Source organism: Heptranchias perlo, unplaced genomic scaffold, assembly GCF_035084215.1.
Source record: "Heptranchias perlo isolate sHepPer1 unplaced genomic scaffold, sHepPer1.hap1 HAP1_SCAFFOLD_840, whole genome shotgun sequence".
Taxonomy (NCBI): Eukaryota; Metazoa; Chordata; class Chondrichthyes; order Hexanchiformes; family Hexanchidae; genus Heptranchias; species Heptranchias perlo.
The window spans coordinates 3,204-75,292 of record NW_027139877.1 but is presented as its reverse complement, the minus strand read 5'-3'; the positions used below and the strand labels follow the sequence as shown (position 1 = coordinate 75,292).

The 72,089-nt window shown below is 57.2% G+C and overlaps 2 protein-coding genes across 4 annotated transcripts; both read left to right on the top strand.

Moving 5' to 3' along the window:
• Positions 1–46,098: 46,098 nt before the first annotated feature.
• LOC137319412 (heterogeneous nuclear ribonucleoprotein C-like) lies at positions 46,099–65,970 on the top strand. The gene is made up of 8 exons (XM_067981629.1): positions 46,099–46,389; positions 49,487–49,562; positions 51,717–51,767; positions 53,567–53,617; positions 57,750–57,901; positions 61,229–61,342; positions 62,701–62,819; positions 64,578–65,970. Exons 1-8 carry the CDS (start codon positions 46,134–46,136, stop codon positions 64,659–64,661), a joined length of 903 nt encoding a protein of 300 aa, XP_067837730.1. The 5' UTR covers positions 46,099–46,133; the 3' UTR covers positions 64,662–65,970.
• A 484-nt stretch (positions 65,971–66,454) lies between these two features.
• Positions 66,455–67,832, top strand: LOC137319411 (protein IWS1 homolog). 3 transcript variants are annotated; one of them, XM_067981628.1, is made up of 2 exons: positions 66,455–66,937; positions 67,055–67,832. In XM_067981628.1, the coding sequence occupies exons 1-2, from the start codon at positions 66,455–66,457 to the stop codon at positions 67,772–67,774; spliced, it is 1,203 nt and encodes a 400-aa protein (XP_067837729.1). In that variant the 3' UTR covers positions 67,775–67,832. The 3 variants fall into 3 exon arrangements, with proteins under 3 accessions (XP_067837729.1, XP_067837728.1, XP_067837727.1); XM_067981627.1 differs by having other exon boundaries at positions 66,455–66,976; XM_067981626.1 differs by having other exon boundaries at positions 66,455–67,483; positions 67,523–67,832.
• The last annotated feature ends 4,257 nt before the right edge of the window (positions 67,833–72,089 follow it).

The following is a 72,089-nucleotide window of genomic DNA, read 5'->3' as shown; positions in this document are numbered from 1 at the left end:
ACTCACTCCCGGGTATCTGTTATTCTATATATAAACCCCCCCCCCCCCGAACCCCTCGATTAGATTCCAGCCTGTAACTCACTCCCGGGTATCTGTTATTCTATATATAAACCCCCCCCCCCGAACCCCTCGATTAGTTTCCAGCCTGTAACTCACTCCCGGGTATCTGTTATTCTATATATAAACCCCCCCGAACCCCTCGATTAGATTCCAGTCTGTAACTCACTCCCGGGTATCTGTTATTCTATATATAAACCCCCCCGAACCCCTCGATTAGATTCCAGCCTGTAACTCACTCCCGGGTATCTGTTATTCTATATATAAACCCCCCGAACCCCTCGATTAGATTCCAGTCTGTAACTCACTCCCGGGTATCTGTTATTCTATATATAAACCCTCCGAACCCCTCGATTAGATTCCAGTCTGTAACCCACTCCCGGGTATCTGTTATTCTATATATAAACCCCCCCGAACCCCTCGATTAGATTCCAGCCTGTAACTCACTCCCGGGTATCTGTTATTCTATATATAAACCCCCCCGAACCCCTCGATTAGATTCCAGCCTGTAACTCACTCCCGGGTATCTGTTATTCTGTATATAAACCCCCCGAACCCCTCGATTAGATTCCAGCCTGTAACTCACTCCCGGCTATCTGTTATTCTATATATAAACCCCCCCGAACCCCTCGATTAGATTCCAGCCTGTAACCCACTCCCGGGTATCTGTTATTCTATATATAAACCCCCCGAACCCCTCGATTAGATTCCAGCCTGTAACTCACTCCCGGCTATCTGTTATTCTATATATAAACCCCCCCGAACCCCTCGATTAGATTCCAGCCTGTAACTCACTCCCGGGTATCTGTTTTTCTATATATAAACCCCCCGAACCCCTCGATTCGATTCCAGCCTGAAACTCACTCCCGGGTATCTGTTATTCTACACATAAACCCCCCGAACCCCTGCAATAGATTCCAGCCTGTAACTCACTCCTGGGTATCTGTTATTCTATATATAAACCCCCCCGAACCCCTCGATTAGATTCCAGCCTGTAACTCACTCCCGGGTATCTGTTGTTCTATATATGAACCCCTCGATCAGATTCCAGCCTGTAACTCACTCCCGGGTATCTGTTATTCTATATATAAACCCCCCGAACCCCTGCAATAGATTCCAGCCTGTAACTCACTCCCGGGTATCCGTTATTCCATATATAAACCCCCCCCGAACCCCTGCAATAGATTCCAGTCTGTAACTCACTCCCGGGTATCCGTTATTCTATATATCAACCCCCCGAACCCCTCGATTAGATTCCAGCCTGTAACTCACTCCCGGGTATCTGTTATTCTATATATAAACCCCCCAAATCCCTCGATTAGATTCCAGCCTGTAACTCACTCCCGGGTATCTGTTATTCTATAAAAAAAACCCCGAACCCCTGCAATAGATTCCAGCCTGTCACTCACTCCCAGGTATCTGTTATTCTATATATAAACCCCCCGAACTCCTCGATTAGATTCCAGCCTGTAACTCACTCCCGGGTATCTGTTATTCTATATATAAACCCCCCGAACCCCTCGATTAGATTCCAGCCTGTAACTCACTCCCGGGTATCCGTTATTCTATATATAAACCCCCCCCCCCGAACCCCTCGATTAGATTCCAGCCTGTAACTCACTCCCGGGTATCTGTTATTCTATATATAAACCCCCCGAACCCCTCGATTAGATTCCAGTCTGTAACTCACTCCCGGGTATCTGTTATTCTATATATAAACCCCCCCCGAATCCCTCGATTTGATTCCAGCCTGTCACTCACTCCCGGGTATCTGTTATTCTATAAAAAAAAACCCGAACCCCTGCAATAGATTCCAGCCTGTAACTCACTCCCGGGTATCTGTTATTCTATATATAAACCCCCCCGAACCCCTCGATCAGATTCCAGCCTGTAACTCACTCCCGGGTATCTGTTATTCTATATATAAACCCCCCGAACCCCTCGATTAGATTCCAGCCTGTAACTCACTCCCGGGTATCTGTTATTCTATATATAAACCCCCCGAACCCCTCGATTAGATTCCAGCCTGTAACTCACTCCCGGGTATCTGTTATTCTATATATAAACCCCCCGAACCCCTCGATTAGATTCCAGCCTGTAACTCACTCCCGGGTATCTGTTATTCTATATATAAACCCCCTGAACCCCTCGATTAGATTCCAGCCTGTAACTCACTCCCGGGTATCTGTTATTCTATATAAAAAAAACCCGAACCCCTCGATTAGATTCCAGCCTGTAATTTGCTCCACATTGTTCACATAAGGCCTGGTCTTTGAGAGGGTCATAAAACCCTTTGGATAGCCCAGGGGGACAATGCCGCTATTTGAGAGCAGGATTGACTGCTCTCCTGTGTATAGCATTGTCGGCGTTGTCTCCTTTTCCCATCCCCCCGCCCCCCCCCCACCCCCCCAATGACCTACTGACCTGTAAGAAGCCCGCCATTGTCAGCTCAGTCACGACTTTTGAGTTGGGAAGTTTCGTCGGGGAAAATGGGAACCAACTGAGTGCTTCCCCCCACTCCCACCGCAGTCTGTTGCACCCTGGCCCCCCCTTACTGCACATTTGTGCCCTTGCATGTGCACGAGGGAGAAAGGAGGAGAAGGGTACGCTGATCGGGTTAGATGAAGGAGGGAGGAGGCTCGCGTGGAGCATTAACACCAGAGCATAGACCAGTTGGGCCGAATGGCCTGTATCTGTGCTGTAAATGCTGTCCTGGCTAACACTCCTCCCGCAGCCAACGCCGCCAAAAAAAAAAACTCGGTTGACGTACCGTTTGTGAAACCTCGCCGTGTGCGAATTGGCTGCTGACTCGGTAGCGATCCATTTGCCGCGGAGCTCTTTAGGACGTCCCGGGGACCTGAAAAGGCTCAGTTGAAATACGACTGTTTGCAAAGTAGCGTGTGCGTCGCCTGTCGAGCCTGGCCAGACGCAGACCTGTTCCAAATTTCAACAAAAAAAAAAATCAGATGTGGAAAGAGAGCCAACCGTTTGCGACGTGCGACGAAACTTCCCTCCAGCAACAGAAGAAACCTTGCTGACACAGGAGCCGGACGTTTCTGTATCCACTGATTCATCACGAGACGTTTCATCCCGCGGTCCTGATCCACGGCTTGAAGTTTACAAGAATCCTTCAGTTTCCTTCACCAAAGAGCAATTAATCTCTGACTGACCTCACCCTGTGTTTGCTTAACAACATTGCGGGCACCCACGTGACCAATTCTTTGAGTGGGAGTTCGTGGCAGAATACTGGATTGTGGAGGGCAGCCCAACCATGGCTCCCTCTCTCCACCAACAGGACAGTGATCAGGAGAGGGAACTTTGGCTCATTTGCCCCCCCCCCCCCCCCAGGCCACTATACAAGAAGGTGCTGGGGCCAATTGTAGCCCCTTACCATCAACCACCCCCACAGGTGACTAGAACAGGTGACTAGAACCGGGGCCCTTCCTGCTCTGTGGCGCTCAGTACCAATTGTAGTCCCACCACCACCCGCCCCTGGCTGGGATCAGCCAACAGTACTTTTCACCGACCCTCCCTGTTCATGCTACACAAGTAACCCAGGCTTAACCCCCCCCCCCCCCGTCCGATTTACACTACCCACCGGCAGATCTCCTCTGGCGTCGCTCTAGACACACTTTTATGCCGACAGGGGGCGGCCACAATTGGCCCCAGCACCTTCTCGTCTAGTGGGGGGGCAAATGAGCCACGGTTCCCTCTCCTGATCACTGTCCTGTTGGTGGAGAGAGGGAGCCATGGCTGTGCTGCCCTCCACAATCCAGTATTCTGCCACAAACTCCCACTCAAAGGATTGGCCACGTGGGTGCCCGCAATGCGCAAAGTGGCCCACGTGTTGTTAAGCAAACACAGGGTGAGGTCAGTCAGAGTTCAATTGCTCTTCGGCGAAGGAAACTGAGAGGTTCTTGTGACCTTCGAGCTGTGGATCGGGACCACGAGATGAAACGCCTGGCTTTTCTACGGGTTTAAAAAAAAAGAAATACCAATCAGTGGATACAGCACTTCCGGCTGCTACGTCAGCTGGAGCCTGTACCCCCCGGGGACGCATTCGCACCTGGGGCGGGGGGCGAGGCAGTGGGGAGGTGAGGGAAAGACGAGCAATGGACTCGTTTTTGACTGCCTCGTTGGGTCTTTTCCGCCAAACGGGGTTATACATCATCTAATCGAGCGGTGGAACAAGATCGAGGGGCCGAATGGCCGTCTCCCGTTGCTATGATCCATCTCGCAAGGTGACTCGTGGGGCAGGGCACAGCTCTGCAGACTTGTTTGAACAGCTGCAGTGAAGTGTAGTTTTCCACTCCCAGTAGTTTAATGCTCAGCTCTGGCTCTTTGGGGCCTTAAAGTCGAGACAGCTCAGTTCTGTGTGCATAGCCCTGTCCCAATCCCAAACTAATCCCACTGCCCCGCTCTCTCCCCATAGCCCTGTATCAATCCCAAACTAATCCCACTGCCCCGCTCTCCCCCCATAGCCCTGTATCAATCCCAAACTAATCCCACTGCCCCGCTCTCCCCCCATAGCCCTGTATCAATCCCAAACTAATCCCACTGCCCCACTCTCTCCCCATAGCCCTGTATCAATCCCAAACTGATCCCACTGCCCCACTCTCTCCCCATAGCCCTGTATCAATCCCAAACTGATCCCACTGCCCCACTCTCTCCCCATAGCCCTGTATCAATCCCAAACTAATCCCACTGCCCCGCTCTCCCCCCATAGCCCTGTATTAATCCCAAACTGATCCCACTGCCCTGCTCTCTCCCCATCGGCCTGTATCAATCCCAAACTAATCCCACTGCCCCGCTCTCCCCCCATAGCCCTGTATCAATCCCAAACTAATCCCACTGCCCTGCTCTCTCCCCATCGGCCTGTATCTCCCTCTGTTTGAGATATTTCCTTGTATACCCTCTGATCATTGCCTACCCAACATCATGACCCCCACTGCCCCCCAGTCCAACAGAATTCGCTGACGAGCTACAGATGTGGCTGTGGCCACTCTGCTTTCACCACCTGCACTGACTTTTAGTCGAACTCACCTCACACACTCTGACTCACACAAGTAAATGTACTTAGTGTGTGTATAGTTCCACCTGCCATTATTCATTAACCAAGGAAGTAAATCTTTGGCACTGAATATAATCGATCGCACACTCTGCTGGTAAAATAAGGACGGTGTCTATCACTCTTTTTATCAATCAGAAATGTAATTATCCACATCCGAATTCCCGATGAGCCACACATGGCTCGTGACAAGTGTTCTGGACAACACTGCTCACCGGCTCCTTCGTAACCTCCTGGGTGGCTCATGTTGACAAACGATCCCCTCCACCCCCACCTTCTCCCCATATCCCTCAACCCCCACCTTCTCACCGTATCCCTCAACCCCCACCTTCTCACCGTATCCCTCAACCCCCACCTTCTCCCCATATCCCTCAACCCCCACCTTCTCACTGTATCCCTCCACCCCCATCTTCTCACTGTATCCCTCCACCCCCATCTTCTCACTGTATCCCTCAATCCCCACCTTCTCACCATATCCCTCCACCCCCACCTTCTCACTGTATCCCTCAACCCCCACCTTCTCACCGTACCCCTCCACCCCCACCTTCTCACCGTACCCCTCCACCCCCACCTTCTCACCATATCCCTCCACCCCCACCTTCTCACTGTATCCCTCAACCCCCACCTTCTCACCGTATCCCTCAACCCCCACCTTCTCACCGTATCCCTCAACCCCCACCTTCTCACTGTATCCCTCAACCCCCACCTTCTCACCGTATCCCTCAACCCCCACCTTCTCACCGTATCCCTCAACCCCCACCTTCTCCCCATATCCCTCAACCCCCACCTTCTCACCATATCCCTCAACCCCCACCTTCTCACCGTATCCCTCAACCCCCACCTTCTCACCGTATCCCTCAACCCCCACCTTCTCACCGTATCCCTCAATCCCCACCTTCTCACTGTATCCCTCAACCCCCACCTTCTCACCGTATCCCTCAACCCCCACCTTCTCACCATATCCCTCAACCCCCACCTTCTCACCGTATCCCTCAACCCCCACCTTCTCACCGTATCCCTCAACCCCCACCTTCTCACCGTATCCCTCAACCCCCACCTTCTCACCGTATCCCTCAACCCCCACCTTCTCACCGTATCCCTCAACCCCCACCTTCTCACCGTATCCCTCAACCCCCACCTTCTCACCGTATCCCTCAACCCCCATCTTCTCACCGTATCCCTCAACCCCCATCTTCTCACCGTATCCCTCAACCCCCACCTTCTCCCCATATCCCTCAACCCCCACCTTCTCACCGTATCCCTCAACCCCCACCTTCTCACCGTATCCCTCAACCCCCATCTTCTCACCGTATCCCTCAACCCCCACCTTCTCACCGTATCCCTCAACCCCCACCTTCTCACCGTATCCCTCAATCCCCACCTTCTCACCGTATCCCTCAACCCCCACCTTCTCACCGTATCCCTCAATCCCCACCTTCTCACCGTATCCCTCAACCCCCACCTTCTCCCCATATCCCTCAACCCCCACCTTCTCACTGTATCCCTCAATCCCCACCTTCTCACTGTATCCCTCAATCCCCACCTTCTCACTGTATCCCTCAACCCCCACCTTCTCCCCATATCCCTCAACCCCCACCTTCTCACTGTATCCCTCAATCCCCACCTTCTCACTGTATCCCTCAATCCCCACCTTCTCACTGTATCCCTCAACCCCCACCTTCTCACTGTATCCCTCAATCCCCACCTTCTCACTGTATCCCTCAACCCCCACCTTCTCACTGTATCCCTCAACCCCCACCTTCTCACCGTATCCCTCAATCCCCACCTTCTCACCGTATCCCTCAACCCCCACCTTCTCACTGTATCCCTCAATCCCCACCTTCTCCCCATATCCCTCAACCCCCACCTTCTCACTGTATCCCTCAACCCCCACCTTCTCACTGTATCCCTCAACCCCCACCTTCTCACTGTATCCCTCAACCCCCACCTTCTCACTGTATCCCACAACCCCCACCTTCTCACTGTATCCCTCAACCCCCACCTTCTCACCGTATCCCTCAACCCCCACCTTCTCCCCATATCCCTCAATCCCCACCTTCTCACTGTATCCCTCCACCCCCACCTTCTCACTGTATCCCTCCACCCCCACCTTCTCACCGTATCCCTCAACCCCCACCTTCTCCCCGTATCCCTCAACCCCCACCTTCTCACTGTATCCCTCCACCCCCACCTTCTCACCGTATCCCTCAACCCCCATCTTCTCACTGTATCCCTCAACCCCCATCTTCTCACCGTATCCCTCAACCCCCACCTTCTTCCCATATCCCTCAATCCCCACCTTCTCACTGTATCCCTCCACCCCCACCTTCTCACCGTATACCTCAACCCCCATCTTCTCACTGTATCCCTCCACCCCCATCTTCTCACTGTATCCCTCAACCCCCACCTTCTCACCGTATCCCTCACCCCCCACCTTCTCCCCGTATCCCTCAACCCCCACCTTCTCACCGTATCCCTCAATCCCCACCTTCTCACCGTATCCCTCAACCCCCACCTTCTCACCGTATCCCTCAACCCCCACCTTCTCACCGTATCCCTCAACCCCCACCTTCTCCCCGTATCCCTCCACCCCCACCTTCTCACCGTATCCCTCAACCCCCACCTTCTCCCCGTATCCCTCAACCCCCACCTTCTCACTGTATCCCTCCACCCCCACCTTCTCACCGTATCCCTCAACCCCCATCTTCTCACTGTATCCCTCAACCCCCATCTTCTCACCGTATCCCTCAACCCCCACCTTCTCCCCATATCCCTCAATCCCCACCTTCTCACTGTATCCCTCCACCCCCACCTTCTCACCGTATACCTCAACCCCCATCTTCTCACTGTATCCCTCCACCCCCATCTTCTCACTGTATCCCTCAACCCCCACCTTCTCACCGTATCCCTCACCCCCCACCTTCTCCCCGTATCCCTCAACCCCCACCTTCTCACCGTATCCCTCAACCCCCACCTTCTCACCGTATCCCTCAACCCCCACCTTCTCACCGTATCCCTCAACCCCCACCTTCTCCCCGTATCCCTCCACCCCCACCTTCTCACTGTATCCCTCAACCCCCACCTTCTCACCGTATCCCTCAACCCCCACCTTCTCCCCGTATCCCTCAACCCCCACCTTCTCCCCGTATCCCTCAACCCCCACCTTCTCACCGTATCCCTCAACCCCCACCTTCTCACTGTATCCCTCAATCCCCACCTTCTCCCCGTATCCCTCAACCCCCACCTTCTCCCCATATCCCTCCACCCCCATCTACTCACCGTATCCCTCAACCCCCACCTTCTCACTGTATCCCTCAATCCCCACCTTCTCCCCGTATCCCTCAACCCCCACCTTCTCCCCATATCCCTCCACCCCCATCTTCTCACCGTATCCCTCAACCCCCACCTTCTCACTGTATCCCTCAATCCCCACCTTCTCCCCGTATCCCTCAACCCCCACCTTCTCCCCATATCCCTCAACCCCCACCTTCTCACCGTATCCCTCAACCCCCACCTTCTCACTGTATCCCTCAATCCCCACCTTCTCCCCGTATCCCTCAACCCCCACCTTCTCCCCATATCCCTCCACCCCCATCTTCTCACCGTATCCCTCAACCCCCACCTTCTCCCCATATCCCTCCACCCCCACCTTCTCACCGTATCCCTCAACCCCCATCTTCTCACTGTATCCCTCAACCCCCACCTTCTCCCCATATCCCTCAACCCCCACCTTCTCCCCATATCCCTCAACCCCCACCTTCTCCCCATATCCCTCAACCCCCACCTTCTCACCGTATCCCTCAACCCCCACCTTCTCACCGTATCCCTCAACCCCCACCTTCTCCCCATATCCCTCAACCCCCACCTTCTCACCGTATCCCTCAACCCCCACCTTCTCACTGTATCCCTCAACCCCCACCTTCTCACCATATCCCTCAACCCCCATCTTCTCACTGTATCCCTCAACCCCCACCTTCTCACCATATCCCTCAACCCCCATCTTCTCACCATATCCCTCAACCCCCACCTTCTCACCGTATCCCTCAACCCCCACCTTCTCACCGTATCCCTCAACCCCCACCTTCTCACCGTATCCCTCAACCCCCATCTTCTCACCGTATCCCTCAACCCCCATCTTCTCACCGTATCCCTCAACCCCCACCTTCTCATTGTATCCCTCAACCCCCACCTTCTCCCCATATCCCTCAACCCCCACCTTCTCACCGTATCCCTCAACCCCCACCTTCTCACTGTATCCCTCAAACCCCGCCTTCTCACCGTATCCCTCAACCCCCACCTTCTCACCGTATCCCTCAACCCCCACCTTCTCCCCATATCCCTCAACCCCGACCTTCTCCCCATATCCCTCAACCCCCACCTTCTCACTGTATCCCTCAACCCCCACCTTCTCACTGTATCCCTCAACCCCCACCTTCTCACTGTATCCCTCAACCCCCACCTTCTCACTGTATCCCACAACCCCCACCTTCTCACTGTATCCCTCAACCCCCACCTTCTCACCGTATCCCTCAACCCCCACCTTCTCCCCATATCCCTCAATCCCCACCTTCTCACTGTATCCCTCCACCCCCACCTTCTCACTGTATCCCTCCACCCCCACCTTCTCACCGTATCCCTCAACCCCCACCTTCTCCCCGTATCCCTCAACCCCCACCTTCTCACTGTATCCCTCCACCCCCACCTTCTCACCGTATCCCTCAACCCCCATCTTCTCACTGTATCCCTCAACCCCCATCTTCTCACCGTATCCCTCAACCCCCACCTTCTCCCCATATCCCTCAATCCCCACCTTCTCACTGTATCCCTCCACCCCCACCTTCTCACCGTATACCTCAACCCCCATCTTCTCACTGTATCCCTCCACCCCCATCTTCTCACTGTATCCCTCAACCCCCACCTTCTCACCGTATCCCTCACCCCCCACCTTCTCCCCGTATCCCTCAACCCCCACCTTCTCACCGTATCCCTCAATCCCCACCTTCTCACCGTATCCCTCAACCCCCACCTTCTCACCGTATCCCTCAACCCCCACCTTCTCACCGTATCCCTCAACCCCCACCTTCTCCCCGTATCCCTCCACCCCCACCTTCTCACCGTATCCCTCAACCCCCACCTTCTCCCCGTATCCCTCAACCCCCACCTTCTCACTGTATCCCTCCACCCCCACCTTCTCACCGTATCCCTCAACCCCCATCTTCTCACTGTATCCCTCAACCCCCATCTTCTCACCGTATCCCTCAACCCCCACCTTCTCCCCATATCCCTCAATCCCCACCTTCTCACTGTATCCCTCCACCCCCACCTTCTCACCGTATACCTCAACCCCCATCTTCTCACTGTATCCCTCCACCCCCATCTTCTCACTGTATCCCTCAACCCCCACCTTCTCACCGTATCCCTCACCCCCCACCTTCTCCCCGTATCCCTCAACCCCCACCTTCTCACCGTATCCCTCAACCCCCACCTTCTCACCGTATCCCTCAACCCCCACCTTCTCACCGTATCCCTCAACCCCCACCTTCTCCCCGTATCCCTCCACCCCCACCTTCTCACTGTATCCCTCAACCCCCACCTTCTCACCGTATCCCTCAACCCCCACCTTCTCCCCGTATCCCTCAACCCCCACCTTCTCCCCGTATCCCTCAACCCCCACCTTCTCACCGTATCCCTCAACCCCCACCTTCTCACTGTATCCCTCAATCCCCACCTTCTCCCCGTATCCCTCAACCCCCACCTTCTCCCCATATCCCTCCACCCCCATCGACTCACCGTATCCCTCAACCCCCACCTTCTCACTGTATCCCTCAATCCCCACCTTCTCCCCGTATCCCTCAACCCCCACCTTCTCCCCATATCCCTCCACCCCCATCTTCTCACCGTATCCCTCAACCCCCACCTTCTCACTGTATCCCTCAATCCCCACCTTCTCCCCGTATCCCTCAACCCCCACCTTCTCCCCATATCCCTCAACCCCCACCTTCTCACCGTATCCCTCAACCCCCACCTTCTCACCGTATCCCTCAATCCCCACCTTCTCCCCGTATCCCTCAACCCCCACCTTCTCCCCATATCCCTCCACCCCCATCTTCTCACCGTATCCCTCAACCCCCACCTTCTCCCCATATCCCTCCACCCCCACCTTCTCACCGTATCCCTCAACCCCCATCTTCTCACTGTATCCCTCAACCCCCACCTTCTCCCCATATCCCTCAACCCCCACCTTCTCCCCATATCCCTCAACCCCCACCTTCTCCCCATATCCCTCAACCCCCACCTTCTCACCGTATCCCTCAACCCCCACCTTCTCACCGTATCCCTCAACCCCCACCTTCTCCCCATATCCCTCAACCCCCACCTTCTCACCGTATCCCTCAACCCCCACCTTCTCACTGTATCCCTCAACCCCCACCTTCTCACCATATCCCTCAACCCCCATCTTCTCACTGTATCCCTCAACCCCCACCTTCTCACCATATCCCTCAACCCCCATCTTCTCACCATATCCCTCAACCCCCACCTTCTCACCGTATCCCTCAACCCCCACCTTCTCACCGTATCCCTCAACCCCCACCTTCTCACCGTATCCCTCAACCCCCATCTTCTCACCGTATCCCTCAACCCCCATCTTCTCACCGTATCCCTCAACCCCCACCTTCTCATTGTATCCCTCAACCCCCACCTTCTCCCCATATCCCTCAACCCCCACCTTCTCACCGTATCCCTCAACCCCCACCTTCTCACTGTATCCCTCAAACCCCGCCTTCTCACCGTATCCCTCAACCCCCACCTTCTCACCGTATCCCTCAACCCCCACCTTCTCCCCATATCCCTCAACCCCGACCTTCTCCCCATATCCCTCAACCCCGACCTTCTCCCCATATCCCTCAACCCCCACCTTCTCACCGTATCCCTCAACCCCCATCTTCTCAATGTATCCCTCAACCCCCACCTTCTCCCCATATCCCTCAACCCCCACCTTCTCACTGTATCCCTCAACCCCCACCTTCTCCCCATATCCCTCAACCCCCACCTTCTCCCCATATCCCTCAACCGCCACCTTCTCCCCATATCCCTCAACCCCCACCTTCTCACCGTATCCCTCAACCCCCACCTTCTCCCCATATCCCTCAACCCCCACCTTCTCACTGTATCCCTCAACCCCCACCTTCTCACTGTATCCCTCAACCCCCACCTTCTCCCCATATCCCTCAACCCCCACCTTCTCCCCATATCCCTCAACCCCCACCTTCTCACCGCATCCCTCAACCCCCACCTTCTCCCCATATCCCTCAACCCCCACCTTCTCACTGTATCCCTCAACCCCCACCTTCTCCCCATATCCCACAACCACTACCTTCTCCCCATATCCCTCAACCCCCACCTTCTCCCCATATCCCTCAACCCCCACCTTCTCACTGTATTCCTCAACCCCCACCTTCTCCCCATATCCCACAACCCCCACCTTCTCCCCATATCCCTCAACCCCCACCTTCTCACCGTATCCCTCAACCCCCTCCTTCTCACCGTATCCCTCAACCCCCACCTTCTCACTGTATCCCTCAACCCCCACCTTATCACCGTATCTCTCAAACCCCACCTTCTCACCGTATCCCTCAACCCCCACCTTCTCCCCATATCCCTCAACCCCCACCTTCTCAACGTATCCCTCAACCCCCACCTTCTCACCGTATCCCTCAACCCCCATCTTCTCACTGTATCCCTCAACCCCCACCTTCTCACCGTATCCCTCAACCCCCACCTTCTCACCGTATCCCTCAACCCCCACCTTCTCACTGTATCCCTCAACCCCCACCTTCTCCCCATATCCCTCAACCCCCACCTTCTCACCGTATCCCTCAACCTCCATCTTCTCACTGTATCCCTCAACCCCCACCTTCTCACCGTATCCCTCAAACCCCACCTTCTCACCGTATCCCTCAACCTCCATCTTCTCACCGTATCCCTCAACCCCCACCTTCTCATTGTATCCCTCAACCCCCACCTTCTCCCCATATCCCTCAACCCCCACCTTCTCACCGTATCCCTCAACCCCCACCTTCTCACTGTATCCCTCACCCCCACCTTCTCACTGTATCCCTCAACCCCCGCCTTCTCACCGTATCCCTCAACCCCCACCTTCTCACCGTATCCCTCAACCCCCACCTTCTCCCCATATCCCTCAACCCCGACCTTCTCCCCATATCCCTCAACCCCCACCTTCTCACCGTATCCCTCAACCCCCATCTTCTCAATGTATCCCTCAACCCCCACCTTCTCCCCATATCCCTCAACCCCCACCTTCTCACCGTATCCCTCAACCCCCACCTTCTCCCCATATCCCTCAACCCCGACCTTCTCCCCATATCCCTCAACCCCCACCTTCTCACCGTATCCCTCAACCCCCATCTTCTCAATGTATCCCTCAACCCCCACCTTCTCCCCATATCCCTCAACCCCCACCTTCTCACCGTATCCCTCAACCCTCACCTTCTCCCCATATCCCTCAACCGCCACCTTCTCCCCATATCCCTCAACCCCCACCTTCTCACCGTATCCCTCAACCCCCACCTTCTCCCCATATCCCTCAACCCCCACCTTCTCACTGTATCCCTCAACCCCCACCTTCTCACTGTATCCCTCAACCCCCACCTTCTCCCCATATCCCTCAACCCCCACCTTCTCCCCATATCCCTCAACCCCCACCTTCTCACCGCATCCCTCAACCCCCACCTTCTCCCCATATCCCTCAACCCCCACCTTCTCACTGTATCCCTCAACCCCCACCTTCTCCCCATAACCCACAACCACTACCTTCTCCCCATATCCCTCAACCCCCACCTTCTCCCCAGATCCCTCAACCCCCACCTTCTCACTGTATCCCTCAACCCCCACCTTCTCCCCATATCCCACAACCCCCACCTTCTCCCCATATCCCTCAACCCCCACCTTCTCACCGTATCCCTTAACCCCCTCCTTCTCACCGTATCCCTCAACCCCCTCCTTCTCACCGTATCCCTCAACCCCCACCTTCTCCCCATATCCCTCAACCCCCACCTTCTCACCGTATCCCTCAACCCCCACCTTCTCACCGTATCCCTCAACCCCCATCTTCTCACTGTATCCCTCAACCCCCACCTTCTCACCGTATCCCTCAACCCCCACCTTCTCACCGTATCCCTCAACCTCCATCTTCTCACTGTATCCCTCAACCCCCACCTTCTCACTGTATCCCTCAACCCCCACCTTCTCACCGTATCCCTCAACCCCCACCTTCTCACCGTATCCCACAACCCCCACCTTCTCCCCAGATCCCTCAACCCCCACCTTCTCACCATATCCCTCAACCCCCATCTTCTCCCCATATCCCTCAATCCCCGACTTCTCACCGTATCCCTCAACCCCCACCTTCTCCCCATATCCCTCAACCCCCACCTTCTCCCCATATCCCTCAACCCCCACCTTCTCACTGTATCCCTCAACCCCCACCTTCTCACTGTATCCCTCAACCCCCAACTTCTCCCCATATCCCTCAACCCCCAACTTCTCCCCATATCCCTCAACCCCCACCTTCTCCCCATATCCCTCAATCCCCACCTTCTCCCCATATCCCTCAATCCCCCACCTTCTCACTGTATCCCTCAACCCCCACCTTCTCCCCATATCCCTCAACCCCCACCTTCTTCCCATATCCCTCAACCCCCACCTTCTCCCCATATCCCTCAACCCCCACCTTCTCACCGCAACCCTCAACCCCCACCTTCTCCCCATATCCCTCAACCCCCACCTTCTCCCCATATCCCTCAACCCCCACCTTCTCACCGTATCCCTCAATCCCCGCCTTCTCACTATATCCCTCAACCCCCCACCTTCTCCCCATATCCCTCAACCCCCACCTTCTCACCGTATCCCTCAATCCCCGCCTTCTCACTGTATCCCTCAACCCCCCACCTTCTCACCGTATCCCTCAATCCCCGCCTTCTCCCCAGATCCCTCAACCCCCACCTTCTCACTGTATCCCTCAATCCCCGCCTTCTCCCCAGATCCCTCAACCCCCACCTTCTCACCGTATCCCTCAACCCCCACCTTCTGACCGTATCCCTCAACCCCCATCTTCTCACCGTATCCCTCAACCCCCACCTTCTCACTGTATCCCTCAACCCCCACCTTCTCCCCAGATCCCTCAACCCCCACCTTCTCACCGTATCCCTCAACCCCCACCTTCTCACTGTATCCCTCAACCCCGACCTTCTCCCCATATCCCTCAACCCCGACCTTCTCACTGTATCCCTCAATCCCCGCCTTCTCCCCAGATCCCTCAACCCCCACCTTCTCACTATATCCCTCAACCCCCCACCTTCTCCCCATATCCCTCAACCCCCACCTTCTCACCGTATCCCTCAATCCCCGCCTTCTCACTGTATCCCTCAACCCCCCACCTTCTCACTGTATCCCTCAATCCCCGCCTTCTCCCCAGATCCCTCAACCCCCACCTTCTCACTGTATCCCTCAATCCCCGCCTTCTCCCCAGATCCCTCAACCCCCACCTTCTCACCGTATCCCTCAACCCCCACCTTCTCACCGTATCCCTCAACCCCCACCTTCTCACTGTATCCCTCAACCCCTACCTTCTCACCGTATCCCTCAACCCCCACCTTCTCACTGTATCCCTCAACCCCCACCTTCTCACCGTATCCCTCAACCCCCACCTTCTCACCGTATCCCTCAACCCCCACCTTCTCCCCATATCCCTCAATCCCCGCCTTCTCACTGTATCCCTCAACCCCGACCTTCTCCCCATATCCCTCAACCCCGACCTTCTCCCCATATCCCTCAACCCCCACCTTCTCACCGTATCCCTCAATCCCCGCCTTCTCACTGTATCCCTCAACCCCCACCTTCTCACCGTATCCCTCAACCCCCACCTTCTCACCGTATCCCTCAACCCCCACCTTCTCACCGGATCCCTCAACCCCCACCTTCTCACCGTATCCCTCAACCCCCACCTTCTCACCGTATCCCTCAATCCCCGCCTTCTCCCCAGATCCCTCAACCCCCACCTTCTCACAATCCCTCAATCCCCGCCTTCTCCCCAGATCCCTCAACCCCCACCTTCTCACCGTATCCCTCAACCCCCACCTTCTCACCTTATCCCTCAACCCCCACCTTCTCACTGTATCCCTCAACCCCCACCTTCTCACCGTATCCCTCAACCCCCACCTTCTCACTGTATCCCTCAACCCCCACCTTCTCACCGTATCCCTCAACCCCCACCTTCTCACCGTATCCCTCAACCCCCACCTTCTCCCCATATCCCTCAATCCCCGCCTTCTCACTGTATCCCTCAACCCCGACCTTCTCCCCATATCCCTCAACCCCGACCTTCTCCCCATATCCCTCAACCCCCACCTTCTCACCGTATCCCTCAACCCCCACCTTCTCACCGTATCCCTCAACCCCCACCTTCTCACTGTATCCCTCAACCCCCACCTTCTCACCGTATCCCTCAACCCCCACCTTCTCACCGTATCCCTCAACCCCCACCTTCTCCCCATATCGCTCAACCCCCACCTTCTCACCGTATCCCTCAACCCCCACCTTTTCACCGTATCCCTCAACCCCCATCTTCTCACTGTATCCCTCAACCCCCACCTTCTCACCGTATCCCTCAACCCCCACCTTCTCACCGTATCCCTCAACCTCCATCTTCTCACTGTATCCCTCAACCCCCACCTTCTCACCGTATCCCTCAACCCCCATCTTCTCCCCATATCCCTCAATCCCCGCCTTCTCACTGTATCCCTCAACCCCCACCTTCTCACCGTATCCCTCAACCCCCACCTTCTCACTGTATCCCTCAACCCCCACCTTCTCACCGTATCCCTCAACCCCCACCTTCTCCCTAGATCCCTCAACCCCCACCTTCTCACTGTATCCCTCAACCCCCAGCTTCTCACCGTATCCCTCAACCCCCACCTTCTCACCATATCCCTCAACCCCCATCTTCTCCCCATATCCCTCAATCCCCGCCTTCTCACCGTATCCCTCAACCCCCACCTTCTCCCCATATCCCTCAACCCCCACCTTCTCCCCATATCCCTCAACCCCACCTTCTCACTGTATCCCTCAACCCCCAACTTCTCCCCATATCCCTCAACCCCCACCTTCTCCCCATATCCCTCAACCCCCACCTTCTCACTGTATCCCTCAACCCCCACCTTCTCCCCATATCCCTCAACCCCCACCTTCTTCCCATATCCCTCAACCCCCACCTTCTCCCCATATCCCTCAACCCCCACCTTCTCACCGCATCCCTCAACCCCCACCTTCTCCCCATATCCCTCAACCCCCACCTTCTCCCCATATCCCTCAACCCCCACCTTCTCACCGTATCCCTCAATCCCCGCCTTCTCACTGTATCCCTCAACCCCCCATCTTCTCACTGTATCCCTCCACTCCCACCTTCTCACTGTATCCCTCAATCCCCGCCTTCTCCCCAGATCCCTCAACCCCCACCTTCTCACCGTATCCCTCAATCCCCGCCTTCTCCCCAGATCCCTCAACCCCCACCTTCTCACTGTATCCCTCAATCCCCGCCTTCTCCCCAGATCCCTCAACCCCCACCTTCTCACCGTATCCCTCAACCCCCACCTTCTCACCGTATCCCTCAACCCCCACCTTCTCACTGTATCCCTCAACCCCCACCTTCTCACCGTATCCCTCAACCCCCACCTTCTCACTGTATCCCTCAACCCCCACCTTCTCACCGTATCCCTCAACCCCCACCTTCTCACCGTATCCCTCAACCCCCACCTTCTCCCCATATCCCTCAATCCCCGCCTTCTCACTGTATCCCTCAACCCCGACCTTCTCCCCATATCCCTCAACCCCGACCTTCTCCCCATATCCCTCAACCCCCACCTTCTCACCGTATCCCTCAATCCCCGCCTTCTCACTGTATCCCTCAACCCCCACCTTCTCACCGTATCCCTCAACCCCCACCTTCTCACCGTATCCCTCAACCCCCACCTTCTCACCGGATCCCTCAACCCCCACCTTCTCACCGTATCCCTCAACCCCCACCTTCTCACCGTATCCCTCAACCCCCGCCTTCTCACCGTATCCCTCAACCCCCACCTTCTCACCGTATCCCTCAACCCCCACCTTCTCCCCATATCCCTCTACCCCCACCTTCTCACCGTATCCCTCAACCCCCATCTTCTCACTGTATCCCTCAACCCCCACCTTCTCACCGTATCCCTCAACCCTCACCTTCTCCCCATATGCCTCAACCCCCATCTTTTCACTGTATCCCTCAACCCCCACCTTCTCACCGTATCCCTCAACCCCCATCTTCTCACCGTATCCCTCAACCCCCACCTTCCCACCGTATCCCTCAACCCCCACCTTCTCACCGTATCCCTCAACCCCCATCTTCTCACTGTATCCCTCAACCCCCACCTTCTCACCGTATCCCTCAACCCCCACCTTCTCACCGTATCCCTCAACCTCCATCTTCTCACTGTATCCCTCAACCCCCACCTTCTCACTGTATCCCTCAACCCCCACCTTCTCACCGTATCCCTCAACCCCCACCTTCTCACCGTATCCCACAACCCCCACCTTCTCCCCAGATCCCTCAACCCCCACCTTCTCACCATATCCCTCAACCCCCATCTTCTCCCCATATCCCTCAATCCCCGACTTCTCACCGTATCCCTCAACCCCCACCTTCTCCCCATATCCCTCAACCCCCACCTTCTCCCCATATCCCTCAACCCCCACCTTCTCACTGTATCCCTCAACCCCCACCTTCTCACTGTATCCCTCAACCCCCAACTTCTCCCCATATCCCTCAACCCCCAACTTCTCCCCATATCCCTCAACCCCCACCTTCTCCCCATATCCCTCAATCCCCACCTTCTCCCCATATCCCTCAATCCCCCACCTTCTCACTGTATCCCTCAACCCCCACCTTCTCCCCATATCCCTCAACCCCCACCTTCTTCCCATATCCCTCAACCCCCACCTTCTCCCCATATCCCTCAACCCCCACCTTCTCACCGCAACCCTCAACCCCCACCTTCTCCCCATATCCCTCAACCCCCACCTTCTCCCCATATCCCTCAACCCCCACCTTCTCACCGTATCCCTCAATCCCCGCCTTCTCACTATATCCCTCAACCCCCCACCTTCTCCCCATATCCCTCAACCCCCACCTTCTCACCGTATCCCTCAATCCCCGCCTTCTCACTGTATCCCTCAACCCCCCACCTTCTCACCGTATCCCTCAATCCCCGCCTTCTCCCCAGATCCCTCAACCCCCACCTTCTCACTGTATCCCTCAATCCCCGCCTTCTCCCCAGATCCCTCAACCCCCACCTTCTCACCGTATCCCTCAACCCCCACCTTCTGACCGTATCCCTCAACCCCCATCTTCTCACCGTATCCCTCAACCCCCACCTTCTCACTGTATCCCTCAACCCCCACCTTCTCCCCAGATCCCTCAACCCCCACCTTCTCACCGTATCCCTCAACCCCCACCTTCTCACTGTATCCCTCAACCCCGACCTTCTCCCCATATCCCTCAACCCCGACCTTCTCACTGTATCCCTCAATCCCCGCCTTCTCCCCAGATCCCTCAACCCCCACCTTCTCACTATATCCCTCAACCCCCCACCTTCTCCCCATATCCCTCAACCCCCACCTTCTCACCGTATCCCTCAATCCCCGCCTTCTCACTGTATCCCTCAACCCCCCACCTTCTCACTGTATCCCTCAATCCCCGCCTTCTCCCCAGATCCCTCAACCCCCACCTTCTCACTGTATCCCTCAATCCCCGCCTTCTCCCCAGATCCCTCAACCCCCACCTTCTCACCGTATCCCTCAACCCCCACCTTCTCACCGTATCCCTCAACCCCCACCTTCTCACTGTATCCCTCAACCCCTACCTTCTCACCGTATCCCTCAACCCCCACCTTCTCACTGTATCCCTCAACCCCCACCTTCTCACCGTATCCCTCAACCCCCACCTTCTCACCGTATCCCTCAACCCCCACCTTCTCCCCATATCCCTCAATCCCCGCCTTCTCACTGTATCCCTCAACCCCGACCTTCTCCCCATATCCCTCAACCCCGACCTTCTCCCCATATCCCTCAACCCCCACCTTCTCACCGTATCCCTCAATCCCCGCCTTCTCACTGTATCCCTCAACCCCCACCTTCTCACCGTATCCCTCAACCCCCACCTTCTCACCGTATCCCTCAACCCCCACCTTCTCACCGGATCCCTCAACCCCCACCTTCTCACCGTATCCCTCAACCCCCACCTTCTCACCGTATCCCTCAATCCCCGCCTTCTCCCCAGATCCCTCAACCCCCACCTTCTCACTATCCCTCAATCCCCGCCTTCTCCCCAGATCCCTCAACCCCCACCTTCTCACCGTATCCCTCAACCCCCACCTTCTCACCGTATCCCTCAACCCCCACCTTCTCACTGTATCCCTCAACCCCCACCTTCTCACCGTATCCCTCAACCCCCACCTTCTCACTGTATCCCTCAACCCCCACCTTCTCACCGTATCCCTCAACCCCCACCTTCTCACCGTATCCCTCAACCCCCACCTTCTCCCCATATCCCTCAATCCCCGCCTTCTCACTGTATCCCTCAACCCCGACCTTCTCCCCATATCCCTCAACCCCGACCTTCTCCCCATATCCCTCAACCCCCACCTTCTCACCGTATCCCTCAACCCCCACCTTCTCACCGTATCCCTCAACCCCCACCTTCTCACTGTATCCCTCAACCCCCACCTTCTCACCGTATCCCTCAACCCCCACCTTCTCACCGTATCCCTCAACCCCCACCTTCTCCCCATATCGCTCAACCCCCACCTTCTCACCGTATCCCTCAACCCCCACCTTTTCACCGTATCCCTCAACCCCCATCTTCTCACTGTATCCCTCAACCCCCACCTTCTCACCGTATCCCTCAACCCCCACCTTCTCACCGTATCCCTCAACCTCCATCTTCTCACTGTATCCCTCAACCCCCACCTTCTCACCGTATCCCTCAACCCCCATCTTCTCCCCATATCCCTCAATCCCCGCCTTCTCACTGTATCCCTCAACCCCCACCTTCTCACCGTATCCCTCAACCCCCACCTTCTCACTGTATCCCTCAACCCCCACCTTCTCACCGTATCCCTCAACCCCCACCTTCTCCCTAGATCCCTCAACCCCCACCTTCTCACTGTATCCCTCAACCCCCAGCTTCTCACCGTATCCCTCAACCCCCACCTTCTCACCATATCCCTCAACCCCCATCTTCTCCCCAGATCCCTCAATCCCCGCCTTCTCACCGTATCCCTCAACCCCCACCTTCTCCCCATATCCCTCAACCCCCACCTTCTCCCCATATCCCTCAACCCCACCTTCTCACTGTATCCCTCAACCCCCAACTTCTCCCCATATCCCTCAACCCCCACCTTCTCCCCATATCCCTCAACCCCCACCTTCTCACTGTATCCCTCAACCCCCACCTTCTCCCCATATCCCTCAACCCCCACCTTCTTCCCATATCCCTCAACCCCCACCTTCTCCCCATATCCCTCAACCCCCACCTTCTCACCGCATCCCTCAACCCCCACCTTCTCCCCATATCCCTCAACCCCCACCTTCTCCCCATATCCCTCAACCCCCACCTTCTCACCGTATCCCTCAATCCCCGCCTTCTCACTGTATCCCTCAACCCCCCATCTTCTCACTGTATCCCTCCACTCCCACCTTCTCACTGTATCCCTCAATCCCCGCCTTCTCCCCAGATCCCTCAACCCCCACCTTCTCACCGTATCCCTCAATCCCCGCCTTCTCCCCAGATCCCTCAACCCCCACCTTCTCACTGTATCCCTCAATCCCCGCCTTCTCCCCAGATCCCTCAACCCCCACCTTCTCACCGTATCCCTCAACCCCCACCTTCTCACCGTATCCCTCAACCCCCACCTTCTCACTGTATCCCTCAACCCCCACCTTCTCACCGTATCCTTCAACCCCCACCTTCTCACTGTATCCCTCAACCCCCACCTTCTCACCGTATCCCTCAACCCCCACCTTCTCACCGTATCCCTCAACCCCCACCTTCTCCCCATATCCCTCAATCCCCGCCTTCTCACTGTATCCCTCAACCCCGACCTTCTCCCCATATCCCTCAACCCCGACCTTCTCCCCATATCCCTCAACCCCCACCTTCTCACCGTATCCCTCAATCCCCGCCTTCTCACTGTATCCCTCAACCCCCACCTTCTCACCGTATCCCTCAACCCCCACCTTCTCACCGTATCCCTCAACCCCCACCTTCTCACCGGATCCCTCAACCCCCACCTTCTCACCGTATCCCTCAACCCCCACCTTCTCACCGTATCCCTCAACCCCCGCCTTCTCACCGTATCCCTCAACCCCCACCTTCTCACCGTATCCCTCAACCCCCACCTTCTCCCCATATCCCTCTACCCCCACCTTCTCACCGTATCCCTCAACCCCCATCTTCTCACTGTATCCCTCAACCCCCACCTTCTCACCGTATCCCTCAACCCTCACCTTCTCCCCATATGCCTCAACCCCCATCTTTTCACTGTATCCCTCAACCCCCACCTTCTCACCGTATCCCTCAACCCCCATCTTCTCACCGTATCCCTCAACCCCCACCTTCCCACCGTATCCCTCAACCCCCATCTTCTCAATGTATCCCTCAACCCCCACCTTCTCCCCATATCCCTCAACCCCCACCTTCTCACTGTATCCCTCAACCCCCACCTTCTCCCCATATCCCTCAACCCCCACCTTCTCCCCATATCCCTCAACCCCCACCTTCTCACTGTATCCCTCAACCCCCACCTTCTCCCCATATCCCTCAACCCCCACCTTCTCCCCATATCCCTCAACCCCCACCTTCTCACCGTATCCCTCAACCCCCACCTTCTCACTGTATCTCTCAATCCCCGCCTTCTCACTGTATCCCTCAACCCCCCACCTTCTCACTGTATCCCTCCAGCCCCACCTTCTCACCGTATCCCTCAACCCCCACCTTCTCACCGTATCCCTCAACCCCCACCTTCTCACCGTATCCCTCAATCCCCGCCTTCTCCCCAGATCCCTCAACCCCCACCTTCTCACCGTATCCCTCAACCCCCACCTTCTCCCCATATCCCTCAATCCCCACCTTCTCACTGTATCCCTCAATCCCCGCCTTCTCCCCAGATCCCTCAACCCCCACCTTCTCACCGTATCCCTCAACCCCCACCTTCTCCCCAGATCCCTCAACCCCCACCTTCTCACCGTATCCCTCAACCCCCTCCTTCTCACCGTATCCCTCAACCCCCACCTTCTCACCGTATCCCTCAACCCCCACCTTCTCCCCAGATCCCTCAACCCCCACCTTCTCACTGTATCCCTCAACCCCCACCTTCTCCCCATATCCCTCAACCCCCACCTTCTTCCCATATCCCTCAACCCCCACCTTCTCCCCATATCCCTCAACCCCCACCTTCTCACCGCATCCCTCAACCCCCACCTTCTCCCCATATCCCTCAACCCCCACCTTCTCCCCATATCCCTCAACCCCCACCTTCTCACCGTATCCCTCAATCCCCGCCTTCTCACTGTATCCCTCAACCCCCCATCTTCTCACTGTATCCCTCCACCCCCACCTTCTCACTGTATCCCTCAATCCCCGCCTTCTCCCCAGATCCCTCAACCCCCACCTTCTCACCGTATCCCTCAATCCCCGCCTTCTCCCCAGATCCCTCAACCCCCACCTTCTCACTGTATCCCTCAATCCCCGCCTTCTCCCCAGATCCCTCAACCCCCACCTTCTCACCGTATCCCTCAACCCCCACCTTCTCACCGTATCCCTCAACCCCCACCTTCTCACTGTATCCCTCAACCCCCACCTTCTCACCGTATCCCTCAACCCCCACCTTCTCACTGTATCCCTCAACCCCCACCTTCTCACCGTATCCCTCAACCCCCACCTTCTCACCGTATCCCTCAACCCCCACCTTCTCCCCATATCCCTCAATCCCCGCCTTCTCACTGTATCCCTCAACCCCGACCTTCTCCCCATATCCCTCAACCCCGACCTTCTCCCCACATCCCTCAACCCCCACCTTCTCACCGTATCCCTCAATCCCCGCCTTCTCACTGTATCCCTCAACCCCCACCTTCTCACCGTATCCCTCAACCCCCACCTTCTCACCGTATCCCTCAACCCCCACCTTCTCACCGTATCCCTCAACCCCCACCTTCTCACCGTATCCCTCAACCCCCACCTTCTCACCGTATCCCTCAACCCCCATCTTCTCACTGTATCCCTCAACCCCCACCTTCTCCCCATATCCCTCAACCCCCACCTTCTCACCGTATCCCTCAACCCCCACCTTCTCACTGTATCCCTCAACCCCCACCTTCTCACCGTATCCCTCAACCCCCACCTTCTCACCGTATCCCTCAACCCCCACCTTCTCCCCATATCCCTCAACCCCCACCTTCTCACCGTATCCCTCAACCCCCATCTTCTCACTGTATCCCTCAACCCCCACCTTCTCACCGTATCCCTCAACCCCCACCTTCTCCCCATATGCCTCAACCCCCATCTTTTCACTGTATCCCTCAACCCCCACCTTCTCACCGTATCCCTCAACCCCCACCTTCTCACCGTATCCCTCAACCCCCACCTTCTCACCGTATCCCTCAACCCCCATCTTCTCAATGTATCCCTCAACCCCCACCTTCTCCCCATATCCCTCAACCCCCACCTTCTCACTGTATCCCTCAATCCCCACCTTCTCACCGTATCCCTCAACCCCCACCTTCTCCCCATATCCCTCAACCCCCACCTTCTCCCCATATCCCTCAACCCCCACCTTCTCACTGTATCCCTCAACCCCCACCTTCTCCCCTTATCCCTCAACCCCCACCTTCTCCCCATATCCCTCAACCCCCACCTTCTCACCGTATCCCTCAACCCCCACCTTCTCACTGTATCCCTCAACCCCCCACCTTCTCACTGTATCCCTCCAGCCCCACCTTCTCACCGTATCCCTCAACCCCCACCTTCTCACCGTATCCCTCAACCCCCACCTTCTCACCATATCCCTCAATCCCCGCCTTCTCCCCAGATCCCTCAACCCCCACCTTCTCACCGTATCCCTCAACCCCCACCTTCTCCCCATATCCCTCAATCCCCACCTTCTCACCGTATCCCTCAACCCCCACCTTCTCCCCAGATCCCTCAACCCCCACCTTCTCACCGTATCCCTCAACCCCCTCCTTCTCACCGTATCCCTCAACCCCCACCTTCTCACCGTATCCCTCAACCCCCACCTTCTCCCCAGATCCCGCAACCACCACCTTCTCACCATATCCCTCAACCCCCTCCTTCTCACCGTATCCCTCAACCCCCACCTTCTCACCGTATCCCTCAACCCCCACCTTCTCCCCATATCCCTCAACCCCCACCTTCTCACCGTATCCCTCAACCCCCACCTTCTCACCGTATCCCTCAACCCCCATCTTCTCACCGTATCCCTCAATCCCCGCCTTCTCACCGTATCCCTCAACCCCCACCTTCTCACCGTATCCCTCAACCCCCACCTTCTCACTGTATCCCTCAACCCCCACCTTCTCACCGTATCCCTCAACCCCCACCTTCTCCCCAGTTCCCTCAACCCCCACCTTCTCACCATATCCCTCAACCCCCACCTTCTCACCGTACTCCTCAACCCCCACCTTCTCCCCATATCACTCAACCCCCATCTTCTCACTGTATCCCTCAACCCCCATCTTCTCACCATATCCCTCAATCCAAACTTCTCCCCAATTCCCTCAACCCCCACCTTCTCACCGTATCCCTCAACCCCCATCTTCTCACTGTATCCCTCAACCCCCATCTTCTCACTGTATCCCTCAACCCCCACCTTCTCACCGTATCCCTCAACCCCCACCTTCTCCCCATATCCCTCAACCCCCACCTTCTCACCGTATCCCTCAACTCCCGCCTTCTCACCGTATCCCTCAACCCCCACCTTCTCCCCGTATCCCCCAACCCCCACCTTCTCCCCATAACCCTCAACCCCCACCTTCTCACCGTATCCCTCACCCCCACCTTCTCCCCATATCCCTCAACCCCCACCTTCTCACCGTATCCCTCAACCCCCACCTTCTCCCCATATCCCTCAATAGCACCTTCTCACCGTATCCCTCACCCCCCACCTTCTCCCCATATCCCTCAATAGCACCTTCTCACCGTATCCCTCAACCCCCCACCTTCTCACCGTATCCCTCAACCCCCACCTTCTCCCCATATCCCTCAACTCCCGCCTTCTCACCGTATCCCTCAAACCCCATCTTCTCCCCATATCCCTCAACCCCCACCTTCTCACCGTATCCCTCAACCCCCACCTTCTCACCGTATCCCTCAACCCCCACCTTCTCACTGTATCCCTCAACCCCCACCTTCTCACCGTATCCCTCAACCCCCACCTTCTCACTGTATCCCTCAACCCCCACCTTCTCACCGTATCCCTCAACCCCCATCTTCTCACCATATCCCTCAATCCCAACTTCTCCCCATTTCCCTCAACCCCCACCTTCTCACCGTATCCCTCAACCCCCACCTTCTCACCGTATCCCTCAACCCCCACCTTCTCACTGTATCCCTCAACCCCCACCTTCTCACCGTATCCCTCAACCCCCACCTTCTCACTGTATCCCTCAACCCCCACCTTCTCACTGTATCCCTCAACCCCCGCCTTCTCCCCATATCCCTCAACCCCCACCTTCTCCCCGTATCCCTCAACCCCCATCTTCTCCCCGTATCCCTCAACCCCCATCTTCTCACCGTATCCCTCAACCCCCATCTTCTCACCGTATCCCTCAACCCCCATCTTCTCCCCAAATTCCTCAACCCCCACCTTCTCACCGTATCCCTCAACCCCCATCTTCTCACCATATCCCTCAATCCCAACTTCTCCCCATTTCCCTCAACCCCCACCTTCTCACCGTATCCCTCAACCCCCATCTTCTCACTGTATCCCTCAACCCCCATCTTCTCACTGTATCCCTCAACCCCCACCTTCTCACCGTATCCCTCAACCCCCACCTTCTCCCCATATCCCTCAACCCCCACCTTCTCACCGTATCCCTCAACTCCCGCCTTCTCACCGTATCCCTCAACCCCCACCTTCTCCCCGTATCCCCCAACCCCCACCTTCTCCCCATAACCCTCAACCCCCACCTTCTCACCGTATCCCTCACCCCCCACCTTCTACCCATATCCCTCAATAGCACCTTCTCACCGTATCCCTCAACCCCCCACCTTCTCACCGTATCCCTCAACCCCCCACCTTCTCACCGTATCCCTCACCCCCCACCTTCTCCCCATATCCCTCAATAGCACCTTCTCACCGTATCCCTCAACCCCCACCTTCTCACCGTATCCCTCAACCCCCCACCTTGTCACCGTATCCCTCAACCCCCACCTTCTCCCCATATCCCTCAACTCCCGCCTTCTCACCGTATCCCTCAACCCCCACCTTCTCCCCATATCCCTCAACCCCCACCTTCTCACTGTATCCCTCAACCCCCACCTTCTCACCGCATCCCTCAACCCCCACCTTCTCACCGTATCCCTCAATCCCCACCTTCTCATCGTATCCCTCAACCCCCACCTTCTCACCGTATCCCTCAACCCCCACCTTCTCACCGTATCCCTCAACCCCCACCTTCTCCCCATATCCCTCAACCCCCACCTTCTCACCGTATCCCTCCACCCCCACCTTCTCACTGTATCCCTCAACCCCCACCTTCTCACCATATTCCTCAACCCCCACCTTCTCCCCATATCCCTCAACCCCCACCTTCTCCCCGTATCCCTCAACCCCCACCTTCTCACCGTATCTCTCAACCCCCACCTTCTCACCGTATCCCTCAACCCCCACCTTCTCACCGTATCCCTCAACCCCCACCTTCTCACCGTATCCCTCAACCCCCACCTTCTCACCGTATCCCTCAATCCCCACCTTCTCCCCATATCCCTCAACCCCCACCTTCTCACCGTATCCCTCAACCCCCACCTTCTCACCGTATCCCTCAACCCCCACCTTCTCACCGTATCCCTCAACCCCCACCTTCTCACCGTATCCCTCAACCCCCATCTTCTCACTGTATCCCCTCCACCCCCACCTTCTCCCCGTATCCCTCAACCCCCACCTTCTCCACGTATCCCTCAACCCCCACCTTCTCACCATATCCCTCAACCTCCACCTTCTCACCGTATCCCTCAACCCCCACCTTCTCACCGTATCCCTCAACCCCCACCTTCTCCCCAGATCCCGCAACCACCACCTTCTCACCATATCCCTCAACCCCCTCCTTCTCACCGTATCCCTCAACCCCCACCTTCTCACCGTATCCCTCAACCCCCACCTTCTCCCCATATCCCTCAACCCCCACCTTCTCACCGTATCCCTCAACCCCCACCTTCTCACCGTATCCCTCAACCCCCATCTTCTCACCGTATCCCTCAATCCCCGCCTTCTCACCGTATCCCTCAACCCCCACCTTCTCACCGTATCCCTCAACCCCCACCTTCTCACTGTATCCCTCAACCCCCACCTTCTCACCGTATCCCTCAACCCCCACCTTCTCCCCAGTTCCCTCAACCCCCACCTTCTCACCGTATCCCTCAACCCCCACCTTCTCACCGTATCCCTCAACCCCCACCTTCTCCCCAGTTCCCTCAACCCCCACCTTCTCACCATATCCCTCAACCAGCACCTTCTCACCGTACTCCTCAACCCCCACCTTCTCCCCATATCACTCAACCCCCATCTTCTCACTGTATCCCTCAACCCCCATCTTCTCACCATATCCCTCAATCCAAACTTCTCCCCAATTCCCTCAACCCCCACCTTCTCACCGTATCCCTCAACCCCCATCTTCTCACTGTATCCCTCAACCCCCATCTTCTCACTGTATCCCTCAACCCCCACCTTCTCACCGTATCCCTCAACCCCCACCTTCTCCCCATATCCCTCAACCCCCACCTTCTCACCGTATCCCTCAACTCCCGCCTTCTCACCGTATCCCTCAACCCCCACCTTCTCCCCGTATCCCCCAACCCCCACCTTCTCCCCATAACCCTCAACCCCCACCTTCTCACCGTATCCCTCACCCCCCACCTTCTCCCCATATCCCTCAATAGCACCTTCTCACCGTATCCCTCAACCCCCCACCTTCTCACCGTATCCCTCACCCCCCACCTTCTCCCCATATCCCTCAATAGCACCTTCTCACCGTATCCCTCAACCCCCCACCTTCTCACCGTATCCCTCAACCCCCACCTTCTCCCCATATCCCTCAACTCCCGCCTTCTCACCGTATCCCTCAACCCCCATCTTCTCCCCATATCCCTCAACCCCCACCTTCTCACCGTATCCCTCAACCCCCACCTTCTCACCGTATCCCTCAACCCCCACCTTCTCACTGTATCCCTCAACCCCCACCTTCTCACCGTATCCCTCAACCCCCACCTTCTCACTGTATCCCTCAACCCCCACCTTCTCACTGTATCCCTCAACCCCCGCCTTCTCCCCATATCCCTCAACCCCCACCTTCTCCCCGTATCCCTCAACCCCCATCTTCTCCCCGTATCCCTCAACCCCCATCTTCTCACCGTATCCCTCAACCCCCATCTTCTCACCGTATCCCTCAACCCCCATCTTCTCCCCAAATTCCTCAACCCCCACCTTCTCACCGTATCCCTCAACCCCCATCTTCTCACCATATCCCTCAATCCCAACTTCTCCCCATTTCCCTCAACCCCCACCTTCTCACCGTATCCCTCAACCCCCATCTTCTCACTGTATCCCTCAACCCCCATCTTCTCACTGTATCCCTCAACCCCCACCTTCTCACCGTATCCCTCAACCCCCACCTTCTCCCCATATCCCTCAACCCCCACCTTCTCACCGTATCCCTCAACTCCCGCCTTCTCACCGTATCCCTCAACCCCCACCTTCTCCCCGTATCCCCCAACCCCCACCTTATCACCGTATCCCTCAACCCCCACCTTCTCACCGTATCCCTCAACCCCCACCTTCTCACCGTATCCCTCAACCCCCACCTTCTCCCCATATCCCTCAACCCCCACCTTCTCACCGTATCCCTCAACTCCCGCCTTCTCACCGTATCCCTCAACCCCCACCTTCTCCCCGTATCCCCCAACCCCCACCTTATCACCGTATCCCTCAACCCCCACCTTCTCCCCATAACCCTCAACCCCCACCTTCTCACCGTATCCCTCACCCCCCACCTTCTACCCATATCCCTCAATAGCACCTTCTCACCGTATCCCTCAACCCCCCACCTTCTCACCGTATCCCTCAACCCCCCACCTTCTCACCGTATCCCTCACCCCCCACCTTCTCCCCATATCCCTCAATAGCACCTTCTCACCGTATCCCTCAACCCCCACCTTCTCACCGTATCCCTCAACCCCCCACCTTGTCACCGTATCCCTCAACCCCCACCTTCTCCCCATATCCCTCAACTCCCGCCTTCTCACCGTATCCCTCAACCCCCACCTTCTCCCCATATCCCTCAACCCCCACCTTCTCACTGTATCCCTCAACCCCCACCTTCTCACCGTATCCCTCAACCCCCACCTTCTCACCTTATCCCTCAATCCCCACCTTCTCATCGTATCCCTCAACCCCCACCTTCTCACCGTATCCCTCAACCCCCACCTTCTCACCGTATCCCTCAACCCCCACCTTCTCACCGTATCCCTCAACCCCCACCTTCTCATCGTATCCCTCAACCCCCACCTTCTCACCGTATCCCTCAACCCCCACCTTCTCACCGTATCCCTCAACCCCCACCTTCTCACCGTATCCCTCAACCCCCACCTTCTCACTGTATCCCTCAATCCCCACCTTCTCCCCATATCCCTCAACCCCCACCTTCTCACCGTATCCCTCAACCCCCACCTTCTCACCGTATCCCTCAACCCCCACCTTCTCACCGTATCCCTCAATCCCCACCTTCTCCCCATATCCCTCAACCCCCACCTTCTCACCGTATCGCTCAACCCCCCACCTTCTCCCCATATCCCTCAACCCCCACCTTCTCCCCGTATCCCTCAACCCCCACATTCTCACCGTATCCCTCAACCCCCACCTTCTCCCCATATCCCTCAACCCCCACATTCTCACCGTATCCCTCAACCCCCACCTTCTCACCGTATCCCTCAACCCCCACCTTCTCACCGTATCCCTCAACCCCCACCTTCTCACTGTACCCCTCAACCCCCACCTTCTCACCGTATCCCTCAACCCCCACCTTCTCCCCATATCCCTCAACCCCCACCTTCTCACCGTATCCCTCAACCCCCACCTTCTCACCGTATCCCTCAACCCCCACCTTCTCACCGTATCCCTCAACCCCCACCTTCTCCCCATATCCCTCAACCCCCACCTTCTCACCGTATCCCTCAACCCCCACCTTCTCCCCATATCCCTCAACCCCCACCTTCTCACCGTATCCCTCAACCCCCACCTTCTCACCGTATCCCTCAATCCCCACCTTCTCCCCATATCCCTCAATCCCCACCTTCTCCCCATATCCCTCAATCCCCACCTTCTCACTGTATCCCTCAATCCCCACCTTCTCCCCATATCCCTCAACCCCCACCTTCTCACCGTATCCCTCAATCCCCACCTTCTCACTGTACCCCTCAACCCCCACCTTCTCACCGTATCCCTCAACCCCCACCTTCTCCCCATATCCCTCAACCCCCACCTTCTCACCGTATCCCTCAACCCCCACCTTCTCACCATATCCCTCAACCCCCACCTTCTCACCGTATCCCTCAACCCCCACCTTCTCCCCATATCCCTCAACCCCCACCTTCTCACCGTATCCCTCAACCCCCACCTTCTCACCATATCCCTCAACCCCCACCTTCTCACCGTATCCCTCAACCCCCACCTTCTCACCGTATCCCTCAATCCCCACCTTCTCCCCATATCCCTCAATCCCCACCTTCTCCCCATCTCCCTCAATCCCCACCTTCTCACTGTATCCCTCAATCCCCACCTTCTCACCGTATCCCTCAACCCCCACCTTCTCACTGTATCCCTCAACCCCCACCTTCTCACCGTATCCCTCAACCCCCACCTTCTCACCATATCACCCAATCCCACCTTCTCCCCATATCCCTCAATCCCCACCTTCTCACAGTATCCCTCAATCCCCACCTTCTCCCCATATCCCTCAACCCCCACCTTCTCACCGTATCCCTCAATCCCCACCTTCTCACCATATCCCTCAATCCCCACCTTCTCACCGTATGCCTCAACCCCCACCTTCTCACCATATCACCCAATCCCACCTTCTCACTGTATCCCTCCACCCCCACCTTCTCACCGTATCCCTCAATCCCCACCTTCTCACTGTATCCCTCCACCCCCACCTTCTCACCGTATCCCTCAACCCCCACCTTCTCACCATATCCCTCAACCCCCACCTTCTCACCGTATCCCTCAACCCCCACCTTCTCCCCATATCCTTCAACCCCCACCTTCTCACCGTATCCCTCAACCCCCACCTTCTCCACATATCCCTCAACCCCCACCTTCTCACCGTATCCCTCAACCTCCACCTTCTCACCGTATCCCTCAATCCCCACCTTCTCCCCATATCCCTCAATCCCCACCTTCTCACTGTATCCCTCAATCCCCACCTTCTCCCCATATCCCTCAACCCCCACCTTCTCACCGTATCCCTCAATCCCCACCTTCTCCCCATATCCCTCAATCCCCACCTTCTCACCGTATCCCTCAATCCCCACCTTCTCCCCGTATCCCTCAATCCCCACCTTCTCACCATATCCCTCAATCCCCACCTTCTCACCGTATGCCTCAACCCCCACCTTCTCACCATATCACCCAATCCCACCTTCTCCCCATATCCCTCAATCCCCACCTTCTCACTGTATCCCTCAACCCCCACCTTCTCCCCATATCCCTCAATCCCCACCTTCTCACCGTATCCCTCAACCCACACCTTCTCACCGTATCCCTCAATCCCCACCTTCTCCCCATATCCCTCAATCCCCACCTTCTCACCGTATCCCTCAATCCCCACCTTCTCACCGTATCCCTCAATCCCCACCTTCTCCCCATATCCCTCAATCCCCACCTTCTCACCGTATCCCTCAATCCCCACCTTCTCCCCATATCCCTCAATCCCCACCTTCTCACCGTATCCCTCAATCCCCACCTTCTCACTGTATCCCTCAATCCCCACCTTCTCCCCATATCCCTCAATCCCCACCTTCTCACCGTATCCCTCAATCCCCACCTTCTCCCCATATCCCTCAATCCCCACCTTCTCACCGTATCCCCCAATCCCCACCTTCTCACCGTATCCCTCAATCCCCACCTTCTCCCCATATCCCTCAATCCCCACCTTCTCACCGTATCCCTCAATCCCCACCTTCTCCCCATATCCCTCAATCCCCACCTTCTCCCCATATCCCTCAATCCCCACCTTCTCACCGTATCCCTCAATCCCCACCTTCTCCCCATATCCCTCCATCCCCACCTTCACACTGTATCCCTCCACCCCCACCTTCTCACCGTATCCCTCAATCCCCACCTTCTCCCCATATCCCTCAATCCCCACCTTCTCACCGTATCCCTCAATCCCCACCTTCTCCCCATATCCCTCAACCCCCACCTTCTCACCGTATCCCTCCACCCCCACCTTCTCACCGTATCCCTCAATCCCCACCTTCTCACCGTATCCCTCAACCCCCCACCTTCTCCCCATATCCCTCAACCCCCACCTTCTCACTGTATCCCTCAACCCCCACCTTCTCACCGTATCTCTCAACCCCCACCTTCTCACCGTATCCCTCAACCCCCACCTTCTCACCATATCCCTCAACCCCCACCTTCTCACCGTATCCCTCAACCCCCACCTTCTCACCGTATCCCTCAACCCCCACCTTCTCACCGTATCCCTCAACCCCCACCTTCTCACCGTATCCCTCAACCCCCACCTTCTCACCGTATCCCTCAACCCCCACCTTCTCACCGTATCCCTCAACCCCCACCTTCTCACCGTATCCCTCAACCCCCACCTTCTCACCGTATCCCTCAACCCCCACCTTCTCACCGTATCCCTCAACCCCCACCTTCTCCCCATATCCCTCAACCCCCACATTCTCACTGTATCCCTCAACCCCCACCTTCTCCGCATATCCCTCAACTCCCACCTTCTCACCGTATCCCTCAACCCCCACCTTCTCACCGTATCCCTCAACCCCCACCTTCTCACTGTACCCCTCAACCCCCACCTTCTCACCGTATCCCTCAACCCCCACCTTCTCCCCATATCCCTCAACCCCCACCTTCTCACCGTATCCCTCAACCCCCACCTTCTCCCCATATCCCTCAACCCCCACCTTCTCACCGTATCCCTCAACCCCCACCTTCTCACTGTATCCCTCAACCCCCATCTTCTCACCGTATCCCTCAACCCCCACCTTCTCACCGTATCCCTCAACCCCCACCTTCTCCCCATATCCCTCAACCCCCACCTTCTCACCGTATCCCTCAACCCCCACCTTCTCACCGTATCCCTCAACCCCCACCTTCTCCCCATATCCCTCAACCCCCACCTTCTCACCGTATCCCTCAACCCCCACCTTCTCACCGTATCCCTCAACCCCCACCTTCTCACTGTATCCCTCAACCCCCATCTTCTCACCGTATCCCTCAACCCCCACCTTCTCCCCATATCCCTCAACCCCCACCTTCTCACCGTATCCCTCAACCCCCACCTTCTCACCGTATCCCTCAACCCCCACCTTCTCACCGTATCCCTCAACCCCCACCTTCTCACCATATCCCTCAACCCCCACCTTCTCACCGTATCCCTCAACCCCCACCTTCTCACCGTATCCCTCAACCCCCACCTTCTCCCCATGTCCCTCAACCCCCACCTTCTCACCGTATCCCTCAACCCCCACCTTCTCACTGTATCCCTCAACCCCCATCTTCTCACCGTATCCCTCAACCCCCACCTTCTCACTGTATCCCTCAACCCCCACCTTCTCACCGTATCCCTCAACCCCCACCTTCTCACCATATCACCCAATCCCACCTTCTCCCCATATCCCTCAACCCCCACCTTCTCACTGTATCCCTCAACCCCCACCTTCTCACCGTATCCCTCAACCCCCGCCTTCTCACCATATCACCCAATCCCCACCTTTTCCCCATATCCCTCAACCCCCACCTACTCCCCATATCCCTCAACCCCCACCTTCTCACCGTATCCCTCAACCCCCACCTTCTCACCACATCACCCAATCCCACCTTCTCCCCATATCCCTCAATCCCCACCTTCTCACTGTATCCCTCAATCCCCACCTTCTCCCCATATCCCTCAATCCCACCTTCTCACTGTATCCCTCAATCCCCACCTTCTCCCCATATCCCTCAATCCCCACCTTCTCCCCGTATCCCTCAATCCCCACCTTCTCCCCATATCCCTCAATCCCCACCTTCTCACTCTATCCCTCCACCCCCACCTTCTCCCCATATCCCTCAATCCCCACCTTCTCACCGTATCCCTCAACCCCCACCTTCTCACCGTATCCCTCAATCCCCACCTTCTCCCCATATCCCTCAATCCCCACCTTCTCACCGTATCCCTCAATCCCCACCTTCTCACCGTATCCCTCAATCCCCACCTTCTCCCCATATCCCTCAATCCCCACCTTCTCACCGTATCCCTCAATCCCCACCTTCTCCCCATATCCCTCAATCCCCACCTTCTCACCGTATCCCTCAATCCCCACCTTCTCACTGTATCCCTCAATCCCCACCTTCTCCCCATATCCCTCAATCCCCACCTTCTCACCGTATCCCTCAATCCCCACCTTCTCCCCATATCCCTCAATCCCCACCTTCTCACCGTATCCCTCAATCCCCACCTTCTCACCGTATCCCTCAATCCCCACCTTCTCCCCATATCCCTCAATCCCCACCTTCTCACCGTATCCCTCAATCCCCACCTTCTCCCCATATCCCTCAATCCCCACCTTCTCCCCATATCCCTCAATCCCCACCTTCTCACCGTATCCCTCAATCCCCACCTTCTCCCCATATCCCTCAATCCCCACCTTCTCACCGTATCCCTCAATCCCCACCTTCTCCCCATATCCCTCAACCCCCACCTTCTCACCGTATCCCTCCACCCCCACCTTCTCACCGTATCCCTCAATCCCCACCTTCTCACCGTATCCCTCAACCCCCCACCTTCTCCCCATATCCCTCAACCCCCACCTTCTCACTGTATCCCTCAACCCCCACCTTCTCACCGTATCTCTCAACCCCCACCTTCTCACCGTATCCCTCAACCCCCACCTTCTCACCATATCCCTCAACCCCCACCTTCTCACCGTATCCCTCAACCCCCACCTTCTCACCGTATCCCTCAACCCCCACCTTCTCACCGTATCCCTCAACCCCCACCTTCTCACCGTATCCCTCAACCCCCACCTTCTCACCGTATCCCTCAACCCCCACCTTCTCACCGTATCCCTCAACCCCCACCTTCTCACCGTATCCCTCAACCCCCACCTTCTCACCGTATCCCTCAACCCCCACCTTCTCACCGTATCCCTCAACCCCCACCTTCTCCCCATATCCCTCAACCCCCACATTCTCACTGTATCCCTCAACCCCCACCTTCTCCGCATATCCCTCAACTCCCACCTTCTCACCGTATCCCTCAACCCCCACCTTCTCACCGTATCCCTCAACCCCCACCTTCTCACTGTACCCCTCAACCCCCACCTTCTCACCGTATCCCTCAACCCCCACCTTCTCACCGTATCCCTCAACCCCCACCTTCTCCCCATATCCCTCAACCCCCACCTTCTCACCGTATCCCTCAACCCCCACCTTCTCACTGTATCCCTCAACCCCCATCTTCTCACCGTATCCCTCAACCCCCACCTTCTCACCGTATCCCTCAACCCCCACCTTCTCCCCATATCCCTCAACCCCCACCTTCTCACCGTATCCCTCAACCCCCACCTTCTCACCGTATCCCTCAACCCCCACCTTCTCCCCATATCCCTCAACCCCCACCTTCTCACCGTATCCCTCAACCCCCACCTTCTCACCGTATCCCTCAACCCCCACCTTCTCACTGTATCCCTCAACCCCCATCTTCTCACCGTATCCCTCAACCCCCACCTTCTCCCCATATCCCTCAACCCCCACCTTCTCACCGTATCCCTCAACCCCCACCTTCTCACCGTATCCCTCAACCCCCACCTTCTCACCGTATCCCTCAACCCCCACCTTCTCACCATATCCCTCAACCCCCACCTTCTCACCGTATCCCTCAACCCCCACCTTCTCACCGTATCCCTCAACCCCCACCTTCTCCCCATGTCCCTCAACCCCCACCTTCTCACCGTATCCCTCAACCCCCACCTTCTCACTGTATCCCTCAACCCCCATCTTCTCACCGTATCCCTCAACCCCCACCTTCTCACTGTATCCCTCAACCCCCACCTTCTCACCGTATCCCTCAACCCCCACCTTCTCACCATATCACCCAATCCCACCTTCTCCCCATATCCCTCAACCCCCACCTTCTCACTGTATCCCTCAACCCCCACCTTCTCACCGTATCCCTCAACCCCCGCCTTCTCACCATATCACCCAATCCCCACCTTTTCCCCATATCCCTCAACCCCCACCTACTCCCCATATCCCTCAACCCCCACCTTCTCACCGTATCCCTCAACCCCCACCTTCTCACCACATCACCCAATCCCACCTTCTCCCCATATCCCTCAATCCCCACCTTCTCACTGTATCCCTCAATCCCCACCTTCTCCCCATATCCCTCAATCCCACCTTCTCACTGTATCCCTCAATCCCCACCTTCTCCCCATATCCCTCAATCCCCACCTTCTCCCCGTATCCCTCAATCCCCACCTTCTCCCCATATCCCTCAATCCCCACCTTCTCACTGTATCCCTCCACCCCCACCTTCTCCCCATATCCCTCAATCCCCACCTTCTCACCGTATCCCTCAACCCCCACCTTCTCACCGTATCCCTCAATCCCCACCTTCTCCCCATATCCCTCAATCCCCACCTTCTCACCGTATCCCTCAATCCCCACCTTCTCACCGTATCCCTCAATCCCCACCTTCTCCCCATATCCCTCAATCCCCACCTTCTCACCGTATCCCTCAATCCCCACCTTCTCCCCATATCCCTCAATCCCCACCTTCTCACCGTATCCCTCAATCCCCACCTTCTCACTGTATCCCTCAATCCCCACCTTCTCCCCATATCCCTCAATCCCCACCTTCTCACCGTATCCCTCAATCCCCACCTTCTCCCCATATCCCTCAATCCCCACCTTCTCACCGTATCCCTCAATCCCCACCTTCTCACCGTATCCCTCAATCCCCACCTTCTCCCCATATCCCTCAATCCCCACCTTCTCACCGTATCCCTCAATCCCCACCTTCTCCCCATATCCCTCAATCCCCACCTTCTCCCCATATCCCTCAATCCCCACCTTCTCACCGTATCCCTCAATCCCCACCTTCTCCCCATATCCCTCAATCCCCACCTTCTCACCGTATCCCTCAATCCCCACCTTCTCACTGTATCCCTCAATCCCCACCTTCTCCCCATATCCCTCAATCCCCACCTTCTCACCGTATCCCTCAATCCCCACCTTCTCCCCATATCCCTCAATCCCCACCTTCTCACCGTATCCCTCAATCCCCACCTTCTCACCGTATCCCTCAACCCCCCACCTTCTCCCCATAACCCTCAACCCCCACCTTCTCACTGTATCCCTCAACCCCCACCTTCTCACCGTATCTCTCAACCCCCACCTTCTCCCCATATCCCTCAACCCCCACCTTCTCACCGTATCCCTCAACCCCCACCTTCTCCCCATATCCCTCAACCCCCACCTTCTCACCGTATCCCTCAACCCCCACCTTCTCACTGTATCCCTCAACCCCCATCTTCTCACCGTATCCCTCAACCCCCACCTTCTCACCGTATCCCTCAACCCCCACCTTCCCCACCTTCTCACCGTATCCCTCAACCCCCACCTTCTCCCCATATCCCTCAACCCCCACCTTCTCACCGTATCCCTCAACCCCCACCTTCTCACCGTATCCCTCAACCCCCACCTTCTCCCCATATCCCTCAACCCCCAACTTCTCACCGTATCCCTCAACCCCCACCTTCTCACCGTATCCCTCAACCCCCACCTTCTCACTGTATCCCTCAACCCCCATCTTCTCACCGTATCCCTCAACCCCCACCTTCTCCCCATATCCCTCAACCCCCACCTTCTCACCGTATCCCTCAACCCCCACCTTCTCACCGTATCCCTCAACCCCCACCTTCTCACCGTATCCCTCAACCCCCACCTTCTCACCATATCCCTCAACCCCCACCTTCTCACCGTATCCCTCAACCCCCACCTTCTCCCCATGTCCCTCAACCCCCACCTTCTCACCGTATCCCTCAACCCCCACCTTCTCACTGTATCCCTCAACCCCCATCTTCTCACCGTATCCCTCAACCCCCACCTTCTCACTGTATCCCTCAACCCCCACCTTCTCACCGTATCCCTCAACCCCCACCTTCTCACCATATCACCCAATCCCACCTTCTCCCCATATCCCTCAACCCCCACCTTCTCACTGTATCCCTCAACCCCCACCTTCTCACCGTATCCCTCAACCCCCACCTTCTCACCATATCACCCAATCCCCACCTTTTCCCCATATCCCTCAACCCCCACCTACTCCCCATATCCCTCAACCCCCACCTTCTCACCGTATCCCTCAACCCCCACCTTCTCACCACATCACCCAATCCCACCTTCTCCCCATATCCCTCAATCCCCACCTTCTCACTGTATCCCTCAATCCCCACCTTCTCCCCATATCCCTCAATCCCACCTTCTCACTGTATCCCTCAATCCCCACCTTCTCCCCATATCCCTCAATCCCCACCTTCTCCCCGTATCCCTCAATCCCCACCTTCTCCCCATATCCCTCAATCCCCACCTTCTCACTGTATCCCTCCACCCCCACCTTCTCCCCATATCCCTCAATCCCCACCTTCTCACCGTATCCCTCAACCCCCACCTTCTCACCGTATCCCTCAATCCCCACCTTCTCCCCATATCCCTCAATCCCCACCTTCTCACCGTATCCCTCAATCCCCACCTTCTCACCGTATCCCTCAATCCCCACCTTCTCCCCATATCCCTCAATCCCCACCTTCTCACCGTATCCCTCAATCCCCACCTTCTCCCCATATTCCTCAATCCCCACCTTCTCACCGTATCCCTCAATCCCCACCTTCTCACTGTATCCCTCAATCCCCACCTTCTCCCCATATCCCTCAATCCCCACCTTCTCACCGTATCCCTCAATCCCCACCTTCTCCCCATATCCCTCAATCCCCACCTTCTCACCGTATCCCTCAATCCCCACCTTCTCACCGTATCCCTCAATCCCCACCTTCTCCCCATATCCCTCAATCCCCACCTTCTCACCGTATCCCTCAATCCCCACCTTCTCCCCATATCCCTCAATCCCCACCTTCTCCCCATATCCCTCAATCCCCACCTTCTCACCGTATCCCTCAATCCCCACCTTCTCCCCATATCCCTCCATCCCCACCTTCACACTGTATCCCTCCACCCCCACCTTCTCACCGTATCCCTCAACCCCCACCTTCTCACCGTATCCCTCAACCCCCACCTTCTCCCCGTATCCCTCAACCCCCACCTTCTCCCCATATCCCTCAACCCCCACCTTCTCACCGTATCCCTCAACCCCCACCTTCTCACTGTATCCCTCAACCCCCACCTTCTCCCCGTATCCCTCAACCCCCACCTTCTCCCCATATCCCTCAACCCCCACCTTCTCACCGTATCCCTCAACCCCCACCTTCTCACCGTATCCCTCAACCCCCACCTTCTCCCCATATCCCTCAACCCCCACCTTCTCACCGTATCCCTCAACCCCCACCTTCTCACCGTATCCCTCAACCCCCACCTTCTCCCCATATCCCTCAACCCCCACCTTCTCACCGTATCCCTCAACCCCCACCTTCTCACCGTATCCCTCAACCCCCACCTTCTCACTGTATCCCTCAACCCCCATCTTCTCACCGTATCCCTCAACCCCCACCTTCTCCCCATATCCCTCAACCCCCACCTTCTCACCGTATCCCTCAACCCCCACCTTCTCACCGTATCCCTCAACCCCCACCTTCTCACCGTATCCCTCAACCCCCACCTTCTCACCATATCCCTCAACCCCCACCTTCTCACCGTATCCCTCAACCCCCACCTTCTCCCCATGTCCCTCAACCCCCACCTTCTCACCGTATCCCTCAACCCCCACCTTCTCACTGTATCCCTCAACCCCCATCTTCTCACCGTATCCCTCAACCCCCACCTTCTCACTGTATCCCTCAACCCCCACCTTCTCACCGTATCCCTCAACCCCCACCTTCTCACCATATCACCCAATCCCACCTTCTCCCCATATCCCTCAACCCCCACCTTCTCACTGTATCCCTCAACCCCCACCTTCTCACCGTATCCCTCAACCCCCACCTTCTCACCATATCACCCAATCCCCACCTTTTCCCCATATCCCTCAACCCCCACCTACTCCCCATATCCCTCAACCCCCACCTTCTCACCGTATCCCTCAACCCCCACCTTCTCACCACATCACCCAATCCCACCTTCTCCCCATATCCCTCAATCCCCACCTTCTCACTGTATCCCTCAATCCCCACCTTCTCCCCATATCCCTCAATCCCACCTTCTCACTGTATCCCTCAATCCCCACCTTCTCCCCATATCCCTCAATCCCCACCTTCTCCCCGTATCCCTCAATCCCCACCTTCTCCCCATATCCCTCAATCCCCACCTTCTCACTGTATCCCTCCACCCCCACCTTCTCCCCATATCCCTCAATCCCCACCTTCTCACCGTATCCCTCAACCCCCACCTTCTCACCGTATCCCTCAATCCCCACCTTCTCCCCATATCCCTCAATCCCCACCTTCTCACCGTATCCCTCAATCCCCACCTTCTCACCGTATCCCTCAATCCCCACCTTCTCCCCATATCCCTCAATCCCCACCTTCTCACCGTATCCCTCAATCCCCACCTTCTCCCCATATCCCTCAATCCCCACCTTCTCACCGTATCCCTCAATCCCCACCTTCTCACCGTATCCCTCAATCCCCACCTTCTCCCCATATCCCTCAATCCCCACCTTCTCACCGTATCCCTCAATCCCCACCTTCTCCCCATATCCCTCAATCCCCACCTTCTCACCGTATCCCTCAATCCCCACCTTCTCACCGTATCCCTCAATCCCCACCTTCTCCCCATATCCCTCAATCCCCACCTTCTCACCGTATCCCTCAATCCCCACCTTCTCCCCATATCCCTCAATCCCCACCTTCTCCCCATATCCCTCAATCCCCACCTTCTCACCGTATCCCTCAATCCCCACCTTCTCCCCATATCCCTCCATCCCCACCTTCACACTGTATCCCTCCACCCCCACCTTCTCACCGTATCCCTCAATCCCCACCTTCTCCCCATATCCCTCAATCCCCACCTTCTCCCCATATCCCTCCATCCCCACCTTCACACTGTATCCCTCCACCCCCACCTTCTCACCGTATCCCTCAATCCCCACCTTCTCCCCATATCCCTCCATCCCCACCTTCACACTGTATCCCTCCACCCCCACCTTCTCACCGTATCCCTCAACCCCCACCTTCTCACCGTATCCCTCAATCCCCACCTTCTCCCCATATCCCTCAACCCCCACCTTCTCACCGTATCCCTCCACCCCCACCTTCTCCCCATATCCCTCAATCCCCACCTTCTCACCGTATCCCTCAACCCCCGCCTTCTCACCGTATCCCTCAACCCCCGCCTTCTCACCGTATCCATCAACCCCCACCTTCTCATTGTATCCCTCCACCCCCACCTTCTCACCGTATCCCTCAATCCCCACCTTCTCCCCATATCCCTCAATCCCCACCTTCTCACCGTATCCCTCAATCCCCACCTTCTCCCCATATCCCTCAACCCCCACCTTCTCACCGTATCCCTCCACCCCCACCTTCTCCCCATATCCCTCAACCCCCACCTTCTCACCGTATCCCTCAACCCCCACCTTCTCACCGTATCCCTCAACCCCCACCTTCTCACCGTATCCCTCAACCCCCGCCTTCTCACCGTATCCCTCAACCCCCACCTTCTCACCGTATCCCTCAACCCCCACCTTCTCACCGTATCCCTCAACCCCCACCTTCTCACCGTATCCCTCAACCCCCGCCTTCTCACCGTATCCCTCAACCCCCACCTTCTCACCGTATCCCTCAACCCCCACCTTCTCACCGTATCCCTCAACCCCCACCTTCTCACCGTATCCCTCAACCCCCACCTTCTCACCGTATCCCTCAACCCCCACCATCTCACCATTACCTTCAACTCCATCTACCAACCTTCTCAACTTACCCTTTGGTGACTCCTCCTTCCAGTTTATCATGCAAGTCATAATTCTGCTGTTCGGGTGGAAATTTTAAGGCCACAAATCCTCAATTGGCAAAAAAGCCTGAGATCAGCTTGAGTTCAGCTGTTTGGTGCAATTGGAAAATGTTTCTTATATTCGGACTCCAGGTCAGAGGTTACTGCCCCCCCTTGCAGCCTGACAATTTGCTGGGTCTGTTATGCATGGTCAGTTGATGAATATATTGGGTTTTTTTGGGTGTACGGATGGAATTTGGAGAGAGACTTAAGAAAGTTGCTCCACGGTGCCACCTAGCAGCCAGAACCCCTAACTACACCGTGACAGTTGACATAACAAAATTAAATGGGAAATGTTTACATAGCAAATTTTAATGCTGACAGAAATGTGCGATCAAAAATCGTGACAACAGGGAGTATGTGCCCTACACAAGGTTTTTTTTATACACATATCGATTGTGGAGAGTGGTGAGAATGTGGAACTCGCTCCCACAAGGAGTAGTTGAGGTGAATGGTGTAGATGCGTTTAGGGGGAAGCTCGATAAACACATGAGGGAGAAAGGAATAGAAGGATATGGTGATAGGGTGAGATGAAGTAGGGAGGGAGGAGGCTCGTTTGGAGCATAAACACCGGCACGGACCAGTTGGGCCGAATGGCCTGTTTCCGTGCTGTAAATTCTAAGTTAATTGCTTTGTATCTGTAACAAAGTGTGACATTTGGAGGGATACGGTGTCCACATTTATCTTGGAAAGGACCTATTTAAACTTGTACTTCCCGCCATTATGGCGTTGCAGTGCCACAGTTTTGGGTCTCCCACTCCTCAGCCTTTACTGCCGAGAATCTCCTTGTCGTGTCAGCCCGGGTCTCACTCTCTCCTCTGAGTCAGAAGGCCGTGGGGTTCGAGTCCCCGCTCCGGAGACTCCAGCCCCATAATCCAGGGCCGACGCTGCCAGTGGCAGCAATTGAGGGAGCGCTGCACTGTCGGAGGTGCCGTCTTTCGGGCGAGACGTTAAACCGAGGGCCCCGAGCGCCTGCACAGGTGGATGGTTAAAGATCCCACAGCACAGTCGGAAGAAGAGCAGGCGGAGGCGGGGGTGGGGGGGGTTCTCCCCGGAGAGCTGGGGCCAACATTTATCCTTCAACCAAAGCGACCAAAGTGGGCTACCTATGTATTTTCCTCTTTACTGTTTGCGGGACCATTTTGTGCTGTGCCTGGCCTCCCTCGCAAAAAGTGACTGCACCTCAAAATTAATTAATCGGCTGTGAAGGACTTTGGGACATCCTGAGAAGATGCAAAGTGTGGTGTAAATGGCAAGTGCTTTCTTTCGTTCCTACGCTCCGACAACTGTACTGTACTTCCCACATTCCCGTAAGATTAGCACACGGATTCTGTCAACTTATTCTGTTCTAGATTCCTAGAGCTGACATTTATACTGGGAATTCCCAATGTAAACTTGTCACACGCTATAATTGCATCTTTCCCTTTAATGGGGGGGGCTATAGCACCACCGCTGGTGAGAGGTTGTAACTACAGCGTGACTTGTTTACATAGGTGGCTTCCAGTATAAATGGGGATGGAGAAAAATAAGGACCGACTTCAAAATGGGAGCCCAAATTCGGCCAGCTGTCACCCCGCGCCCGCTCCCACCCCCCCGCCCCCCACCCTCTGACCCAGCTCCTCCCGAAGATGCCACACGGTCTCGAGCCCCGCGGGGCGTCGACTGGTCTCAGTCGCAAACGGGGCAGTCGTCTGACCGCAGGCCCACGAACGCAGGCAGCAAGAGGTGAGTCGGGTGGTTGGGGTGGGGGGGTTGGGGGTGGCGGCGAGTTTGGGTTTGCCGAGATTACGGGGGCGCGGGGCGGGGGTGGAGACAACAGCGACGAATTGGATTTATACAGAGGCCTTTAACGTGGTTTAAAAAGGCTCATCACAGGGGCGATTATCAAACGTAAGGAGATACGTGAGCAAAAGCTCGGTCAAAGAGGTACTTTTTAAGGAGCGTCTTAAAGGAGGAGAGAGAGAGAGGCGGAGAGGTTTAGAGAGGGAATTCCAGAGCTCGGGGCCCAGGCAGCTGAAGGCACGGCCGCCAATGGCGGAGCGATTAAAATCGGGGGATGGGCAAGAGGCCGGAATTGGAGGAGGAAGAGGAAATTTCAGCACTCATTTTTCTTTCCTTCTTTTTTTTTTAAACCCCTCCTCCTTCCCCCCTCCCCCCGCCCCCCCCCCCCCCCCCCAAAACCCACCCCACCCCACCATCACCCCCAGGGGTACGACAGCCTCATGGCCGCCAAACTGATGGCCAGCAATGTGACCAACAAGAACGACCCGCGTTCCCTGAACTCCCGGGTTTTTATCGGCAACCTGAACACGGCGGTGGTGAAGAAGTCGGACGTGGAGGGCCTCTTCGCCAAGTACGGAAAGATTGTGGGCTGCTCGGTGCACAAGGGCTACGCCTTCGTCCAGTACGCCAACGAGAGGACCGCCCGGACTGCCGTGGCGACGGAGGACGGCAGGATCATCGCCGGGCAGCCGCTGGGTAAGCGAGAGGTGGTGGCGGGGGGTGGGGGGGCGGAGAGACTGAAAGAAAGGACTTGCGTCAATGCCGTTCGCCACCTCAGGGCGCCCCAAAGCGTTTCGCAGCCAAATGAGCGACTCTTTTCTTTTGAGGTGCGGTCACTGCTCATGTAGGGAAACGAGGCAGGCCCCCGCCCCGCCCCCGCCCCGATTTGCGCACAGCAAGATCCCACAGTCGGCAATGTGATGAATGACCTGTGATAATCGTCTGTTTGCTTTAGGGATAAATATTGGCCCCAGGACACCAGGGAGAACTTCCAGAGATTGGCCGTGGGATCTTTAACGTGCGCCCGAGAGGGGCAGCCTGGGGTTTAACGTCTCATCCCGAAAGTCGGGACCTCCGACAGTTGCAGCGCTCCCTCAGTACCGGGGGGCGTGACGACCCTGGATTATGGGTTAAAGTCTCTGGAGTGGGGGCTCGAACCCACGGCCTTCGTGACTCAGAGACGAGAGTGCGACCCCACCTCGCTCGCCCTCGACTCCCCTCGCCCCCCTCTCTCTCCCTCGCCCCCCTCTCTCTCCCTCGCCCCCTCTCTCTCCCTCGCCCCCCTCTCTCTCTCCCTCGCCCCCCTCTCTCTCTCCCTCCTCGCCCCCCTCTCTCTCTCCCTTGCCCCCCCTCTCTCTCTCCCTTGCCCCTCTCTCTCCCTCGCCCCCCTCTCTCTCCCTCGCTGCCCTCTCTCTCCCTCGCTCTCTTCGCTCTCCCTCGCTCTCTTCGCTCTCCCTCGCTCTCTTCGCTCCCCCTCTCTCTCTCCCTCGCCCCCCTCTCTCTCTCCCTCGCCCCCCTCTCTCTCTCTCCCTCGCCCCCCCTCTCTCCCTCCCTCGCCCCCCTCTCTCTCTCCCTCACCCCCCCTCTCTCTCTCCCTCGCCCCCCTCTCTCTCTCCCTCGCCCCCCTCTCTCTCTCCCTCGCCCCCCTCTCTCTCTCCCTCGCCCCCCTCTCTCTCTCCCTCGCCCCCCCTCTCTCTCTCTCCCTCGCCCCCCTCTCTCTCTCCCTCGCCCCCCTCTCTCTCTCCCTCGCCCCCCCTCTCTCTCTCCCTCGCCCCCCTCTCTCTCTCCCTCGCCCCCCTCTCTCTCTCCCTCGCCCCTCTCTCTCCCTCGCCCCCTCTCTCTCTCCCTCGCCCCCTCTCTCTCCCTCGCCCCCCTCTCCCTCGCCCCCCTCTCTCTCCCTTGCCCCCCCTCTCTCTCCCTCGCCCCCTCTCTCTCCCTCGCCCCCCTCTCTCTCCCTCGCCCCCCTCTCTCTCCCTCGCCCCCCTCTCTCTCCCTCGCCCCCCTCTCTCTCCCTCGCCCCCCTCTCTCTCCCTCGTCCCCTCTCTCTCCCTCGCCCCCCTCTTTCTCCCTCGCCCCCCCTCTCTCCCTCGCCCCCCTCTCTCTCTCTCTCCCTCGCCCCCCTCTCTCCCTCGCCCCCCTCTCTCTCCCTCGCCCCCTCTCTCTCCCTCGCCCCCCTCTCTCTCCCTCGCCACTCCCTCGCCACCCCTCGCTCTCCCTCGCCACCCCTCGCTCTCCCTCGCCACCCCTCGCTCTCCCTCGCCCTCCCTCGCCACCCCTCGCCCTCCCTCACCACCCCTCGCACCCCCTCTCTCCCTCGCCCCGTCTCTCTCCCTCGCCCTCTCTCGCCCCATTGCTCCCCTAGCTCTCCCTTGCCCCCCTCGCTCTCCCTCGCCCCCCCTCGCCCTCACCTCGCCATCTCTCTCCCTCACCCTCACCCTTTCTCTCCCTCCCCCTCAACCTTTCTCTCCCTCCCCCTCAACCTTTCTCTCCCTCCCCCTCAACCTTTCTCTCCCTCCCCCTCAACCTTTCTCTCCCTCCCCCTCAACCTTTCTCTCCCTCACCCTCAACCTTTCTCTCCCTCCCCTCGTTTCTGTGCCTGTCTCCTTGACAAGTGAATGGTTTAGCCCAGTGTTCCCGTGCCTTGGATAGGTGCAGTCCTACTCAGCTTGGTTTTCTGGGGGTGAGTGCTGGCGTGTTTATGGAGCTGAGGCACAGAGCAGGGCGGCAGGTGGGAGAGGTGGGGGTGTGTGAGAGGAGAGAGCCGGAGCAGCTCAGGGGGTTAAAGGAGCCTGGCCTGCTCCTGGAGAAGGCCACTTCCCACCTGAAATGGCGGGGCCTGACCCCTGGGAAATGGCGAGTCCTTTGACCGAGAATTTCAAAGAAGAAACATAGAAACTAGGAGCAGGAGTAGGCCATTCGGCCCTTCGAGCCTGCTCCCCCCATTCAATATGATCATGGCTGATCCTCTATCTCAATACCATATTCCCGCTCTCTCCCCATACCCCTTGATGCCTTCTGTGTCTAGAAATCTATCTCTGTGAAGAGGTTCTGCCTTGGCCTTCTGGCCATTTAGGACTGAGATGAGGAGGAATTTCTTCACTCAGAGGGTTGTGAATCTTTGGAATTCTCTACCCCAGAGGGCTGTGGATGCTCAGTCATTGAGTATATTCAAGACTGAGATCGATGGATTTCTGGACTCTAGGGGAATCAAGGGATATGGGGGATCGGGCGGGAAACTGGAGTTGAGGTCGAAGATCAGCCGTGATCTGATTGAATGGGGGAGCAGGCTCGAGGGGCCGAATGGCCCACTCTCTCCTATTTCTTATGTTCTTCAACTGGAGGCCATGGGATCTTTTACGTCCACCTGATTGGGGCAAATGGGGCCCCGGGTTTACATCTCATCTGAAAGACGGCAACTCTGACGGTGCGGCGCTCCCTCAGTACCGGCACCGGGGGGAGTGTCGGCCCTGGATTATGGGGCTCGAGTCTCTGGAGCGGGGACTCGAACCCACGACCTTCTGACTTGGAGAGTGGGACTGACACATCCGAGGGGGAGAAACCGTGGTGGGGAGCGGGCGACGTACAGTTGTCACCTGTCTCCTCAGTCCGGAAACCCAGGGTCCGTGTTGGGGAACAACTCTGGTTTGATGGCCATGAATACTCCGTCGTGTGTGTGTGTGTGTGTGTGTGTGAGAGAGAGACCCACCCCACCAACACCACACGGGTCTCCCGCCTGCGGTTACAACTTCCCTCTGAGCGAGCTGCCGTTGACTCTGCCTCTCTTGCGTTCCAGACATCAACCTAGCCGGGGAGCCCAAACCAAACAGGCCAAAGAGCGGCCAGAAGAGATCGGCTTCTGACATGTATGGGTGAGTTACGTACAGGCCATTCGGCCCAACTGCTCCGTGCTGGTGTTTATGCTCCACACGAGCCTCCTCCCTCCCTACTTCATCTCACCCCATCAGCATCTCCTTCTATTCCTTTCTCCCTCATGTGTTTATCGAGCTTCCCCTTAAATCCATCTCCACTATTCACCTCGACTGCTCCTTGTGGGAGCGAGTTCCACATTCTCACCGCTCTCTGGGGAAAGAAGTTTCTCCTGAATTCCCGATTGGATTTATTAGCGACTATCTTATATTGATGTCCTTCTAGTTCTGGTCTCCCCCCCACAAGTGGAAACATCTTCTCTACGTCTACCCTGTCAAACCTTTTCATAATTTTAAAGACCTCTATCAGGTCACCCCTCAGTCTTCTCCTTTCGAGAGAAAAGAGCCCCAGTCTGTTCAGTATTTCCTGATATGGTCCTGATGTGGAGATGCCGGTGATGGACTGGGGTTGACAATTGTAAACAATTTTACGACACCAAGTTATAGTCCAGCAATTTTATTTTAAATTCACAAGCTTTCGGAGGCTACCTCCTTCCTCAGGTGAACGATGTGGAAATGAAATCCTCGAAATGAAGTCGTGAGAGAGGACCCTGGGACCTACCCCACCATCAGGCAGGGCGACCCGAAACGGGCCCCACCCAGGGTTTGTTTCCGGGTTGCCCCTGTTTATTCGGCCTAGGATCCCACAGGCCTTTTTCAAACAGCATTATCCTCCCGGTCTTAAAGTAACGGAGCAGGCCCGGTCCGCAGTCGCCCATCTCCCAGTCCCCCAGCCCCACCCTGGGCCCAGGTTCCCTCCCACCCCAGTCCCAGGCCATTACCAGGTCCCCGAGCCCCCTTGTTTGGCGGTTGCTGAAGCGGGGGGGGCAGTGCAGCACGAGGAGGGCCGCTCTTCACTGCCACCCCCGCCCCGCAGGCCGGCGGCCGGCCGGGAGGTGGAGCCGGGGTCCGGTGCCACGACTGACCCTCGCTGTGGCTCTGTGTGCTCGTGCAGCGTGGGCGCGGAGCCCGTGATTGAGGAGCTGGCGGGGGTGGGGTTTCTGCGGGCTGTGGCTCCGGCCACTGTTTTGTGGGGGGGGGGAGGGGTCACCTCTCTCCTCCCTGTGTGTACGGGGCAAAAGGCATCGTCTGTCTCAATGGGCAACAACTGTGGAGGAGGGAGGGGTCAGTCATCAGTCATCGCCCCTCTAGCTGAACTGGTGCGTCTGTGAACGAGGGGATTATACCTCTGACTATAGTCTGTGTGTAAATGTCTTTATTTCCATCTATTTCAGTCTCTCACTCTCACTCTCACTCTCACTCTCACTCTGTCTCTCTCTTTTTGTCCCTGTGTGTCTCTCTCTTTTTGTCCCTGTGTGTCTCTCTCTCTCATTCTGTGTGTCTCTCTCACACTCTCGCTCACTGAGTTTCTCTCTCTCACTCTGTCTCTCTCCTTTCTGTCTTTCTCTCTGTCTATCTCTGTCTCTATCTGTCTCTCTGTCTCTCTCCCTCTATCTCTGTCTATCTGTCCCTCTCACTCTCTCACTGTCTCTCTCCTTTCTGTCTTTCTCTCTGTCTATCTCTGTCTCTGTCTCTCTCTCTCTCACTCTCTCCCTTTCTCTCTCTCTCTCTCTCTCACTCTCTCTGTCTCTGTCTCTGTCTCTCTATCTCTCTCTCTCTCACTCGATCTCTCTCTGTGTCCCTCTCTCTCTCTGTCTCTCACTTTACCTCTCTGTCTGTCTGTCTCTCCCTCTCTGTCTGTCTGTCTCTCTCTCTCTGTCTGTCTGTCTCTCTCTCTCTCTCTCTCTCTCTCTCACTCTCTCTGTCTCTGTCTCTGTCTCTCTATCTCTCTCTCTCTCACTCTATCTCTCTCTGTGTCCCCCTCTCTCTCTGTCTCTCACTTTACCTCTCTCTGTGTCTCCCTCTGTCTGTCTGTCGGTCTCTGTCTCTCTCACTCTCTCTCTCAGTCTCTCTCTCTCCGCTGACTGATAACCGGTCCAATCGCACTGTGGCTGAGGTGGGCCATGGGGAGAGTGTTTAAATGCCACTCTCTGAAATGCGGCGCAGATCCAGGGCGGCTGAGGCTGTGGCCGTGACCCTGTCTGTGCACGAACTGTTTCTTCCTTGTTGGAAACGGCCTCCTGTTTGTGTTCACAGGTCCACGTCTGACCTCGACTACGACTATTACAGGAGTGACTTTTACGATAGGTAAGAGAGCGTCTGCCTGAGTGCCGATGGTTGGGTTTGTGCATGCGCCTGACTCTTCTGTTCCACGCTCTCCGCCCGTGAGCCCCCCCTCTCCTCCCGTCTCCGCACTCCCCTCGCTCTCCTCCCGAGTCCGCACTCCCCTCGCTCTCCTCCCGAGTCCGCACTCCCCTCGCTCTCCTCCCGTCTCCGCACTCCCCTCGCTCTCCTCCCGTCTCCGCACTCCCCTCGCTCACCTCCCGTGTCCGCACTCCCCTCGCTCTCCTCCCGAGTTCGCACACCCCTCGCTCTCCTCCCGTCTCCGCACCCCCCTCGCTCTCCTCCCGTCTCCGCACCCCCCTCGCTCTCCTCCCGTCTCCGCACCCCCCTCGCTCTCCTCCCGTCTCCACACTCCCCTCGCTCTCCTCCCGAGCCCGCACTCCCCTCGCTCTCCTCCCGAGCCCGCACTCCCCTCGCTCACCTCCCGAGCCCGCACTCCCCTCGCTCACCTCCCGAGCCCGCACTCCCCTCGCTTTCCTCCCGTCTCCGCACTCCCCTCGCTCTCCTCCCGAGTCCGCGCTCCCCTCGCTCTCCTCCCGTCTCCGCACTCCCCTCGCTCTCCTCCCGAGTCCGCACTCCCCTCGCTCTCCTCCCGAGTCCGCACTCCCCTCGCTCTCCTCCCGTCTCCGCACTCCCCTCGCTCTCCTCCCGTCTCCGCACTCCCCTCGCTCTCCTCCCGTCTCCGCACTCCCCTCGCTCTCCTCCCGAGTCCGCACTCCCCTCGCTCTCCTCCCGAGTCCGCACTCCCCTCGCTCTCCTCCCGTCTCCGCACTCCCCTCGCTCTCCTCCCGTCTCCGTGCTCCCCTCGCTCTCCTCCCGTGCGCTCCACACTCTCCTCCGTCGAGCCCCCTCCCCGAGGGGTTACAAAGCAGGTGGGTGCGCGGGGTAGAGCCGCGTCTGTGGGCGCGCGGGGGAGAGCCGCGTCAGTGGGCGCGCGGGGTAGAGCCGCGTCTGTGGGCGCGGGGGGAGAGCCGAGTCTGCGGGCGCGGGGGGAGAGCCGAGTCTGCGGGCGGGGGGAGAGCCGAGTCTGCGGGCGCGGGGGAGAGCCACGTCTGCGGGCGGGGGGAGAGCCGCGTCTGCGGGCGGGGGGAGAGCCGCGTCTGCGGGCGGGGGGAGAGCCGAGTCTGCGGGCGCGGGGGGAGAGCCGAGTCTGCGGGCGCGGGGGGAGAGCCACGTCTGCGGGCGGGGGGAGAGCCGAGTCTGCGGGCGGGGGGAGAGCCGCGTCTGCGGGCGGGGGGAGAGCCGAGTCTGCGGGCGCGGGGGGAGAGCCGAGTCTGCGGGCGCGGGGGGAGAGCCGAGTCTGCGGGCGGGGGGAGAGCCGAGTCTGTGGGCGGGGGGAGAGCCGAGTCTGCGGGCGCGGGGGGAGAGCCGCGTCTGCGGGCGGGGGGAGAGCCGAGTCTGCGGGCGCGGGGGGAGAGCCGAGTCTGCGGGCGCGGGGGGAGAGCCGAGTCTGCGGGCGGGGGGAGAGCCGAGTCTGTGGGCGCGGGGGGAGAGCCGCGTCTGTGGGCGCGGGGGGAGAGCCGCGTCTGTGGGCGCGGGGGGAGAGCCGAGTCTGTGGGCGCGGGGGGAGAGCCGAGTCTGCGGGCGCGGGGGGAGAGCCGAGTCTGTGGGCGCGGGGGGAGAGCCGAGTCTGCGGGCGCGGGGGAGAGCCGCGTCTGCGGGCGCGGGGGGAGAGCCGAGTCTGTGGGTCTCTGAACGCAGGGTGATCTGTGGGTGAAGAGACTGGTGTAAAACTTGTGCCCTTTTTTACTTTGCCCACCCAGTGCCCCCCCAAGCAGGCAGTCGGAGGGATACGAGATTCCATCGCTAACCAGGTACCCTTTCAGCTTTCTTCCAGCCGGGGCGCGTCTGGCCGCCGCCCAGACGGGCCCCCCGCGCGGCGTTTAGACGGAGGTCCTGAATTCAATGCGTAAACCAATTCAATAGTAACTTTTATACGGTAATTGGATAAATACTTGAAATGGGACAATTTACAGGGCGATGGAGAAAGAGCAGGGGAGTGGGACTAATTTCTTTCGAAGAGCCGGCACAGGCATGATGGGCCGAACGGCCTCCTTCTGTGCTGTAAGATTCTGTGAGTGGGTCTGTCATAGACTAATGGATGGAAATTGATTTCTGTGCTTAGTCAACAACCCCATTATCGTCGTGTCGTGCGAGTACGGTTAGATCCAGACACCTCCAGGAGCATCACCTCAAATCTCAGGGCAGTGGGATTAGTTTGGGGATTGATACAGGGCCATGGGGAGAGAGAGTGGGGCAGTGGGATTAGTTTGGGATTGATACAGGGCCATGGGGAGAGAGAGTGGGGCAGTGGGATTAGTTTGGGGATTGATACAGGGCCATGGGGAGAGAGCGGGACAGTGGGATTAGTTTGGGGATTGATACAGGACCATGGGGAGAGAGTGGGGCAGTGGGATTAGTTTGGGATTGATACAGGGCTATGGGGAGAGAGTGGGGCAGTGGGATTAGTTTGGGATTGATACAGGGCTATGGGGAGAGAGTGGGGCAGTGGGATTAGTTTGGGATTGATACAGGGCTATGGGGAGAGAGTGGGGCAGTGGGATTAGTTTGGGATTGATACAGGGCTATGGGGAGAGAGTGGCGCAGTGGGATTAGTTTGGGATTGATACAGGGCTATGGGGAGAGAGTGGGGCAGTGGGATTAGTTTGGGATTGATACAGGGCTATGGGGAGAGAGTGGGGCAGTGGGATTAGTTTGGGATTGATACAGGGCCATGGGGAGAGAGCGGGACAGTGGGATTAGTTTGGGGATTGATACAGGACTGTGGGGAGAGAGTGGGGCAGTGGGATTAGTTTGGGATTGATACAGGGCTATGGGGAGAGAGTGGGGCAGTGGGATTAGTTTGGGATTGATACAGGGCTATGGGGAGAGAGTGGGGCAGTGGGATTAGTTTGGGATTGATACAGGGCCATGGGGAGAGAGCGGGACAGTGGGATTAGTTTGGGATTGATACAGGGCCATGGGGAGAGAGCGGGACAGTGGGATTAGTTTGGGATTGATACAGGGCCATGGGGAGAGAGCGGGACAGTGGGATTAGTTTGGGGATTGATACAGGACCATGGGGAGAGAGTGGGGCAGTGGGATTAGTTTGGGATTGATACAGGGCTATGGGGAGAGAGTGGGGCAGTGGGATTAGTTTGGGATTGATACAGGGCTATGGGGAGAGAGTGGGGCAGTGGGATTAGTTTGGGATTGATACAGGGCCATGGGGAGAGAGTGGGGCAGTGGGATTAGTTTGGGATTGATACAGGACCATGGGGAGAGAGTGGGGCAGTGGGATTAGTTTGGGATTGATACAGGGCTATGGGGAGAGAGCGGGGCAGTGGGATTAGTTTGGGATTGATACAGGGCCATGGGGAGAGAGTGGGGCAGTGGGATTAGTTTGGGATTGATACAGGGCTATGGGGAGAGAGCGGGGCAGTGGGATTAGTTTGGGATTGATACAGGGCTATGGGGAGAGAGCGGGGCAGTGGGATTAGTTTGGGATTGATACAGGGCTATGGGGAGAGCGCGGGGCAGTGGGATTAGTTTGGGGATTGATACAGGGCTATGGGGAGAGAGCGGGGCAGTGGGATTAGTTTGGGATTGATACAGGGCTATGGGGAGAGCGCGGGGCAGTGGGATTAGTTTGGGATTGATACAGGGCTATGGGGAGAGAGTGGGGCAGTGGGATTAGTTTGGGATTGATACAGGGCATTGGGGAGAGAGTGGGGCAGTGGGATTAGTTTGGGATTGATACAGGACTATGGGGAGAGAGTGGGGTAGTGGGATTAGTTTGGGATTGATACAGGGCATTGGGGAGAGAGTGGGGCAGTGGGATTAGTTTGGGATTGATACAGGACTATGGGGAGAGAGTGAGGTAGTGGGATTAGTTTGGGATTGATACAGGGCATTGGGGAGAGAGTGGGGCAGTGGGATTAGTTTGGGATTGATACAGGGCTATGGGGAGAGAGCGGGGTAGTGGGATTAGTTTGGGATTGATACAGGGCTATGGGGAGAGAGTGGGGTAGTGGGATTAGTTTGGGATTGATACAGGGCTATGGGGAGAGAGCGGGACAGTGGGATTAGTTTGGGATTGATACAGGGCTATGGGGAGAGTGGGGCAGTGGGATTAGTTTGGGATTGATACAGGACTATGGGGAGAGAGCGGGACATGAATGATTTGATCCCAGTTGGGGGGGTGGTGGGTACGGGTGCGGACGGTAAGGGGAGTACAAGTGGGTCACTGCAAACCCTTGAGTGTGGATTTGGGGAAGAATCAGCCAGTGTTCTTAATGCTCAGTGAACTTCCCCCCAGTGAAACGTCTATGGTCGTCGGCTGAGGAGGGGGTTGGACTCAAGTCCACTGTCTGGGGTGGGGGTGGGGGTCACACTTGGCGGGGAGGACACTCTGTGGCCCACCTGGGGACCCCAGTTGGGAATCGGGGCGTTCGGGAGCTGAGGGGTGAGAAACGTCAGCAGGAAGGAGGATTTTCGAGGCTGTGACACCAGGGGTCGGGGGAATGGGAGACGGCTGGACCCTGGAGAGGGGACGGAGAGAGAGGCCTGTGAGTGAGAACTACATGAAACGACATTCACGTCCGAAAGCGCTTAACCATTGTTGGATCAGTTTCAAAGTGTAGTCACTGTTGTCATTCAGGCGAACACAGCAGTCAGCAAGATCCCACAAGCCAGCACTGAGACGAATGACCCATTCATCTGTTTTTTGAGGGATAAATATCGGCCCCAGGACACCGGGGAGAACTCCCCACTGCTCTTCTTCCAATAGTGGCCGTGGGATCTTTTACATCCACCTGAGAGGGGCAGACGGGGGCCCCTTGGTTTAACGTCTCATCCGAAAGACGGCGCCTCCGATAGTGCAGCGCTCCCTCAGGACTGACCCGCCGACAGTGCGGCGCTCCCTCAGTACTGACCCTCCGACAGTGCGGCGCTCCCTCAGTACTGACCCTCCGACAGTGCGGCGCTCCCTCAGTACTGACCCTCCGACAGTGCGGCACTCCCTCAGTACTGCCCCTCCGACAGTGCGGCGCTCCCTCAGTACTGACCCTCCGACAGTGCGGCGCTCCCTCAGTACTGACCCTCCGACGGTCCGGCGCTCCCTCAGTACTGCCCCTCCGACAGTGCGGCGCTCCCTCAGTACTGCCCCTCCGACAGTGCGGCGCTCCCTCAGTACTGCCCCTCCGATCGTGCGGCGCTCCCTCAGTACTGCCCCTCCGATCGTGCGGCGCTCCCTCAGTACTGCCCCTCCGACAGTGCGGCGCTCCCTCGGTACTGCCCCTCCGACAGTGCAGCGCTCCCTCAGTACTGACCCTCCGACAGTGCGACGCTCCCTCAGTACTGACCCTCCGACAGCGCGGCGCTCCCTCAGTATTGCCCCTCCGACAGTGCGGCGCTCCCTCAGTACTGCCCCTCCGACAGTGCAGCGCTCCCTCAGTACTGACCCTCCGACAGTGCGGCGCTCCCTCAGTACTGCCCCTCCGACAGTGCAGCGCTCCCTCAGTACTGCCCCTCTGACAGTGCGGCGCTCCCTCAGTACCGACCCTCCGACAGTGCGGCGCTCCCTCAGTACCGACCCTCCGACAGTGCGGCGCTCCCTCAGTACCGACCCTCCGACAGTGCGGCGCTCCCTCAATACCGACCCTCCAACAGTGCGGCGCTCCCTCAATACTGACACCGGGGAGTGTTGGCCCTGGATTATGGGGCTCGAGTCTCAGGAGTGGGGACTCAAACCCACGACCTTCTGACTCGGTGGCGGGAGTGAGACCAATCGAGCCAAGCTGTCACTGGGCTGGGGCTTGCCCCAATATTTGAAGTCGTGCTCAGGACCGTTCCATTACAAAACCCGTACTGTGGGGAAGGGGAGGTGGGGCCGCGGGCGGGCGCACCCCGAGAACCGCACTAACTTGTGTCTCTCCTCCCTCACAGGATGTACCCCTACCCGAGCCGGGTGCCACCCCCTCTGCCCCGGCCGGTGACAATCGCCAAGCGCCCGCGTGTCACGGTCCCCGTGCCGCGAAGAGGCAAAGGAAGTTTCAACACCAAGTCTGGGCAAAAATCAGCGGCGTCAGGAAAACCAGGTACAGGCTTCGGAGATACAGAGTAAAGCTCCCTCTACACTGTCCCATCAAACACTCCCAGGGCAGGTACAGGGTTAGATACAGAGTAAAGCTCCCTCGACACCGTCCCGTCAAACACTCCCAGGGCATGTGCAGCACGGGTTAGATACAGAGTAAAGCTCCCTCTACACTGTCCCATCAAACACTCCCAGGGCAGGTACAGGGTGAGATACAGAGTAAAGCTCCCTCTACACTGTCCCATCAAACACTCCCAGGGCAGGTACAGGGTTAGATACAGAGTAAAGCTCCCTCTACACTGTCTCATCAAACACTCCCAGGGCAGGTACAGGGTTAGATACAGAGTAAAGCTCCCTCTACACTGTCCCATCAAACACTCCCAGGGCAGGTACAGGGTGAGATACAGAGTAAAGCTCCCTCTACACTGTCCCATCAAACACTCCCAGGGCAGGTACAGGGTTAGATACAGAGTAAAGCTCCCTCGACACTGTCCCATCAAACACTCCCAGGGCAGGTACAGGGTTAGATACAGAGTAAAGCTCCCTCGACACCGTCCCGTCAAACACTCCCAGGGCATGTGCAGCACGGGTTAGATACAGAGTAAAGCTCCCTCTACACTGTCCCATCAAACACTCCCAGGGCAGGTACAGGGTGAGATACAGAGTAAAGCTCCCTCTACACTGTCCCATCAAACACTCCCAGGGCAGGTACAGGGTTAGATACAGAGTAAAGCTCCCTCTACACTGTCCCATCAAACACTCCCAGGGCAGGTACAGGGTTAGATACAGAGTAAAGCTCCCTCTACACCGTCCCGTCAAACACTCCCAGGGCATGTGCAGCACGGGTTAGATACAGAGTCAAGCTCCCTCTACACTGTCCCATCAAACACTCCCAGGGCAGGTACAGGGTTAGATACAGAGTAAAGCTCCCTCTACACTGTCCCATCAAACACTCCCAGGGCAGGGACAGGGTTAGATACAGAGTAAAGCTCCCTCTACACTGTCCCATCAAACACTCCCAGGGCAGGTGCAGCACGGGTTAGATACAGAGTAAAGCTCCCTCTACACTGTCCCATCAAACACTCCCAGGCCAGTTACAGGGTTAGATACAGAGTAAAGCTCCCTCTACACCGTCCCGTCAAACACTCCCAGGGCATGTGCAGCACGGGTTAGATACAGAGTAAAGCTCCCTCTACACTGTCCCATCAAACACTCCCAGGGCAGGTACAGGGTTAGATACAGAGTAAAGCTCCCTCTACACTGTCCCGTCAAACACTCCCAGGACAGGTACAGCACGGGTTAGATACAGAGTAAAACTCCCTCTACACTGTCCCATCAAACACTCCCAGGGCAGGTACAGGGTTAGATACAGAGTAAAGCTCCCTCTACACTGTCCTGTCAAACACTCCCAGGGCAGGTACAGCATGGGTTAGATACAGAGTAAAGCTCCTTCTACACTGTCCCATCAAACACTCCCAGGGCAGGTACAGGGTTAGATACAGAGTAAAGCTCCCTCTACACTGTCCCATCGAACACTCCCAGGGCAGGTACAGCACGGGTTAGATACAGAGTAAAGCTCCTTCTACACTGTCCCATCAAACACTCCCAGGGCAGGTACAGGGTTAGATACAGAGTAAAGCTCCCTCTACACTGTCCCGTCAAACACTCCCAGGGTAGGTACAGCACGGGTTCGATGCAGAGTGAAGCTCCTTCTGCACTCTACACTCCCTCTGCACTCACCACTAACCTGCTCACCGATGCTCAGTTTGAGTTCAGCCAGGACCACTCGGCTCCAGACCTCATTGCAGCCTTGGTCCAAACATGGACAAAAGAGCTGAATTCCAGAGGTGAGGTGAGAGTGACTGCCCTTGACATCAAGGCAGCATTTGACCGAGTGTGGCACCAAGGAGCCCGAGTAAAATTGAAGTCAATGGGAATCAGAGGGAAAATTCTCCAGTGGCTGGAGTCGTACCTAGCACAAAGGAAGATGGTAGTGGTTGTTGGAGGCCAATCATCTCAGCCCCAGGGCATTGCTGCAGGAGTTCCTCAGGGCAGTGTCCTAGGCCCAACCATCTTCAGCTGCTTCATCAATGACCTTCCCTCCATCATAAAGTTAGAAATGGGGATGTTCGCTGATGATTGCACAGTGTTCAGTTCCATTCACAACCTCTCAGCTAATGAAGCAGTCCGTGCCCGCATGCAGCAAGACCTGGACAACATCCAGGCTTGGGCTGATGAGTGGCAAGTAACATTCGCGCCAGATAAGTGCCAGGCAATGACCATCTCCAACAAGAGAGAGTCTAACCACCTCCCCTTGACATTCAACGGCATTACCATCACCGAATCCCCCACCATCAACATCCTGGGGGTCACCATTGACCAGAAACTTAACTGGACCAGCCACATAAATACTGTGGCTACAAGAGCAGGTCAGAGGCTGGGTATTCTGCGGCGAGTGACTCACCTCCTGACTCCACAAAGCCTTTCCAACATCTACAAGGCACAAGTCAGGAGTGTGATGGAATACTCTCCACTTGCCTGGATGAGTGCAGCTCCAACAACACTCAAGAAGCTCAACACCATCCAGGACAAAGCAGCCAGCTTGATTGGCACCCCATCCACCACCCTAAACATTCACTCCCTTCACCACCGGCGCACCGTGGCTGCAGTGTGTACCATCCACAGGATACATTGCAGCAACTCGCCAAGGCTTCTTCAACAGCACCTCCCAAACCCACGACCTCTACCACCTAGAAGGACAAGAGCAGCAGGTACATGGGAACAACACCACCTGCACGTTCCCCTCCAAGTCACACACCATCCTGACTTGGAAATATATCGGCCGTTCCTTCATCGTCGCTGGGTCAAAATCCTGGAACTCCCTTCCGAACAGCACTGTGGGAGAACCTTCACCACACGGACTGCAGCGGTTCAAGAAGGCGGCTCACCACCACCTTCTCAAGGGCAATTAGGGATGGGCAATAAATGCCGGCCTCGCCAGCGACGCCCACATCCCATGAACGAATAAACACTGTCCCATCAAACACTCCCAGGGCAGGTACAGCACGGGTTAGATTCAGAATAAATCCATCTCTATCAGAGAGGGGCGACCTTCATCCCCTCTGACTGGGGCTGGATTTGACCCCAGGTCCCGGAGGGTGAAAGGTCAGTGTCTGACGCCTTTTTGGTCAGCCTGGTGTTACGCTCTGACCAATCAGTAAAAGTGATGTGTTGAGGATGGGCCGATGGTGTGGGAAGTTCAGGGCTGGGTCTTATTCCCGAACTCCCTTCGCCCCATTCTTGTTGTGCTAACCCCTCGTCTTGTGTCCAGTGAAAGCCAATGACCTGGCCACCATCAAGAAGGAGCTCACCTTGATCAAGAGTAAAGTCGACTCGCTCCTGGACAGTCTGGAGAAGATCGAGAAGGAGCAATCTAACCAGACCGGTGAGTAAACATACCTTCTCGACAGGTGAGACGCAGACCCTTCCCCCTCAGACAGGTGAGACTCGGGCCCCTCACCCCCCCCCTCCCCAGACAGGTGAGACTCGGACCCCTCCCCCCCAGACAGGTGAGACTCGGGCCCCTCCCCCAAGACAGATGAGATTCGGGCCCCTCCCCCCAGACAGTTGAGACTCGGACCCCTCCCCCCTAGACAGGTGAGACTCGGGCCCCTCCCCCCAGACAGGTGCGACTCGGGCCCCTCCCCCCAGACAGGTGCGACTCGGGCCCCTCCCCCCAGACAGGTGCGACTCGGGCCCCTCCCCCGGACAGGTGCGACTCGGGGCCCCTCCCCCCGGACAGGTGCGACTCGGGCCCCTCCCCCGGACAGGTGCGACTCGGGCCCCTCCCCCCAGACAGGTGAGACTCGGGCCCCTCCCCCCTAGACAGGTGAGACTCAGACCCCTCCTCCCCCCAGACAGGTGAGACTCGGACTCCTCCCCCCCAGACAGGTGAGACTCGGGGCCCCTCCCCCCAGGACACGTGAGACTCGGGGCCCCTCCCCCCAGGACAGGTGAGACTCGGGGCCCCTCCCCCCAGGACAGGTGAGACTCGGGGGGCCCTCCCCCCAGGACAGGTGAGACTCGGGGGCCCCTCCCCCCAGGACAGGTGAGACTCGGGGCCCCTCCGCCCAGGACAGGTGCGACTCGGGCCCCTCCCCCCTGACAGGTGCGACTCGGGCCCCTCCCCCCTGACAGGTGCGACTCGGGCCCCTCCCCCCTGACAGGTGCGACTCGGGCCCCTCCCCCCCGGGACAGGTGCGACTCGGGCCTCTTCCCCCCCGGACACGTGCGACTCGGGCCCCTCCCCCCCGGGACAGGTGCGACTCGGGCCCCTCCCCCCCGGGACAGGTGCGACTCGGGCCCCTCCCCCCCGGGACAGGTGCGACTCGGGGCCCTCCCCCCCGGGACAGGTGCGACTCGGGGCCCTGCCCCCGGAACAGGTGCGACTCGGGGCCCCTCCCCCCCGGGAGAGGTGCGACTCGGGGCCCCTCCCCCCGGGAGAGGTGCGACTCGGGGACCTTCCCCCCGGGACAGGTGCGATTCGGGGCTCCTCCCCCCGGGACAGGTGCGACTCGGGGCCCCTCCCCCCCGGGAGAGGTGCGACTCGGGGCCCCTCCCCCCGGGACCGGTGCGACTCGGGGCCCCTCCCCCCCGGGACCGGTGCGAGAATATCCGACACGAGGCCCTCCCTTTTACTCCTCCACCTCCCTCCCACCCCCCGGCCCCGGTCCCGACTGTGAAGGTGGGCCCCTCCAATGCTGAAGTCCTTTGATTTAAATTGTCTGTTTTTCCTCTGGACAGAGGTCAAGAGTGAGAAAATGGAAGAGGGGGGCAGCAGCAAAGTGGGGAGTGAATCCAAGAAGGCCGAGAGCGAGGGGACAGGAGAGGAAGGCGACATCCTGGATGATGATGATGAGCAGGTAGAAGCCAGCGCCTCGATCGATCCTGGACGGCATGTGGGGTGGGGCGGAGGGAGCGCGCTGCGATGGGGACTGAGCCCCACCGGAGGCCTATCCCCCCCACCCCGGGCTCTGCCGAGTGAGCTGACCCCAGCCGGGTGAGTGGGCGGGGTGGGGGCTACAATTTGGCCTTGGGGTGTTGGGGGGAAAAGAATCCGTCAAGAATTCCAACCCCCTGATCGCAAGGCAGCCACCTCTGCTGGAAAGTGCCTGAGGGTCATGTTTGGGCAGGCTGTGATGCCCCCCGTGGTCGCATATCCTGCCGGGGATCACAAACTGGGGAACGGGCTACTCGGCTGAGGGAGGGGGCCTTGGTGAGGTGGGTGGGGGTGTCTGTCGCCCATGGAAACCGGACCCTAAAGAGATTGATGCCTTCTGGAGGAAGAAGATGCCGCCAAAGTCACAGTAAAAGAGGAGGTAGTTGAGATACTGGATGGGCTAAAAATTGATAGAAGAGGTACTAGAAAGGCTGGCTGTACTTACAGTCGATAGGTCACCCGGTCCGGATGGGATGCATCCGAGGTCGCTGAGGGAAGTAAGGGTGGAAATTGCGGAGGTGCTGGCCATAATCTTCCAAACATCCGTAGATACGGGGGTGGTGCCAGAGGACTGGAGAATTGCAAATGTTACACCCTTGTTCAAAGGAAGGGTGTAAGGATAAACCCAGCAACTACAGGCCAGTCAGGTTAACCTCGGTGGTGGGGAAACTTTTAGAATCGATAATCCGGGACAGAATTAACAGTCACTTGGACGAGTGGGGATTAATAAAGGAAAGTCAGCACGGATTTGTTAAAGGCAAATCGTGTTTAACTAACCTGATTGAGTGTTTTGATGAGGTAACGGAGAGGGTCGATGAGGGCAATGCGGTTGTTGTTGTGTATATGGACTTCCAAAAGGCGTTTGATAAAGTGCCACATAATAGGCTTATCAGCAAAGTTGAAGCCCATGGAATAAAAGGGGCAGCGGCAGCACGGATACGAAATTGGCTCAGTGACAGGAAACAGAGAGTAGTGGTGAACGGTTGTTTTTCAGACTGGAGGGAGGTGTACAGTGGTGTTCCCCAGGGGTCGGTGCTGGGACCACTGCTTATCTTGATACATATTAATGACTTGGACTTGGGTGCACAGGGCACCATTTCAAAATTTGCAGATGACACAAAACTTGGAAGTGTAGTGAACAGTGAGGAGGATAGTGATAGACTTCAAGAGGATATAGACAGGCTGGTGGAATGGGCGGACACGTGGCAGATGAAATTTAACGCAGAGAAGTGCAAAGTCATGCATTTCGGTAGGAAGAACGAGGAGAGGCAATATAAACTAAAGGGCACGATTCTAAAAGGGTGCAGGAACAGAGAGATCTGGGGGTTTATGTGCACAAATCGTTGAAGGTGGCAGGGCAGGTTGAGAAAGTAGTTAAAAAAGCATACGGGATCCTGGGCCTTATAAATAGAGGCACAGAGTACAAAAGCAAGGAGGTTATGATGAACCTTTATATAAAACACTGGTTCGGCCACAACTGGAGTATTGTGTCCCTAACAGCACTGTGGGAGAACCTTCACCACACGGACTGCGGCGGTTCAAGAAGGCGGCTCGCCGCCACCTTCCCGAGGGGCGACTCGGGACGGGCACTGAACGCCCCGGGGCCTTGTCACACGCCGAAGGACGATTTGACACGAATCCTCGGTAACGGTAACCGACCCTCTGCCCTTTCTGTTTGCAGCTGGACGACAGCAAAGGGCGGAAGGAGGAAGAGGAGGGCGAGGAAGACGGCGGGGACGACACCAACAGCCAGAACGACCATTAGATTAGCTGAGCCGACCGACACCACTTAACGCCCCCTCTCCCCCCCCTTTCCCCCCGCCCAATCTTTACACGTTTGTCAGTTTTATTTTCTAAAAAAAAAAGCTTCTGTCGGAGAAAGCGGATTTTTATTGTGAATTTAAATGAGGCATCTTAAAGGGACAGGCACTCGCTCCCTCCCTCCTTCCCCCCCCCCCCCCCCGCCCCACTTCTCTTCTTCCACCCCCTCCCCCACTCAGTCCCCCGTCTCTCGGGCAGCCGCGAGCTACATCGCCTGGGAGAACGCGACTGGACCAAAACGCTGCGGTTTTTTTTTGTGTGGAACGGGAGGGAAAGCCCCAGCTCAGTGAGTGTCCCCTTCCCGCAGAAACTCGGCTACTGTTTTCTGAGCTTCCTGCGTGCTTGGTTCTGGCTGCTCCTCGGTCGAGCGGTGCGGCTTTTAATGGGGGCGCGAGGGGGAGGGAATCTTATTTTTTTTTAAAAAGAAAAATATTCTCTCTGCCACGCTAATAGTCTTGGGGAAAACCCGGTTCACGGCCCTCGCTTCGCTGGTGCAGTTTAACCCGGGATCGTCCCCTTTCCCTCGATCGATTGGACCCCTAAACCGCCCGCCTCGCTTCGAGGGGAGGGGGTGGGCTCCCCGTGACGACTGCGGGTCCCCTCGAGGCCGCACGGGTCTGCAGAGAACGCTCTGGGGCTGCGGGTGACGGCAAGCAAGTCTCAACTCTGCTCGCCGGCCCCCACCCCGCTACAGGGGGCAGGTGGGCGGCCGAACCCCATGCACCGCGTCCTGATAATCGCCCTCCCACCTCCTCCGCCTCAGACCCGACCAACCCCCGCCCCACCCCAAGCTGGGACGTCCCGAGCAGCCCCTCTCTTTCGAATCGAGCCGCTCCAGCGGGGCCTCTCCCACCGTCCGTCCGCCCCCCACCCCCCCCCCCCTCAAAAAAAAATCCTTCGGCCCTGCCCCCCCCCCCCCCCCGACCCCGGGCCCGGTTTCCGATGCCGGGGTGGATGGCGGTGGAGTGGGCGGGGGCGGGAGGAGACCGTTTCTATCCCGTCTCCGCTCGTGGTGCGTCCGTGCGTTTTTTTCCTCTCAAAGTTCCAAGCCGGGCTTTTCCTGGTCGCTGCCGGTGGGTTTGACTATTCGACCGGGATCTCGGGCAGCGGTGCGTCCCCTCCCCCCAACTCCCCTTCCCACCACCCCCCCACGGTATCTTCCCCTGCCCGTGCCCGCCCGCACACTCGCCGTCTAGTCCTCTGCTTTCGAATTCTGTTCCAAACCCGCTCGAAGGCCCTGCCCTCCCCCCCCCCCCCAAAAAAACAGGAGACGTGTTCAGTGGTGGGGGGTGCCCTTCCCCACCCTCGCCTCCCCCGACGGCCAGAACAGCGACCCCAGCCCCTCCCGGCGGGTCATCGGCTGCCGCCGTGTATTTGACTGCGGGCGGTGCGGGGTAGAGGTCGAAGCCTGGACGAATCAGATGAGAGGTCCCTTTTAAGATTCGCGCGGTGCTTTTGGGGGAGAGTCAAGTGTTGGACACGTTCGGCGGGAATCCATGCAGGGGGGAGAATCGGTGCCGAGCTTTCCGTGTCTGTACAGCCCGCCCGCTTCCCCCTGTCACACACCGCCCCGTCACCCTCCCTCTGCCCCCATCCACCACTTTACGTCGGCCGTGACCCTCTCTTCCCTCCTCCCGCCCTCCCCCACTTTCCTTTTCATCCCACAAACGAGGTAAAGCTTTCTATCCGATATTAATTCTTTTTTTAAAAAAGCCTGGCCCGTTTTAAGTGGAGGATATGTGGGGGTGGGGGGGTGCTGTCCCGCGGAGATCGGGGAGCGGGTCCAAGGAGGAGGCCGTGCTGCGGAGATCGGGGAGCGGGTCCAAGGAGGTGGCCGTCCCGCGGAGATCGGGGAGTGGGTCTAAGAAGGTGGACGTGCTGCGGAGATCGGGGAGTGGGTCTAAGGAGGTGGCCGTCCCGCGGAGATCGGGGAGTGGGTCTAAGGAGGTGGCCGTGCTGCGGAGATCGGGGAGTGGGTCCAAGGAGGTGGCCGTGCTGCGGAGATCGGGGAGTGGGTCTAAGGAGGTGGCCGTGCTGCGGAGATCGGGGAGTGGGTCTAAGGAGGTGGCCGTGCTGCGGAGATCGGGGAGTGGGTCTAAGGAGGTGGCCGTGCTGCGGAGATCGGGGAGTGGGTCTAAGGAGGTGGCCGTGCTGCGGAGATCGGGGAGTGGGTCTAAGGAGGTGGCCGTGCTGCGGAGATCGGGGAGTGGGTCTAAGGAGGTGGCCGTGCTGCGGAGATCGAGGAGTGGGTCTAAGGAGGTGGCCGTGCTGCGGAGATCGGGGAGTGGGTCTAAGGAGGTGGCCGTCCTGCGGAGATCGGGGAGTGGGTCCAAGGAGGTGGCCGTCCTGCGGAGATCGGGGAGTGGGTTTAAGGAGGTGGCCGTCCTGCGGAGATCGGGGAGTGGGTCTAAGGAGGTGGCCGTCCTGCGGAGATCGGGGAGTGGGTCGAAGGAGGTGGCCGTCCTGCGGAGATCGGGGAGTGGGTCTAAGGAGGTGGCCGTGCTGCGGAGATCGGGGAGTGGGTCTAAGGAGGTGGCCGTGCTGCGGAGATCGGGGAGTGGGTCTAAGGAGGTGGCCGTGCTGCGGAGATCGGGGAGTGGGTTTAAGGAGGAGGCCGTGCTGCGGAGATCGGGGAGTGGGTTTAAGGAGGAGGCCGTCCTGCGGAGATCGGGGAGTGGGTCTAAGGAGGTGGCCGTCCTGCGGAGATCGGGGAGTGGGTCTAAGGAGGTGGCCGTCCTGCGGAGATCGGGGAGTGGGTCTAAGGAGGTGGCCGTGCTGCGGAGATCGAGGAGTGGGTTTAAGGAGGAGGCCGTCCTGCGGAGATCGGGGAGTGGGTCTAAGGAGGTGGCCGTCCTGCGGAGATCGGGGAGTGGGTCCAAGGAGGTGGCCGTCCTGCGGAGATCGGGGAGTGGGTCCAAGGAGGTGGCCGTCCTGCGGAGATCGGGGAGTGGGTTTAAGGAGGAGGCCGTGCTGCGGAGATCGGGGAGTGGGTTTAAGGAGGAGGCCGTGCTTGGCCCCACTAGACCAGCGTTAGAATGCAGCCTGTATGTTTTCTAGACTTCTTTCATACTGTATCAGTACTGTTGGGTTAATTAAACATTTGAAGAATATTAAAGCCCCACTGGCTTTCGTCCTTATTCATGGGCCCATCTCTCGGTCTTCGGGTCCTCATCCAGTGTCTGGCAGGAGAGAGAGAGAGACACACGTCACATTCAAACTGGGGTGCTGAGGAACAGGTTGGGGTCAGTGGGTCAGACACTGGCCTTTCACCCTCTGGGACCTGGGGTCAGTTCCAGCCCCAGACAGAGGGGATGGCCTCCTCTCTCTCTCTCTCTCTCTCCGGTGGGTGTGATGATAGCTTTGGGGTAGTTCCCAGAGTGGACCTGCTCCCACCCCACATTCTGTGTCTATAATTCTATTATTTAATGGTTTATAATCAATTAAAATCAGTGAACCGTGGGGTTTTAAATCCAAAAGTGAACCAGAGGGAGTGAGTCTAAGACTTGGTTACCGTGGAGACACAGTTTGTGAGGCCTGCAAGAAAAGGCTGCCCTACCTGGGCCTCTGGGCTTACAGTGGGTTGAATCACAGTGACCGGTCGAGGCAGCCTGACTGTGTAGGGGATCTATCAACGCCAACCAGGGGTAGAGCTCGGGGGGTGGAGGAGAGGGTAACTGGGCCCCAGCAGAGACCAGGAATAAAGCTCTGGGGAGGGAGGAGGCAGAAATAACGATAGTTGCGGTGGTTGTCCTGGGGCTGAGATGATTGGCCTCCAACAACCACCTTCCTTTGTGCCAGGTATGTCTCCAGCCATGGGAGAGTTTGCCCCCTGGTCCCCATTGACTTCAGTTTGATCAGGGCCCCTTGGTGCTCCATTGCTGCAGGAGTTCCTCAGGGCAGCGTCCGAGGCCCAATCATCTTCAGCTGCTTCATCAATGACCTTCCCTCCATCATAAGGTCAGAAATGGGGATGTTCGCTGATGATTGCACAGTGTTCAGTTCCATTCGCAACCCCTCAGATAATGAAGCAGTCCGTGCCCGCATGCAGCAAGACCTGGACAACATCCAGGCTTGGGCTGATAAGTGGCAAGTAACATTCTTGCCAGACAAGTGCCAGGCAATGACCATCTCCAACAAGAGAGAGTCTAACCACCTCCCCTTGACATTCAACGGCATTACCATCGCCGAATCCCCCACCATCAACATCCTGGGGGTCTCCATTGACCAGAAACTTAACTGGACCAGCCACATAAATGCCGTGGCTACAAGAGCAGGTCAGAGGCTGGGTATTCTGCAGCGAGTGACTCACCTCCTGACTCCACAAAGCCTTTCCACCATCTACAAGGCACAAGTCAGGAGTGTGATGGAATACTCTCCACTTTCCTGGATGAGTGCAGCTCCAACAACATTCAAGAAGCTCGACACCATCCAGGACAAAGCAGCCCGCTTGATTGGCACCCCATCCACCACCCGAAACATTCACTCCCTTCACCACCGGCGCACCGTGGCTGCAGTGTGTACCATCCACAGGATGCACTGCAGCAACTCGCCAAGGCTTCTTCGACAGCACCTCCCAAACCCGCGACCTCTACCACCTAGAAGGACAAGAGCAGCAGGCACATGGGAACAACACCACCTGCACGTTCCCCTCCGAGTCACACATCATCCCGACTTGGAAATCTACCGGCCGTTCCTTCATCGTCGCTGGGTCAAAATCCTGGAACTCCCTTCCTAACAGCACTGTGGGAGAACCGTCACCACACGGACTGCAGCGGTTCAAGAAGGCGGCTCACCACCACCTTCTCAATGGACAAAGGGAAAATTAGCAGGGTTATGGGGAAAAAGCAGGGAAGTGGGACGAATTGGCAGCTTTTTCAAAGAGCCAGCAGAGGCACGATGGGCCGAATTGCCTCCTTCTGTGCCGCACGATTCTATGATTCTAACCAAGGACAGGCAGCCCAACACTCCAGAATTAATCAAACAAAAAAGGTACAGCACAGATTAGATACAGAGTAAAGCTCCCTCCACACTGTCCCATCAAACACTCCCAGGGCAGGTACAGGGTTAGATACAGAGTAAAGCTCCCTCTACACTGTCCCATCAAACACTCCCAGGGCAGGTACAGGGTTAGATACAGAGTAAAGCTCCCTCTCTGATATACCCCACACCCCTCACTGTAACACTCTGATATATCCCACACCCCTCACTGTAACACTCTGATATACCCCACACCCCTCACTGTAACACTCTGATATACCCCACACCCCTCAATGTAACACTCTGATATACCCCACACCCCTCACTGTAACACTCTGATATATCCCACACCCCTCACTGTAACACTCTGATATACCCCACACCCCTCACTGTAACACTCTGATATATCCCACACCCCTCACTGTAACACTCTGATATACCCCACACCCCTCACTGTAACACACTGATATACCCCACACCCCTCACTGTAACACTCTGATATATCCCACACCCCTCACTGTAACACTCTGATATACCCCACACCACTCACTGTAACACACTGATATATCCCACACCCCTCACTGTAACACTCTGATATATCCCACACCCCTCACTGTAACACTCTGATATACCCCACACCCCTCACTGTAACACTCTGATATATCCCACACCCCTCACTGTAACACTCTGATATACCCCACACCCCTCACTGTAACACTCTGATATATCCCACACCCCTCACTGTAACACTCTGATATACCCCACACCCCTCACTGTAACACTCTGATATATCCCTCACTGTAACACACTGATATATCCCACACCCCTCACTGTAACACTCTGATATATCCCTCACTGTAACACACTGATATATCCCACACCCCTCACCAACACACTGATATATCCCACACCCCTCACAAACACTCTGATATATCCCACACCCCTCACTGTAACACTCTGATATATCCCTCACTGAAACACTCTGATATATCCCACACCCCTCACTGTAACACTCTGATATATCTCACACCCCTCACTGTAACACTCTGATATATCTCACACCCCTCACTGAAACACTCTGATATATCCCACACCCCTCACTGTAACACTCTGATATACCCCACACCCCTCACTGTAACACTCTGATATACCCCACACCCCTCACTGTAACACTCTGATATATCCCTCACTGTAACACTCTGATATATCCCACACCCCTCACTGTAACACACTGATATATCCCACACCCCTCACCAACACACTGATATATCCCACACCCCTCACAAACACTCTGATATATCCCACACCCCTCACTGTAACACTCTGATATATCCCTCACTGTAACACTCTGATATATCCCACACCCCTCACTGTAACACTCTGATATATCCCTCACTGTAACACACTGATATATCCCACACCCATCACTGTAACACTCTGATATATCCCACACCCCTCACTGTAACACTCTGATATATCCCACACCCCTCACTGTAACACTCTGATATACCCCACACCCCTCACTGTAACACTCTGATATATCCCACACCCCTCACTGTAACACACTGATATATCCCACACCCCTCACTGTAACACTCTGATATACCCCACACCCCTCACTGTAACACTCTGATATATCTCACACCCCTCACCGTAACACTCTGCTATACCCCACACCCCTCACTGTAACACTCTGATATATCCCACACCCCTCACTGTAACACTCTGCTATACCCCACACCCCTCACTGTAACACGCTGATATACCCCTCACTGTAACTCTCTGATATATCCCACACCCCTCACTGTAACACTCTGATATATCCCACACCCCTCACTGTAACACTCTGATATACCCCACACCCCTCACTGTAACACTCTGATATATCCCACACCCCTCACTGTAACACTCTGATATACCCCACACCCCTCACTGTAACACACTGATATACCCCACACCCCTCACTGTAACACTCTGATATACCCCACACCCCTCACTGTAACACTTTGATATATCCCACACCCCTCACTGTAACTCTCTGAATTATCCCACACCCCTCACTGTAACACTCTGATATATCCCTCACTGTAACACTCTGATATATCCCACACCCCTCACTGTAACACTCTGATATATCCCTCCCTGTAACACACTGATATATCCCACACCCCTCACTGTAACACTCTGATATATCCCACACCCCTCACTGTAACACTCTGATATATCCCACACCCCTCACTGTAACACTCTGATATACCCCACACCCCTCACTGTAACACTCTGATATATCCCACACCCCTCACTGTAACACACTGATATATCCCACACCCCTCACTGTAACACTCTGATATACCCCACACCCCTCACTGTAACACTCTGATATATCCCACACCCT

Excerpts from the sequence above, each read along its gene's own strand:
- LOC137319411 (XM_067981626.1), top strand. The coding sequence starts at position 66,455 with ATGTGGGGGTGGGGGGGTGCTGTCCCGCGGAGATCGGGGAGCGGGTCC. Across the intron at positions 67,484-67,522 it reads CGGGGAGTGGGTCTAAGGAG|GAGGCCGTCCTGCGGAGATC; the intron begins GTGGCCGTGCTG and ends GGGTTTAAGGAG.
- LOC137319412 (XM_067981629.1), top strand. The coding sequence starts at position 46,134 with ATGGCCGCCAAACTGATGGCCAGCAATGTGACCAACAAGAACGACCCG. Across the intron at positions 49,563-51,716 it reads TCGGCTTCTGACATGTATGG|GTCCACGTCTGACCTCGACT; the intron begins GTGAGTTACGTA and ends TTGTGTTCACAG. Across the intron at positions 57,902-61,228 it reads AGCGGCGTCAGGAAAACCAG|TGAAAGCCAATGACCTGGCC; the intron begins GTACAGGCTTCG and ends TCTTGTGTCCAG.